Here is a 72,089-nt window from a genome sequence, read left to right on the forward strand (position 1 = left end):
GGTAACCAAATTTCTCTGTAACCAAAGCAGCAGAAACTTACTATATAATTAGAAAGACAAATACAAGTGACACAAAGAGAGCAAGCACATGACAATATTTGATTCATTTGTATTACATCAATCATATATATATATATGTTTTGTATAGTATTTGCAATATTACAACAATCCATCTTAAAAATACATCTTTTAGTGAAGAGAATTTTTAATGATACAGTAACCACTGCTAACTTTACTTTACAATAATGTCTATACTGCATATCTTTCTGTCTGTTTACATATCATCACTCTATGTACATCTATTTATCTATCATTTATCATTTAATATACAAATCATCTGTATCGCCTATTAATGCCTTCCTTTTACCTCTACATATATAATCAAAGACTTCAAACCAGCTTTAAAATAAACTAACATACATAAACATATGTTGCTGAAGTAAAATATTAATTCTACCAAGCCACATTAAAATTTTGCTTAATAATTACAGCAAAATAAAGGTAGGTGATATAGCAGATGTCTGAGGGAGTTGTTCTACTTAGAGTTTACCAGCAATGCACTGGATTCAAACGATGATACCACTAATGGTAACTATGAGAACAGAATTGAAATTTGTTCTTTCTGAACTTAGAAGATGAGGTTAAGGGTTAAGTGCTTATTATAGATCATATTGTTAAAATGATGAATATTACATACTTGTTCGTATGACTTCAACATGTCCTTAGACACAGTTACAACATGTTTATCTTTTCTGCTCTTTATCCCAGCAGCACTTCTTCTCCTGGTTTGTGAGTATTAAACATGTAGTATCCTAGTCACTCAATGTGTGACTTAATGATTATGACTCAAGAGATTCCAGGTAAAGATTATTTACGAGTAAAAGAATCATAGTGAAGCTAGAGAAATGGCTTGGTTGGAAATTTTCCTGTTATGGAAGCATGAGGGATCTGAGAGATCAACTCCCTAGAATCCCAGTAAAAATTCAGGTATTATGGTGCTTTTCTAGAACCCTTGCCCTGGAGGGTGCAGGCAGATCCCTAAAGTTTACCATCTTGCCAGTCTTAACAAACCAATGAACTACAGGCTTATGGACAGATCCTCTGCCATAAAATAAAGTAGAGGGAGACCAAGAAACAAATACACACCATCAAATTCTGGCCTCCAAATACATGTGTACAAATGTGTACATGCACAACAGTGGATTACATACTACATGTATCATGTGATTGTTTATACAACACATATACACACATATACACACACCTGCAAAATTTGCCATATCAACCCATTATTCTATGTTTTAAAACAGTTCGAGTTAAGTGAGTGACAACGAATTATCACCAAACACTTGTATGGCTTATAGAATGAAATTTGAACTTTTAAGAAGTAATAATCCTGAGGAAAATGTACTTCACCCATTTTCTACCAGAACACTCAACAAAGTTAACTCAGCTGCATGCATCAATTATTTTGCCTATAGGCACATGGTCAGAAATATAGACAAGGGCATGAGAGATGGTTCAGTGGTTAAGAATATGTACTGCTTTTATAATGTGCAAACATCAAAGAGCTTAAAAGTACCTGTAACTACAGCTTCAGGGGATTCAGCATCCTCTTCTGGCCTCCTCAGATTCCTGAACTCATGACATATGAGCAAACACACGCACACGCACACGCACACGCACGCACACACACACACACACACACATGTAAAATACAACCACACACTTAAAACATGGATCTTCCAGGTACTTTTCCTCGGGAATCTTACATATAATGTATAATTTTGGAGAGAAAACAAAGTAACTACCACTGCTGCCACGATCACCAAAATACATTGATCCACACAACTGGCTGGTCTATGAACACAGTGCAACACAGGGCCGTTGCTACTCATAGCAGGAGCTACATGTAGCTCAGCCTAAGAATGCAGAATGTTTTTCTGCTTCTGGGATACCTCATTCAGGATGATCTTTTCCAGTTCCCACCATTTACCTGCAAATTTCATGATTTCCTTGTTTTTAATTGCTGAGTAGTATTCCATTGTGTAAATGTACCACCATTTCTGTATCCATTCCTCAACTGAGGAGCATCTGGGCTGTTTCCAGCCTCTGGCTATTACAAATAAAGCTGCTATAAACATGGCTGAGCAGATGTCCTTATTGTATACTTGAGCGTCTTTTGGATATATGCCTAGGAGTGGTATCTCTGGATCTTGAGGAACCGCTATTCCTAATTGTCTGAGAAAGCGCCAGATTGATTTCCAGAGTGGTTGTACAAGTTTACATTCCCACCAGCAGTGGAGGAGGGATCCAAAAAACCTGGGCACAGGGGCCTTTTCTGAGAATGAATGATGCTCCAGCCAAGGACCACTCATGGAGATGACATAGAACCCTTGCACAGAGGTAGCCCATGGCAGTTCAGTGTCCAAGTGGGTTCATAGTAATGGGGACAGGGACTGTCTCTGACAGAAACTGATTGGCCTGATCTTTGATTACCTCCCCAGGAGGGCGGAGTAGCCTTACTATGCTACAGAGAAAGACAATGCAGCCACTCCTGATGACACCTGATAGACTAGGATTACATGGAAGGGGAGGAGGACCTCCCTTATCAGTGGACTGGGGGAGGGGCACAGGAAGGGAAAGGGGAGGAAGGGTGGGATTGGGAGGGGAGGAGGGAAAGAGCTATGGGGGAGATACAAAATGAATAAACTGTAACTGATAAAAATAAAAATAATTTAAAAAATAGAAAGCAGGATGTTTCTCCCCATGCAGAGCTTGATTTCTCTATGTTCGTCCTGAGCTTTCTAATGCAAGTTTTGATTGTTAACATATCAAACTTTCTGATATCCAGATATTTAACTTTTTAAAAAGCACAATTCAGCACCCTCCAGAGAAGGCCAAGAGCTGGGCAAACACTCTTTCTGAGAAGCTCTGAGAAATCTGAGCATGTTATTCCCTTTGTGAACGTTGGCAAATAGAAAGTTACCTTTAATTCATCCTCGTGTCCTTTGAATAACTGTTTTGTTATTTCAATAAAGGTCAGAAAGCTTAATGCACAGAGAAAGGTTTGCTCAGGTTTTTCAATGAACACAAATACAAACTCTGGTTCACTGGTGGCTTTGAGATACACTGTTTCTTTCCCCAAAAGCAGCAGCAATTTGTAATCACAGGATGGATCCCAGGCCAGTCTCATGAAGACAGTGTTTTTTTCTGATTCCTTTCTTTGGCTTTTGAGTCATTCTGAGGATGAGAGATGAAAACAGAAGTGATGATGTTCTTTAGTGGAAATACGTTATTTTTTAAATGTTTTTGTCTCTTTTATTATTAATGTGCCTGTGGTATGGAGGGGGCACAGGTGTGCATGCTACAGCATGTCTACAGAGGAGAAAGAGCAATGTTAGGGGATCGATCGTTTCCCTCCTTCCAACAAGACATGATTGCAATCTAAGGTTATCAGTTTTGTTGGGCAAACTGTTAATCCACTGGACCATCTTAATGGTCCAGAATATTTATTATCTTATGTAACTTGTCCTTTTATTATTTTTTATAATTATAAATTTCATACCATCATTATAATTTTCATACCATCTTTCATTATGACTAGTTTAAGATGCTGGGACTTTTATAAGTTTCATTTGTCACTTCTGAAGACAAAGCCACCAGTCTCAAAGCTGGGCGAACTGTAAAGCTATCTCCCCAAATAAGAGTAGAAAAGGAGTGAAAGAAAAAGTTAACCATTCCTTAACTTAATATAAATCTGAGGATAATTAAACTTTGGTTTATTCCTCTAGTCTTCATTTGTTTATAGAGTTAATGTCATTTAATTAGGTTTTGTATTTATGCAACCAGTTGAATGTTGAAATTTCATAAACTCTCATACTGTAATGTAAACCCTATCATGACACAGAGAGAGCAGACTGTCAGCCTTAGCTGTGGCGGACTAAGAGGGCGGTGAGAAGTTTTGTAATATGCATCTGGCAATGAAGCTTAGGCTATAGAATCTCTAACATAGCTTTGGGTTTTGCGTCTCTAGGGCTCCAAGTTCAGATCAAAGACTTCCCATTTTCATTTTTAATGGTTACTTCTTAAAAAGCAAAGCCTGCTTCATGCCTACATCTTCCATATTTGGACTCCCCTATGAGTTGACCTCAACTTTTCTGACAGATAATACCATCTTTGTGTGATCTGCATATAGAATAGCTCAAGCAATAGCCTCTCTCTGTGTTCAAAGTCCATAGTACAGAGTGTGCAATCTAGAAACTGGCACATACCTACTCTGGAACTCTGGATAGAATTTTTAAATCATTTTGGTCCCAGATCTTCTCTAAGAAGCATGATCCTTCTTTCTGATGACAAGGTAAATGCATTGATAAAAGCTAGAAACAGCTGGACATGCTCAGTTTTAAAAAGAACCAGGAACAATTGTTTTCCAAGGAAACAAACTAACTTTTAGTCATTTTGCTATTTTTGATAACCTTCCTGGCTATGTAAACTTCATTATGTTATTTACATAACTGTGTATTAACATACTGGGATACTAAAGAATATATTGAGTATATTATGATGCTTTTTATTTTTGAGATTTCAATATAATCCCATCATTTCCCACTTCATGTTCATCCATTCAAACCTTCCCCCACACACTTACTTGAGCTCTTTCAAATTTACTGCCATTTTCATTAATTACTATTAGAAATATTTATTTGTATGCATACATACATAACACACATGTATATACATATATGATACATAAATACATAAACATAACCACTCCTGAGTATAATGTTACTTGTCCATCTATTTTTTAAGGCTGACCATTTGATATTGGATAATAAAGTCTCACTACTATTTCTCAGTTCGTTTAAAAATATTGTTAATTGAGACAAGATACTCCATGGGATGGATAATTAGATGATTTCAACATGATTTGGACTGTGTTCAAAGTTAAAAAAAATGGCTGCTTTAATAGGATTCATTTTAATGAGAGATAACCAGAGAATGTCAAAGAATGAGTTGTGAGAAGCAAATCTCAGTATAAGGAGGTGTTGGTTGGGGAAGAGTGATTATATAGACAGGAAGTGTTGCCAAGATAAAAAAGATGACAGGAGGAAAGAAAAAAAATGAAAACATGAGAAAATACAACTTAAAGATACACATTCACAAGTTCAAGGTAACTCACTGTTCATCAAGACAAAGCGACTCTAGTTTAAGAAGTGGCTTTCAGTTCATACACTATGCTATGCCTGGGACACTGTTAACCAGGAACAGTGGAAAACCTACGTATTTCTAAAATAAGAGTCTTGACATCAGAGTTTTTAAAGTGTCTTCCTTTCTGCTTAAATACCATCCTAAGAGCTTGCACTCTCTTTTGTCTGCCAATAATCTTTGCTGTCTAGCTGACACTTAGATAAATGTCACATTCACTTCAGTTTACATATTATCATTTTTTGCTTTGATCACCTTTCAACGTCCAAAACATGCCTCTGTATTCAGTGGATTCTGTAATTTTCTGTTTTTAAAATTTAAGATCTTGAAATATAACTCCTTCACATGAGTTTCTTCATCATCACATCATAATTACTATAACACCAAAAAATTAGAAATCACAAACTACCATATTTATCCTGCCTGGATTATGATAAATAGTCAGCGTGAGTAAATATTTCTAGTCTAAGTGAAAACAGATATAATGTGTTATTCAGTTCATTTCTGAGCTCCAGATGTGCTTAGTCCACACAGCAGGGTATATATGGTCACTGCGAAACTGGTATAGAGTTACCTCACACTGTGACATTTCCCTATTCAATTGGTTTTCCAGTACAAGTAATCAAAAGGCAGACCGTCTTTTCCTCAGGCTTTACCAAGAAAATGTTGCCATTCAGGCATTTCTCCCATGCCAAACACAGTTCCTGGTGCTTGTGTCCTCTTCTGTCCATCTGCCAGTGGACTTACTCGATCTTCTGCTTGAGTCACGCTGTTTGAATCTTTGTCTACCGTCTCATCGTGTATTAAATCTCCTTCCTTTCCATTATGCACCCTCCTCATATTCTACTTCTTATTGCCACTTCTCTCAACAACAGCTACTAAATGTGGCTTATGCTCTCAGAGCCGGTGGCTTATGCACCACAGAGCCGGTGTATAGGAACATGGCATCAACCATGCAACCGTCATCTTAGGGTGAATTTGCAATACTTTTTGGAACCTTCTATGGGCTTCCAGAGAATAATGTGTTTTTATTTTAGTGAAACTTCAGAAACCAGACATTCTCCACCTGCAGAGGTTCCAGAGACAGTGACACAAGTCTTATAGCAGCCATTCTCCATCTCCTGTGCACTCCATGTTCCACCTACCTTCAATAACAACCCCCAGTTACAGTAGAGGCTGGCTGATTCTAAGAAAGGAATGCTGGTACATGCTGTCCTTGGGGCTTGGATGACTAAAAGTATGCCAATGACATTTTGAAAACAATTACAGAGAAAAACAACCCAAATACATTCTGTATAGATTTATTTCCAAATGAGTGAATACCAGTAATTCTATCTTGTTTTGTAAAAGAAATTTCAAAAAGGTGATGTTGACATTTGCTTCCACATATGCAATTTATAAAGGTACATTATATATGAATGCATACAAACACATATTTATGAGATATTAATATCTTTAAACAAAATATCTATGCATACACATGCATCTACTTTCATTTAAGCTACTCTATTAGCTGTGAATTCAACCTATAAATCTTTGTTTAGACACTCCAAACTGTAGAATCTGGAAGGCCACTTTAATGAGTGCATTGCAGAAGTCAGAGGGACATTGCTATTGGGGTTCTTGCTGTCATGTTTCTGAAGATACATAACTAAATGGTTCTATCAGATAATCCCAAAACAAGATCATTGCTCTAAAGATCTTTAGGTTAAGAATTTCAGCAATAAAAGAAAAACTATGAAAATTAAGCAGTGTCTTTATTGTCCTCAATATTCTCCCTTTTTGTAAAAAAAAAAAAAAAAAAAAAAAAAAAAAAAAAAAAAAAAAAAAAAAACAGCTCCTGAAGGGCTTCTGCTTCCTCTACAACACCATCCTTAGTCCTGCAAGCTTTGTGTCCCATGGTCCAGCTATCATTCAGTCCATTATCTTTAGGGATTTCTTGTGGAAAGAATCTTGTTCATCTTGACATTTAAGTAAAGTTGAACATTTTTAGCCTATGCCCTTAAATAGTATTAGATGTCTCTATTGAACTCAGTACAAATACAAGATAAATAATAGTTTGTGTTTACCATATTTCATGTTCCAGATTATAAAGCTCACTGAAGATGGAGCAGACCCTCATCTAACTTGCCATTGTAATCCCCACCACTATCAATATGTACACATTTCAGTAAATATGTGAATGAGTGTCAAGTAATGCAGATGTGCTGCATAATCTCTCCATCCTCCCCAATCATTAGCTTCTGACCTCAGCAGGTTTCCAGAACATGTGGATGATCCCACTGTGGCCAGATGGTGATCCTTCCTAGTCACCCACAGCCAAGGATGAAAGTTCACCTTTTGCTTCAACAATCTTGAGGTTCTCATTGCTCTTTTCTTTAAAGTGATTCTGCACTCCTATAGTTACCATTATATACTTTGAACCTTTTTACTAGTATCATGGTTATGTATTTTTTTTTCCTTCCACTGTGTCATGGGTGTGCCTTATTTCCTACCTATTTTTTTTAAATTTATATTGTTTTAGATTAATTACAGTTTATTCACTTTTTAGCCCAGAGGTAGGTCCCTCCCTTAGCTCCTTCCAATCTCACCCTTCCTTCCTCATTTCCTCCCATGCACCTCTTCAAGTCCACTGTTAGGAGAGGTCCTCCATCCATCTGACCCTAGCTTATCAGGTCTCATCAGGACTAGCTGCACTGTATTCCTCTGTGGCCTGGTAAGGCTGATAACCCATCAGGGGGAGGCTATCACAGAGCCATCCACTGAGTTCATGTCATAGACAGTCCCTGTTCCCCTTACTAGGGAACCCACTTGGATACTGAGCTGCCATGGGCTTCATCTGTGCAAGAGTTCTAGGTTATCTCCATGCATGGTCTTTGGTTGGAGTATCAGTCTCAGAAAAGAACATTGGGCCCAGATTTGCTATCTATTTTTGATAAGACTAATTATGTGTGAAATATGAAAAATGTACTTATACACCAATAGAACTACAAAATGGCCGGTAGATGGATCAAGTAATAATAAAATAAAAATAAATAAAATAAAAAAATAAAAAATAAACCAAAAAAAAACAAAAAAATAAAACTTTGGTTTTCGTAATAACCAAAGTCCCAGCAATTGTTCATTAGTGATACACTGAATAATATTTCCTCACCTAGAAACTCAATTATCCCCTTGTAATGGCATTTTGACCAATATATCTATACAAAATGACCTTGGTTATAGTCAATAACCAATATATTTACCCAATATCTACTCTTGGGTAAAAAATCACTATCACAGTAAGAGATAAAGATGTGTGTTCAATCAATTTATATTGAATACATGAAATATTGCCTAAACATTTCCAGACCTCTTTCAAATGTATAAAAGTCATCAAATATGCAGAAGGCAATCATTTCTCAAGTACTGTCATTCTTTTGACAGCACAGTTCAGAACACTAAGTTTCTAAGTTTATGTAAACTAGGTTATGATGGCTATCTTAAGTAAGCAAATCAAGCCCAAATCTCAGAAAAAAAAAAAACGCTATTATAGATTTGATGTTTTACATATTATTTATCTGTTGTGGGTTAGTTGGGTAGTTTTACCCTATAAAATTTAGTTGACTTATGTATTTTGGTCATATTCAAATGACCAAAATTCCTTCAAGGTATACCTTTTTTCCTCATCCAAAGTTGTGTTCTAGATTTTTTTAAAGATTTATTTATTTTATGTATATGAATGCTATGTTTCCACACACACCAGAAGAAGAACTCAGATTCCATTAAAGATGGCAATGAGCCACCATGTGGTTGCTCGGAATTGAACTCAGAACCTCAGGAAGAGCAGTGAGTGCTTTTAACCGCTGAGCCATCTCTCCAGCCCCGTGTTCTAGATTTTGCCACTTCAGTATTGCTATGTACTGCTTAATTATTTTTGGCTGTTCAGTCCTCAAGTAGAGCAGTCAGTTTAACAGGGGATACAAAATCAGAGAAAAGTCTCTTTCCTGCTGTAACCAGTAAATAATTGCCCTTCATTCCATGATGAGTGTTGAGACATACCCTTTTCATATTGGTCTGCCTCTGGACTCCTCAGGTTTCGGACAAACTACCACAACCACTATTAATTCATGTAAGCAGTTGCCCTGCTGTCTCCAGAAGATGTCTTCTTGTGGTCATACACCCTTCTCTAGCTCTTACAATTTTTTTTCTTTATTAATTACACTTTATTCACTTTGTATCCCTCCATGGTTCCCTCCCTCCTCCCATCCCAATCCCTCCCTTCCTCCACCCTCTGCATGCATATCCCTCCCCAAGTCCACTGATAGGGGAGGACTTCTTTTCTTCCTTCTGATCCTAGTCAATTAGGTCTCATCAGGAGTGGCTACATTGTCCTCTCCTGTGGCCTGGTAATGCTGCTTCCCCCTCAGGGGGAGGTAATTAAAGAACAGGCCAATCAGTTCATGTCAGAGACAGTCCCTGTTCCCATTACAATGGAACCCACTTGGATACTGAACTGCCATGAGCTACATCTGTGCAGGGGTCTTAGGTTATCTCCATGCACAGTCCTTGGTTGGAATAGCAGTCTCAGGAAAGACCCCTGTGCTCAGATCTTTTGGATCAGTTGCTCTCCTTGTGGAGTTCCTGTCCTCTCCAGATCTTACTGTTTCCCACTTCTTTCTTAAGATTCCCTGCACTCTGCCCAAAGGTTGCCCATAGGTCTCAGCATCTACATTGATAGTCTGCAGGGCAGAGCTTTTCAGAGGTCCTCTGTGTCAGGCTCCTGACTTGTGCCTTCTTTTCTCCTTCTGATGTGCAGCCTCTTTGCCTTTCTGGATAGGAATTGAACCTTTTAGCAAGAGTCCTCCCTCTTGATTAGTTTCTTTAGGTGTACAGATTTTAGTAGGTTTTTCCTATATTATATGTCTATATGAGTAAGTATATACCGTGTGCACCTTTCTGCTTCTGGAATAGTTCACTCAGGATGATCTTTTCCAGATCCCACCATTTACCTGCAAATTTCATGATTTCCTTGTTTTTTATTGCTGAGTAATATTCCATTGTGTAGATATACCACAATTTGTGCATTCATTTCTCCGCTGAGGGGCATCTGGGCTGTTTCCAGCTTCTGGCTATTACAAATAAGGCTGCTACAAACATGGTTGAGCAAATGTCCTTATTGTGTACTTGAGCCTCTTTTGGATATATGCCTAGGAGTGGCATAGCTGCATCTAGAGAAAGCGCTATTCCTAGTTGTCTGAGAAAGCACCAGATTGATTTCAGAGTGGTTGTACAAGTTTACATTCCCACCAGCAGTGGAGGAGGGTTCCCCTTTCTCCACAACCTCTCCAGCATGTGTTGTCTCTTGAGTTTTTGATCTTAGCCATTCTGATGGGTGTAAGGTGAAATCTTAGGGTCATTTTGATTTGCATTTCCCTGATGGCTATTGAGGTTGAGCATTTCATTAAGTGTTTCTCTGCCATTCGATATTCCTCTGCAGAGAATTCTCTGTTTAGCTCTGTTCCCCATTTTTTAATTGGATTACTTGATTTTTTTGCTGTTTAACTTCTTTAGTTCTTTATATATACTGGATATTAGCCCTCTGTCAGATATAGGGTTGGTGAAGATCTTTTCCCAATCTGTAGGCTGTCGTTTTGTTCTGAGGACAGTGTTCTTTGCTTTATAAAAGCTTTTCAGTTTCATGAGGTCCCATTTATTGATTGTTTCTCTTAGAGCCTGTGCTGTTGGTGTTCTGTTCAGGAAGTTGTCTCCTGTCCCAATGAGTTCAAGGATATTTCCCACTTTTTCTTGTAAGTGGTTTAGTGTGTCTTGTTTTATATTGAGGTCCTTGATCCACTTGGACTTTAGTTTTGTGCAGGGTGATAAGTATGGATCTATTTTCATTTGTCTACATGTAGACACCCAGTTGGACCAGCAACATTTGTTGAAGATGCTGTCTTTTTTCCATTGAATGGTTTTAGCTTGTCAAAAATCGGATTTTCATAGGTGTGTGGGTTTATTTCTGGGTCTTCTATGCGGTTCCATTGATCTTCCTTTCTGTTTTTGTGCCAATACCATGCAGTTTTTATTACTATTGCTCTGTAGTACAACTTGAGATCGGGGATGGAGATACCTCCAGATGATCTGTTGTTGTACAGGATTGTTTTGGAGATTCTGTCACCCTTGTTTTCTATACCTCATTCTTTGGTTATTGGAGATATCATGACATGTTAGTGTGTGAAAGCCTTTTGATGCTGAGCCTTCAGATCCCAAAACCCTGTCAGTACAGTGAGAGAGAAGAACAGGTCTGGAGGTCAAGCTATAGTGGAGGACAGAACTTTTAACACACACGGAAAGGTTATAAACCATAGACTAGATACAACTATGTTCAAATGAAATGTCTCCACTGCAACCATTCCAGTGCCACTCAAAAATGGAAGTGTGAGTAGGAGAAGCCAAAGTTGGAAAAATGGTTATCCTTTGGGCTAAAGTGTTGGCTTAGATATTAGGAGCCCTGGCTGCTCTTTCAGAAGACCCAGGTTTGCTTCATATAACCCATATGGCAGATTAAAATAGTCTCTAGTGGACTCTGCATCATATGTATGTGATTCACATACATGCATTCAGGCCAAACACTTATACACACCAAGTAAAAATACAATAAATGGATTTAAAAAAGAAAGATAAATGTTTTTCCTGCTGGGAGTTCAAATATCTAATATTAGAGTTTCATGAAGGTTTTACTCTCAACCATTTTGCTCTCCTGTGTCTGTTCCATGTGGATGAGGTCACAGAATGATATCCCATGGTCCTATTGCATACACATTACACTCAAAACCTTATCACAGATGGACAGTCGGGATCCGCAGAGAATTTAATAATAGAGTCTCTTGTTGCTTTCTTGGTCTTTATAAGGGGCTTCTCAAGATAAAACTCAAATATGAATACACATACCCTAAGTCATCTCCTTCCCCAAGTTTCAGTTTTTGACACTCATATTCAACACTCCTCATTCATCTCAATCCTATTAAAGTATCTTCATTTTTTAGGGTTGCTGGAATATTCTTCAACTCTCACAAAATGAATGATGTTGTTTTTTTCAATGACATCCTCTATTCACTATTCTTATATTTACCGGTTGTGTTCTGTGATGCTAATCTCATTAGGCACCAGACACATGGTCCCACATGACTATCCTTTTTGCAGTGTCATCTGTGGAGTTAAATACTGGATATTTTATGGCCAACAAAACCCACAGGTAGAAGCATCTAAAGTTTGCCAGTGATCATCTCGCGGAGTGAAGCAGATAAACCGTGCAGACAAACATCAATTGTTTTGAAATAATAAAGTAATATGCAATAACAAACATGCCAAAGGGTTAACATTCTAAAGACACTGCTGTATTTGCCTTTCTGGATGACATGTAGAACGCAAAAGTGCTTTTTTTTTTTAAATTTATACTTGGGGGTATGTAGGTGGGCTTTTTGACCTTACGCTGTTCAGGATAGAAATTATTAAACAAATGCTTTGTACTTATGGAAGGAGACAGCTGGAAATACCAGTGTCCCTTATAGAATTATCAAGACAAAAAAAGTTTTGCCCTGATAATTCTAGGTCCAGCCTGTCTTCTGTGGATATCATTAGGAGGGCAAACTCTTTTCTTAATGTATATGTTGTTTATTAAATCAAATTGTTTGAGAAGAAGACTAGTTAATGCATAAATTTGATGGTGCTGTAAAAAAAAAAAAAAAAAAAAGTGCTATAGCCTGGCTGGTCCCAATTCTGCAACCGGAAGTTTAACAGCAGTTTCAGTTTTCTCATTCTCTCTGCCATTCATCAGTGGTTATGGATTCATCTTATGACCATCTTATACATACAGTTGGTCATCTGTGTACCTCTGTATCCTGAATGCCCACTCCACCTTTTGTAATGCAAGGACACCTCATCTATTGAATGAAGATCTAGTTTTAAACAGCATCATTTCTGTTAGGACCATCTCTCCAAGCACAGGTGCTTTCTGTGAGGCTGAGGATTATAGATTGACAGGTGAACTGTGGAGGGGAATGTGTCATTTAGTCTATAACAACCACATAATAAAAATTTCACTAAGTCTTTATGTTACACATATTTGATATTTGATGCCCATAAGATTATGATATTTTATGAATCACTATGAACATGAGAAAATATTCATAGGAAAGTTAATTTTAAAATTTGTCCTATAAAATTATTTAGAATATAATATTAATAATATAAATAGAACAATTCTTACCTTTTTATAGAAACTTAACTTTTTAGAGCCTACCTTTTCTTTATTGACATATATTTCCTTTTTAATTTAATTTTATTTATATATCTTTCATTAAATTTTTTTGTTATATTAATTACAGTTTATTCACTTTGTATCCCAGCTGTAGGTCCCTCCCTTATCTCCTCCCAATCCAGTCCTCCCTCCCTCTTCTCCTCCTATGTCCCTCCCCTAGCCCTCTGATAGGGGAGATCCTCCTCCTTGTCCATCTGACCCTAGCTTATTAGGTCTCATCAGGACTGGCTGCATTCTCTTCCTCTGTGGCCTGGCAAGGCTGTGTCCCCTCAGGGGGAGGTGGTCAAAGAGCCTGCCACTGAGTTCATGTCAGAGACAGTCACTGTTCCCCTTACTAGGTATTTCCAACCAAGGACCATTCATGGATATGGATATTCCAAACCTAGAATCCCTGCTCAGATGTTAGTCCATGGCAGCTATATATTTAGTTGTTACAATTTATTCACTTTGTATCCCCCTGCAGCCCCCTCCCTTGTATCCTCCCAGTCCCACCCTCCCTCTTTTCCCTCTATGTCCTTTCCTTATCCCCCTGTTAGGGAAGGACCTCCTCCCCTTCTATCTGACCCTAGTTTATCAGGTATCATCAAGGCTGGCCGCATCCTCCTCCTCTGTGGCCTTGTAAAGTTTCACCTCCCACCCCCAGAGGAAGGTAATCACTGAGCCCGCACCTGAGTTCATGTCAGAGACAGCTCCTGTACTCCTTACTGGGGAACCACTTGGAAACTGAGCAGCTAATGGGCTTCCTTTGAACAGGGGGTCTAGGTCCTCTCCATGCATAGTCATCTGTTTAAGTGTTGGCCTCTGAAGGGTCCCCTGGGCCCAGATATTTTGGCTCTGTTGGTCTACTTGTGTAGCCTGGGCTGGCCTTGAATGAACTCATGACCTTCCTGATTCTGCCTTCTTCAGCAAATCCTACTGGTGTGAGCTCCTGTCCCCTCCAGGTCTTTCTATCTCCTTCTTCCATAATGATTTTGGCACTCTGCCCAAAATTTGGCTATGATATTTTCTTAAGATAGAGTCTTATTGTGAATCCCTGACTGGTCTCAAATGTTTTCTCTAGACCTTTGCCTCTGTCTGACTCTGCCTCTTTAACACTGGGATTAAAAGCTTTTTTTTTTTCTTCCAACATGCTTGTCAGTACCTAACATCTTTAAAAAGTTCACTGTCAGTAGTATATTCAGGTAGCTTAAGAATATTCTGTGACACTCAGTAAAAACTCCGTTGCAACTTCTCCTTTCACTGCCTACCAGATTTTGGTGCTATTCTGCCAGGCCCAACTACTATTTCCTCTCCCTCTATCATCTAATATAAAAGAGAGAGAGAGGGAGACTGTGTCCCTATTCATTCTAAATTAGATGTTTAGATATATGTGTATTTTTATGTGTATTTTATGTGTATTTTTATGGAAAGAAAGAAGGTTAGTGAGTAGTAGAGAGGACAAGAGAAAAAAGGCCCAAAAAAGGAGAAGAAAGGCAGTTACCAACATTTGTGAGGTGGGGATTGTGCACAAGAGTGTAAGAGGAAAAACCCCAGTGTGGTGAAGTGTCTTCTTAGGAAGTTTTACAGCCCTAACCATCATCAAACTGAAGAGAGGAGACCTAGGTACTCTATAGTTTTCAGTATTAATGGTCTTGTTCTTGAACTATGATCTGTGATCATGTTGTATTTCCTAAGCTCATCTAAAAAGTAAACTGAGAACTCTGTTTTCTTCTATGAAACACAAGAATACAGAGAATCAACTACACACTGAGTACCAGTGAGGGGAAATAAAAGAAATGCTATTCAAGTTGATATGTGCTCAGAGCATTTTTACAATAATTTTTAAGCCATCTTTTTTGTAATATATACTGCCTGAAATGTATATCCTGCCTTTCTTGAGAAATTCTTATGAGGTCATGTGACTGCTTACAAAAGATGCAATATCGAGAATTTCTGAATCAAATAGCCTGGAGCTATGACTCTCAACTGTTCATGCTGAACACAATCACCTTGAGGGCTTATTAAGACACAGCTTCTTCAGAGCTCTCAAGAGAGTTGGAATCAGTAGATAATTTACATTTCTAATCAGGTCCCAGGAGACTCTGGTGTTGTCCTTTCATGGAATAGCAGTGGTCCTGAGATATGGGGAGGTGGGTGGGTGAAGAAGAACCTGAGACTGGGTTATTCTTCATTCTAATTTCAAAACTGCAGAAAGGGAAAAATGTTTCCTGCTCATATTTACTTACTTAAATTTTCTGACAAAGGAAAGATAGCTGAAGGAAAGATCTCGAAACAACCTGGTCACAAGCAAAACATTTCCAAAGTGGCATGTTAAGAGGAAAGCCTTTTTAGCCAGAACCCCCAGTAATTCTTTCAAATTGAATGTACACACACACACACACACACACACACACACACACACATACACACACGCATGCACATTACATATCCCAAATTATGTTCTACACAGATCTTAGCTTTCACTGACAAAGCTTTAAAAATGATGTGTTTCTGTCACTCAGGCAACAACTTGGAACAGGAGACTCAGCTTTAGAGAAGTGTCACAGCTGGTTTTGGAACTGCTTTGAAAGCTTCAAGCTTTGGCACAGCCAGACATTAACTTAGCATGAAGCAGAAGTTTCGACTCTGGACACAACAAACTTGGATGAATTAAATGCACATTTTTAAATATCTCTGAAAATACTACCCTTAAGGGGTGAGACTGAGCATTTTAAAGTGAGAGACAGCATGAAGGGAAGAGAATTGGCTATTCATGAGGAAACACAGTGTGATAGCAAATCATAGATGCCCTGGATATGGCCACAGAACCTTTCCTATCAAGACCATGGAGTGTTTGTATTGACCGTTCCTTTGGAAGGTTAGCATGTATGTGCAGCATTGAAACACAAATCCATCATCTGGCATATGACATGCTATATGCTACTATCTATTCTTGTTTCAGAAATCCAGTTTAATAACAGGTTACCTTCTTGATTCCAAACATTGAAAACAAAAACAAAACATCATAGGCCAAGCAGTTGCTATATATTAACCAAAACATATTCCCTTTTTGTTAAAATTTCTGTAGAATTTTTCCACAACCATCTCTCTGCTATTGATTTACCTCAGTCTTACCATAATCAGGATGTTCAATTGGGATTATTAAAATATCTTTCACCTTACTGTGGCCTCCCAGTTTTCAGATGAGAGGACAATTTATACACCTTAAACAAACAAACAAATAAACAAATAAATAAAACCAGTTTAAACCGAGAAAGGCCAAAAGCCAGGACCTTGGCAAAAGTTACAAATATTGTAATGGAGTGAAAAAAAACTGATTGAAATAAAAAAGTACTTCCCCAGTGAACACACAAAAGATGAGAAAGTTAAACAACTTTATTGCCAATTAGAGAGAAGGTTAGTGGGCTAGAGAAAAGATCAAAATAGCCACGATAATCTTTTAAGACATAGCATTATTTATATATAAGCCCTGACTTGCTTCAATTCTTTGAGGACTGAAGCTTCAGAAGAAAAAAATTGAAACTAGCTGAGGGTGGAAAATGGGACTTCACTGTAACACAGAACTGTGAACTGAAGAAGTGAGTGCAGGCCCAGGAGCTAGGTCAGGGATCGGGAAGATCAGTGTAAGATTATGGGTGAAGGTGTGGATCCTGAGCCACAAAATGTCAGTAAATTGTGTGTATTTGTGTGTGTGTGTACCTGTGTGTGTGTCTGTGTACCTATGTGTATGTGTCTCTCTCTCTTTCAGTGTGTGTGTGTGTGTGTGTGTGTGTGTGTTTGGGAGAGTGTGTATCATGTGTGTATATGTGTATGTGGTTGTGTTTGTGTTCCTGTTTGTATGTATAGATGTTTACATGTGACTTTGCTCATGTGTGAAGATGTGCATGTACCTAGTTGCAGGTGAATGTGGGAGCCTTCTAAATTGATTTCTGATACAGGGTCTATCGGTGGAAACTGGGGCTCCATGAAACCTTTTTGGGATTTATTCACCACACTGATCCCATTAATACAACTCATGATTCATAGGAAGATACTACAAAACGAACATTGTTACAACTTAAGAAGAGGATGACCCCTAACTCATATTGGTGAGTTCCAGAGGTCCAACATTTCAGTGGAGAGAGCATTTGAGGTGTGAAGGGAACACATTAGAGATGTAATTGGAACAGACTTCTGAAGATGTAAGGGAATCACAGCTTTCTCATGCTAGCAGAAGAGGATTCACTATTTATTAGTGAGCAATGGAAGTGGTTTCTTACTTTAAATACACTCCTGATGAAGATGCTGTGAACACCATTGAAATAACAAAAAAGGCTTAGAACATTATATAACCTAAGCTGACAAAGGAATATCAGTCTTTAAGAGGATTGAATCCTATTTCAAGAAAAGTTTATTTGGCACCAGATTTCTCTAAAACAACATTGCATCTACAGCCAGATTATTTGGGGGAGGGAAGAACAAGCTAATAAACAAACTTCATTATTGTCTTATTTCAAGGATTTATCATGGTTGTCCCAACCATCTTCCATCAACATGTTAATCACACACACACACACAAAAATGTCAGTAACATAATGCTTTTAAGAAAAAACAAGGAGTACTATGGCTCCCTGAAACTTCAGAAATTATTACCAAGCTTTGTCAAATTATTTTTCTATGTTAAGTCAAGTACATTTATATATCTAATAGTATTGTACACTAATATGACCCATATGCTATAAACAAAACTTCTACATGTGGTAGGAAAACAGAATTAAAATGGATGACATTACATCTGGCCTTTTTTCTTCTATTACCTTAAAGAAGAAGATGAATAACAAATTGTGGAACTATGCCAGGTTTATGAAACTAAGTTATATAGCATCCCCTAGACTATACATTCTCCCACTATTATTGTAAATCAGTCCTTTTCAAGTATGTATAATTCAGTCTGCATCCTTCTTAAGGCCTTATAATTGTTATGGAGACCAGAACAAAATTAACAAGCAACAATAATATTGTATGGGTACCATCTAGTGTTTTAAGGTGCAGTTTTAACAGATGCCATGTAGAGCTGCCTGCGATTAAATTTTCCTCCATTTCCAAAAAAAAAAAAAAAAAAAAACACAATAAAGCAAATATTGACTTATTTCATTTTTATAATGGACAGGAATTTTGGAATTAGAAAGTGAAGTGTACTAATGAATCCACAAATCATAACTGCAAATATTCATCACAATGTTGAGCTAAGGAAATTGCTCAAGCAGGTTAAAATGTGTTGGGATACAGATATTTTTTTTCCAACTTATTGTCTTCAAATACTAAAGAACTATTTGAAAGTGCTAAATCATCCAGTTATCTGATCACTTATTTATTGTTGACTTAATGCAAACATCATTTTTGTTTTGTTTTTTTCAAGAAGGGGTTTTTCTGTGCAGCCCTGGCTCTCCTGGAGTCAGTTTGAAGACCAGGCTGGCCTCGAACTCACAGAAATTTGCCTGTCTCTGCCTCTTCAATGCTGGGATTAAAGGCATGTGCCACCACTTCCTAGTACAACTTTTTTTTTTTTCCTAAACGTAATGCTAATTCAGTGACATATCCAATTTCTTTCTATAATTCTTCAACTGTTCATGATTAGTGAGAAATCACTCTATAAATTTTTGATCTATGAATATACACAATATGACCTTGTTTCCAGAAAGTTTAGAAAATGATAAGGGAATGGGTATATTTTAATAAATATATAAACTAAATGCCTGAAATTCAAATAAGTTGTTCATTTATATATTGCTTTTTTGACAGTTTACATAGTTGTTTATTTTGAATTTTAGTAACTTTGTGTCCTATTGCCCTTGTGTTCCTCACCTCTCCTGAATGAAGTTGTTTTGTACTGTGTGTGTATGAAGCTTACTCAACTTATAAGTTGAAAGTTACCCCAATGCATCAGTATCAAGAGCATTTTGGAAGTGTGTAGATCTCAAGGTAGACTTTCTATAAATTGAACTAGTTCATCAATAAAGAGACAAATGTCATTTATTCCCCGCATCTACTCATTGACATCACTCCAAAAATTCAGCACCTATGAAGTAGGGAGGAAACTCTCATCCAGATACTTTCATGAGATTGTGACTTCTTTCTCTCAGGTTCCAAACTCAGGAGAAATAAGTGTATACTGTTTATAAATTTTCTATTCTAAGGTATTTTGCTATAGCAGCCTCACTGGATTAATATAGAGATGTTCATTTCTGCATATAGAAAAAAATCAAATGTTTATACACATACAAAGGAGGGTTGCATCCCATACAAAACACATTGTCAGGATCTTATGTCATATCATGTCATAACAATGGTACAGTGTGATAAAGGATGCTTTTATACAATCATACATTGATAAAAATTTAGACAAATAAGATACATTTAAAAAATGTATTTCAACATATCATTGAAAAAGAATTACCACAAGGTGGATATTGTGAAAACCTAGATTCTTTTTTTATATTTATTTATTTATTGATTACAGTTTATTCACTTTGTATTCCAGCTGTAGCCTCCTCCCTTCTCCCTTCTCAATCCCACCCTCCATCCCTCTCTTCCTCCCATGTCCCTCTCCAAGTCCATTGATAGGGGAGGTCTACCTCTCTTCCATCTGACCCTAGTCTATCAGGTCTCACGAGGACTGGATGCATTGTCTTCCTCTGTGGCCTGGTTAGTCTTCCCCCCCTTCAGGGAGAGGTGATCAAAGAGCCACCCACAGAGTTTATGTCAGACATTCTCTGTTCCCATTACTAGAGTACCCTCTTGGACAGTGAGCTGTCATGGGCTACATTTGTGCAGGGGTTCTAGGTTATCACCATGCATGGTACGTGGTTGGAGTATAAGTCTCAGAAAAGACCCTTGTGCCCAGTTGTTTTTTTTCCCCCTGTTGCTCTCCTTGTGGAGCTCCTGTTCCCTCCAGATCTTTCTGTCTCCACTTTTTTTCATAAGATTCCCTTCACTCTGTCCAAAGTTTGACTATGAGTCTCAATATCTGCTTTGATACCCTGCAGGGTAGAGTCTTTAAGAGTCCCTCTGTGGTAGGCTCTTGCCTTGTTCCCTGTTTTCTCCCTCTTCCAATGTCCATACCGTTTGCCTTTCTGAATGAGGGTTGAACATCTTATCCAGGGTCCTCCTTCTTTTTAGCTTCTTTAGGTGTTCATATTTTAGTATGATTATCCTATATTATATGTCTAATATCTTCTTATAAGTGAGTATATACCATCTATGTATTTCTGCTTCAAGGATGCCTCACTCAGGATGATCTTTGGGAAAGGATCTTTATCAACCCTATATCTGACAAACAGTTAATATCCAGAATATATAAAGAACTCAAGAAGTTAAACAGCAAGAAATCAAACAATCCAATTAAAAAATAGGGTACAGAGAATTCTCAATAGGGGAATACTGAATGGTAGAGAAACACTTAAAAAAATGTTCAACACCTTTATAGATCAGGGAATGCAAATCAAAATGACCCTGAGATTTCACCTTACATCCATCAAAATGGCTAAGATCAAAAACTCAAGTGACAACACACGCTGGAGAGGATGTGGAGAAATGAGAACCCTCCTTTATTGCTGGTGGGAATGTAAACTTGTACAACCACTCTGGAAATCAAACTGGTGTTTTCTCAGACATTTAAGAATAGTGCTACCTCAGGATCCAGCTATACCACTCCTAGGTATATATCCAAAATATGCTCAAGTATACATCAAGGACATTTGCTCAGCCATGTTCATAGCAGCTTTATTTATAATAGCCAGAATCTGGAAACAACCCAGATGTCACTCAGTTGAGTAATGGATACAGAAATTGTGTTATATTTACACAATGGAATATTACTCAGCAATTAAAAACAAGGAAATCATGAAATTTGCAGGCAAATATTGGGAACTATAGCTAGATTCTTGATGTGGTACAGGGTCTTTCTCTCATCTCTCTCTCTCTCTCACTGTGTATGTGTGTATTCTAATTAGTTAAACAGTTACTAGGTTCTTACCAACTGTCTTTCATTTACAGTGGACAGACACATTTGTTGTTGCTAAAACATTATTAAGAGGGTAGAAGTGAAAGGCTTAGAGGCTTGGCTTATACAGGTAGGCTATCTGAGGATGAAATTATTCTCCAAATCTGCTGCTTCTTCTTGGCTTGTCTAGCCAAAATGTTTTTTGTAGGTATACTTAAAAGGTTAATCTGCAATAGATTCAGTTTTCCTACCATGGAGACATCCTTCTAAGGACTAGAGTAATTGCTGCAGCATAGTGAGAAAGTAGTTTCATCCTACCAACTGGATGCAAAGTGTTGTATACCACTTTAGGCAGAAAGACTAAAGCTGCTTTGCAGAAGTGTCACACGGTTTACAGAACACAGCAGAGGGGTGAAGGAGATTCCCAGGCCAAGGCATGTCCATCCACAGAAGGTTGTGAGGGCATAGGCAAGGGAGCACAGCAGGCAAAGAGGTGCAGGAAATGCTCAGACTAAAGTGCATAGTCTGTGCGTCTTAGAGGGCATGACTGACCACAGAGGGTCCTTCTGCAGAATGGAATGCTATTCTTGGGGACACAAAAAGCTTCCTTTTCTAGAATGGTGGTATGTCAAAATCAGGGATAGACTGAATCAATGAGGTAAATAATCAGTATATAGACTTGTTCCCTTATTAAGAGTACCCCATATAGTTGGAAGAATGACTTTGGGGGCACGGGTGAAGACTAATTTTATGGATGAGGAAATTGGGTCTCAGTAAAGCTAGACAGACAGAGAACATTCACTGAGGCAGTACTTAGAGCTGATAACAGTGAGACACATAGCTTCTAAAACACACAGAACTAAACCTGACCTAAATGCAGAGGCCTCAGGCTGTGTCCCTCAGGCCATGAGTGAGCGTTACCGAGTGGATACACACCACTTGTGTCTGTGTGTGGACCCGTTTTGTAGGGGGGAAAAGAGGTGCACAGGTAGGATGTGGGTGGTCCGGCATTTTAAAACACAGTTTCACGTATGACAATCACATCATGACCTATTACCCCAGCATAAAACCATGGAGGCCTAATCCCCCAAAGTCTAGGTCAGGATGTCATTCTGTTGCTGGAATATCAAGCAATAGCAACATGATTTTTCATGCAAATACCGTTTTAAATAAGGAAGCTGCGGGGGACAGTTTCCACTGCAAATTAGCATGTCTGCAACCAGGGCCCTGCGTACCTGTGATTCTTTAAAATCTCCCTTCACTTGTTTTTTTTTCTTCTTCTTCTTTTCCTTCATTATGCCCCTACTTCCCAGGACCCCATGTCATCCCCTCAAACACTTCCCTCTTGCCTACGGAGATGGGAAAGGAAAGGAAAGGAAATTGATGCAGTGGCAGGCCTAACATGACATTTGAAAAGTGACTTTTTGATTTTCAATTAACCTTGCACAGAGAGGAAATATTGAAATTCGCCCCTTTGTTCTTGTCTGAGTCTGCAGACAGGCTGGTTGGTGCTTCTGGCTGAAGGGACTTGGGGTGGGGTGGTGGGAAAGGAAGAGACCAGAGGAGGAATCAAATCTGCACCTACGATAGCTAGGTTTCGTTTTTGGCACAGAATGAGGGAGACTACCTGTAGTAATTACTCTCAGAAGGGAAACAGGTAGGAGGGAAAACGTTCCTTTCGTTTGTTTGACTTAATTGTATGCTTTTATGAGCCGTCTGGCTGGAAGGATTAAAGTTACTTTTAATAACACTTCCTTTCAGGAAGAATTTGATTTGAAGTGTCCCAGCAGGGCCTCCTAGTCCACAGCAGGGCCTGTTCCCCTATCTATGTTCCCCTCCTCCGTTCCCTTAGAGTCAGCCCTCTCCCGCTTCCCTTCTTTGAAATGCCCATTGTTCTGTTTGCAGGAGGGATGCACGCACTGTTATGGAACACATCATGTTAACTCCCCAGTGTACACTTCGCAGATTTCCTAGGCAATCTTGGAGAAAGAAAGCAAATACCCTGTCTTACCCCACTTTTCTTCTGAGAGGAAACCTTGAAAATTAAATACGGAAAATACATTAGCTTGACTCCTTGGACCTTGTGGGGCTGCGAGCCAACCCTGCGTGGCAACAGTAACAGCTTCATGGGGCACTGTTACCCTGATGGAGCCTTTCTGTTGGCTTTCTTCTTTGTGTCTGTTCCTGCAGCCTTTGCTCCTGTCGCCCTAGCTGTCTGCTCTGTCTTTCTTCTCACTGCTTTTGTCTGTGTTGCCTCCCTCTTTGCGGGTTTAGTCTGATGGGTCTCAGCCGGGGTGACATCGGTGAAGTCCGTTGAGGTTGACTGAGGCCGGTGACTAGCCTGGATGGACCTTGGATGCCCATCTTGGGTCCAAAGAGGATGTCAGGGGCCGCCCAGGCTGAGCGGTCCATCCCAGAGCCAGAGCACAAAAGACGCTTCATTTGGTCCCTAGATGGCAGCAGGATGCCGAAGCTGGGGCGACTCCAGGCAGTACGTTCAGGTCTATTTTCTTGAACAGATTGCCAGTGGATACAGCGGCCAAACAGCTCAGCGCGTCCCGGAGTGCAGGTCAGGCAGAAGAGCCAGGCGCAGGGCTGCAGCTGGCGGGGCCTCCCGGGTCATCTCCGGACAGACGTGATAAGAAAAAGGCGAGTGCGGCCTCCGGGAGACAGTGGTGGTAAAAGCAGCGACTTCAGATGGTGACAAAGTCCTGTAGGCTTGAGAACACAGGACACTGACCCGTGAGAAAACATTGTTGGCAGGCAGGGACCCTGGGGCTATGTGGGAGGATGCAAACGCAGACTCCAGTCTGACCACCCCAGACACATATACAGATGTACTATGCCTACACCCCTGAACTCGGGTGTCTGCTCACCAAAACCAGGGCACTTCGGACAAATCAGGATCATTAGGACCACGGACAGAAACAAAGACGGTAGGGTGCAAGTTGCAGCAACAGCCCTGTTTTCAGGTTTGGCCAGGGAAAAACTTTCCGCTCCGCTCTTCACCCAGTGTTCTCAGGCTGTTTATTTTTACTAGCCCGAGACACCATACATGAAAGCAAAACGGGGCGGGAGGCTGTATTCCAGCTTAAAAGCTAGCCGCCTTTACCTTCAAGCCACTTCTTTTACAGACTTCGTACCCTGAAAATCATAGGAATCTGAAATCTTCCTCCTTAGAAACTTATTTCTAACCAATATCTAGTGCTCAAAGGGGAAAGGATTATACAGGGAGCAGAGACAATTGTCAGCGTATGCAGTGTGAGCGTGGCTTCTGACCTATAGCGTCAGTCGGAGAATTCTCAACATCAGTTACTCAGAGGGAAAAATCCATTTTCTAAATCCCTCCTCTTAAGGTATATTTAGGAGTATCTTTGCTAGCGGTGCACTGTGGAAGCCTCTCTCCAAAAGCGCCAAGACAGAGGTTACAGGCTTTCATTCTTTCTCTTGCCTGTGATCGTGTCTTCTTCAGTTTCTCCCAATCCCAAATTTCTCCTGAACCAATGAATAACACAATCTGTGTAAAATACAGCTAAACTCACATCGGAGAGAGGGAGGATTCATTGTCTACAGTGTTAAAACAAAAACAAAAACAAAAACAAAAAACTGTCTTTTATGGGATTCAAAATTGAATCAAAGCGATACCGGGGGAAAAAAGAAAGCTAGAACACATTGAGAAGGCATTAAACAAAAGGTTTGTCAGTGCCTCTCATCGTTTCTGAAAGATTTGCCAGATCTTGGGGTCAGAATGCAAAGTCACTCCCTACTGCCAACCACCTCCTTATCAGTTTTGAATCCAGAAACCTTGCCTCTCCTGTCAGTCATTCCAGCAATCTGCTAAATCTCACATTGTAATATTAAAACATCATAGAATCACTTCTTTAGGGTGAATGCTTCCCCCTCTCCAAATCTTTCACCTTCCTAAAATCCTCAACTTTCAGAATCTACCCTGACCATCAGATTAGCATTGTTGTTCTAAACAGTTTTGCCTGTCAGCGTTGCCAGCCTGAACCTCAGTGTTGCAGCACCTCGGCCTTCTCGTCTGGTGAAAATACAAACCTAACTGAGAATTGTTAGGCAGCATAGAAAGTGACAGTCCCTAAAGGAAACAGGACACTATTAGTGACACTTACCCAGCCTTCCTATCGCCATCAATAAATGTATTGCATTAAGTTTACATGGGACCTTAAAGATCTCCATTGCTCGATTTATTTCTTTGTCATTGGCTACTTCATTTATTTACCTGTAGACTGTTTTCCTTCTTACTGTCTATACTGAGTGTACCTTCTCAGGCTTCCCAACACTAAATTTTCATTCTTACAGTTGACATTTTGTTCCCCTCAATTGTTTTGCAGAAGAATGAAATCCATTAGGGAGACTATAATTTCAGACCCTGGACTCCATCATAAATGTCACTCTTTCTGGGTCCCTTTCTTACTACTTTTCTCTTGGTCTCAGTAGCTGAAGAGCCTTTAAATGGTATCTGGTGGTACAGTATTCAAGAATGCTCTTCATGTGCCAAAAGACTGAGTTACCTTCTTTCCAATTCAACTTTTGTTTTTTAATCCATTACCTCTCTGATTCTCTAGACACTTGGTGGTACAAAACTAAGTGTGAACATCACAGACTGGCACTTACACACATACAAGCACACACACATATACATACATAGCAGCACAGGTGAATATTCACACACACACACACACACACACACACACATCCTGTTTTCTCTGCTATGTTATTCATTTTCTTTCCTGCATGCCTGAGTGATGCAGAATGGCTTTATTATTAATTTTCCCTAATTATTCTTCATCTTTCATGATGCATAGCTTGAAAACAGCAGTAGTTGTCCAGAGTCCTGTTAACATTTTTCCTGATATCTAACATAGGCTTTCGTTTACTTTGCCTAGAAAAGGGCAGAGATATAGTAGCTACATATGTGGTTTCTAGCATATATGCAACTTCTGTTTAACACATTCCTCAAGCCCTAAAATGTTATCTATTAGTTTTATTTTATTTTATTTTTAGAAGCAAATGCAGACTCTAACACACAGTTTTCAAAATAAATTTGTGTGTTTCCATCATACTCCTTTCAGTGCTATTGCCTGCTAAGCAATAACACATACTCTCTAAAAACAGCCTGTGCCATATGACCTCACTCCTTGTTTTGTGTGCTTAGATCACGTTGCGTACTGGTTCTAAGTCTTACCAGCCTAACCAGTCAATTGTCTGTGACAAGAATTGGTGCAAAAGTACTTCTGAAAGACTCACAATATGGTCAAGGAGTATTTCTGATCTGAAATGGGTGCTGTGGAGAGGAGAAAGATGGCAGCAGAAAAGAAATCTTGAAGGTCTTGAAATAACTGCAGACTCTTAGTGAGTTGCATGGGAGAAGGAGAAGTAATGAAACTGTCCTTGATCAGATTCAAAATAATAATCCACACTATGATTTCATAGCTTTGTCAAAATTTGCCCTGATGTGAGGTATCTCTATTAAGCAGAGGTTCCCTTAGTCCACATTATCTGCTTTACTCTATTTTTTCCTGTAATCTAATGAGCACTGCAAAGATAAATGTCAAGTGGCCAAGTATAACCTAACCAAGAAGATAGAAAGGAAGACAAAAGAAGAATAAAAAACTGGTGAATTTCTGAAATATCAGGTAATACTGAACTTAGAAACTGATTTATATAATTTTATAAAAATATCATACTGTACATTTATGAAGTATACATGATGAGAAGTAACTTTTTCAATCAAAAGTCATTTTAAAACCACACAAGTTAATGGCCAGAATAAATCCACCTTTGCCAGAGAGTAGTTTCCACATCACTATTACTACCGTCATCATCATCATCATCATCGTCATCATCATTATTGTTATCATCACCATCATCTACATGTACCAGACATTACTCAAAGAACTATGCATGTGTAAGAAATTAGTCTTTTGAACAACCCCTTGATGTTGTTATTATAATAATCTGAACTTGTCACATAAGCTTATAAAATTCAATTCAGTGGACTATAATACAGTCAACCTTTAGAAGCCATGTGTGTGTGTGTGTGTGTGTGCGTGCCTGTGTGTGTATACACATATATATTCTCATGTATTATTGGAACTACTAATGGATGAATTTTCTTCCCGAAACTTTTTGCTATAGCTCTTAATATTTTCATTTAAGTTTCTCGAAGTCATCTGTCCAGATATTACCTCACAAAGTGAGAGCTTTTATTCTTTGACCATACTTCTGCATGTGCAGGGGTGAGAGGCATGAAGTTAAATGTAGCCCTGTGAGAAGGGTGCCCCAAGTCTAAATTCTTAGTCTTCCATTTTGTTAGTAGTACAACACTATGGTTAGGTATGTTTATTCTGTTTTGTGGTCCTGATTCAGGGTCAAGGATGTCAGGTAGTTGTGGCATTATTTAGTAAAAGCACAAGGTGGGACAGAACATCTTGTCTGTGTACCCATTGGTAGCTCTCTCTTCCTCATTCTAAAACACAACTACCTTCTATGCAAATGAATTCTTTTTCACATTTTGTATCTCTATTCTTTGACAGTTTCATACGAAAACGTGTGATAATTTGGTCATGCTCACCTCACAACTCTTTTTCCAGCACACCTACTATCCCCATTTTTATCAAGTCCCAGACTACTTTATGTTGTTTTCTTTTGGTATTGCTTCTCTTTGATTTGTAAGTCACTAAATTACTAGGGTGAGTTAAGTGGCCATGTGTGTAAAGATATCCGCTGGAACATGAGTAGCTCTCCAGTGGCTGCATTGTGGAAGGTGGTGACTCTCCTTGGGCTTGGTTGAAACATATTAGCCCATAATCCAATGTTGATATGTACTACCTTAGTCCTGCGCAGGCTATAAGAAGGCAGCCAAGGATTCTGTGAGTTCACAAATGCTACAGCCATGTCACACCAATAAGAAAGGGTTTTACAGCTCTCCTCTCAACGGTTCAGCTTTCACATTTTTTCTCTCCCTAACTTTTTGATAGAGTGATATGGATGTCATTATTTAATGCTGAGCACTCATCATATGTCCATATATGATGAGTCCATATTTGGTTCTGATATGTTCATATGCCTTTATTCATTTCTGATCATTTTCAATAATTCCACCTCTCAACACTTTAAACAAATCAAAATCAGTTTTTGTAATGCCTCACAATGAGAATTAAATTGCATCATGAGATTTCTGAGGCAAACAGGAAAAAAAAAAAGACCACATTCAAACTTTTATAGGGTTTTCATGTTCAGCAAGAATCTTTGTAATTTACCAGAGCTGTAAACCTTCTGGACACAAAGATTAACCAGTTTCCCATTTCCATTTGGTTATATAGAAGGTCCAGCTCTTCCAAATTGAAACTGTTAAAAAAGAAAAGAACTTCTTCTGGTGTCTAAGACACTGTGAGGAGATTAACATAAAAAAAAAGAGTACTCCTGTTCCCTTTCTTTACCATCTTCTGAGGTCTATCCTATTTGCCTTTCTTAATGAGGATTGAGCATCTTATCCAGAGTCCTCCTTCTTACCTTACCTTCTTTATGTGTATAGATTTTAGTGTGATTATCCTATATTATATGTCCAATACCCACTTGTAAGTGAGTATACACCATGTGTTTTTTCTGCTTCTGGGTTACCTCACTCAATATGATCTTTTCTAGTTCCCACCATTTGCCTGCAAATTTCATGATTTTCTTGTTTTTAATTGCTTAGTAGTAGTCCATTGTGTAAATGTACTACAATTTCTGTATCCATTCTTCCATTGTGGGACAACTAGGTTGTTTCCAGATTCTGGCTATTATGAATAGAGCTGTGACAAGCATGGCTGAGAGAAGCAGAGGATAGGACTCATAGTCAAAATGTGGGCAAAGTGCATAGAATTTTATGAAAGAAAGGGGAGATAGAAAGACCTGGAGGGGACTGGAATTCCAAAAAAGACCAACAGAACCAGAAAAAAAACTGGGCACTGGGAGCCCTGCAGAGGCTGATACCCCAACCAAGGACAATGCATGAAGAAGACCTAAAACACCTGCTCAGATGTAGCCCACAGGCTCAGTCTCCAAGTGTGTTCCCTAGTAAATGGTGAAGGGGCTGTCTCTGGCATGAACTCAGTGGCCAGCTCTCTGATCACCTTCCTCTGCAGGGTACAGCCTTGCCAGACCACAGAAGAAGACAGTGCAGCCAGTCCTGATGAGGCCTGTTAGGCTAGGTTTAGATGGAAGGGAAAGAGGACCTCCCCTAACAGTGGATTAGGGGAGGGGCAGAGGGAAAGAAAAGAGAAAGGGAGGGAGGAAAGGATTGGGAGGAGACAAGGGAGGGGGCACAGCCAGAATACAAAGTGAATAAATCATAATAAATTTAATAAAAATGGAAAAAATACTCTTATTTAAAAGAGACTGTATGTTCGAACATTCAAGAGGAAAGATAGAAGGAAGGAATAAAGAATGCAAAGAGAGAGAGAGAGGGGGGCCAGACCTAAACACACACAATGAGAGTGAGAGACAGACTGACAGACACACACACACACACACACACACACACACAAACAAACACACACACTACTGAACTTCCTCATCTATCAAGAGGAGAGGATACACCTGTTTTTATTGAAATATGATATGCCTTGGTTGATATCTTTGATATCCCTCCCCTTTTCTGAAGAGAAAGAAGGAGGAATGGATGTGGAGAGAGGAAAGGTGAGGGGAAAGGACTGGAAGGAGAAGAAGGGAGGGAGGGAGGGAGGGAGGGAGGGAGGAAGGAAGGAAGGAAGGAAGGAAGGAAGGAAGGAAGGAAGGAAGGAAGGAAGGAAGGGAGAAAGGGAGAAAGGGAGAAAGGGAGAGAAAGATAGTCTATAGACTCATCAGGATACAAGAGTTATTGTTGTCAGAAAGTCTTGTTTTTAGAGTGGCATCTGTGCATCTCTAAAAACAAATACATAAACACGCAAACACATTTTCATTAAATATTTAGAATTTAAGTGAAAGATTATACTGAATAAATTTCCATGCTCTCAGGAAACTGTACAAGAGAATTATTTTCTCAAAGAAATAGTTGTGCTTTATAGAGATGAGAGGATAATTTAGTTAATGAAAATGGGTCAAAAGTTAAACTGTGTCCTGTCTCTGAACTTGATATCATGGAGATATCTCTTCATTATTTTTTAGATTTATTAGTGCATGTGTGTGTGTGTGTGTGTGTGTGTTTGTGTGCACATGTTTGTGGATGCCCATGGAGCTCAGAAGAAGGTATATTCTTTGGAACTAGAGTTAAAGGTGGTTGTGAGCTGTCAAATAGAAATAGTGGGAACTTTATTTTTTCAAAAGTATTACTATCTCACTGGATGAGCCTAATAAAATTTCTCTTGGTGATCGAGATATTCTGTGCACCCAATGGGTGATGGTATAGTGTAGACTATATCACTGTAGACAAGGAATTTAAATCACTACCCTGAGCAGACCAGCCTACTTGCTGGTTCGGAAACACCCTATCTTCAGTAGTCATTGTTGCCTTGGGTGGAGCCTTGCATCTTGGCACCTTTGTAGTTGTTCTCATAGTCATTCTGAACAAAAAGCAATGCTTGAGAAAATTATATTTAGTTTTGTCAGCCACAGATATTGTTCAGGGACTAGCGCTGACTTTCAAACTCTTTTTGGTAGGTGTCTCAGGCAAGCATCAAATACACCATTAAATCATTTGTCCATTACAAAAATTATTTCACATTTCAAATCACAGCATCTTTGAGTCATTTCCCTACCTAAACTTTTGCAGGATTTTGTTCTGTAATATTCATCTTGTACTTTTATATAGACATTAATATTATTAATTTTTCCTAACCCTCTTGCTGGCTAATGTAGATTTTGTAGAGAGTATAAAGTTCTTTTACAAAATGTCTAATAAATGTTTCTTCAACTTTGTTCCAAAGATTCATGGATTATACTGAAAGGTGGTTGTGATGAAGTGGCAGGTAGAAAAAAAATGTTATTTAAATGATTTTGAAAGCTGTAGACATAAAATCAACTTAGTTTAATTTGACTTAAATATTCAAGAGTATAATGTTTTGAAAATTTTATGAGAATATTTTAGTACTTGTACAGCCATGAAAGAAAATTACATTAGTGGTTGTTTTCTAAAAATATAAATGAAAACTTATTTGTATTTGAACATAAAAAGAAAAATTGAGGTTTATTAAAAATGTTAGAACAACCATATCTAGAAAATAGCCCTCAATAGCTAATTGTCAATGTAAGGAATGCCTTGGCTTTTCCATGTGTGTTCAAAGCTATCTGTGTGTTAAGAAATGAGGCTGGCTGTCAAATCCATAGGTAAAATGCAGTTGTGAGAAGAGTAAAGGCTATCTATTCAAGTCAATGCAGTTTTATTGGCTGCTAACCCTACTTGGTCAGGTATCAGGAATTTGGCAATGGCTAGCTATTCTATCTAACTCTGTTTTAAGATGTGATGAGACTTGTTTGCTTTTTATTTGTTTCTGTTATCTATTTAGACTCAGTGTTCTATTTCGTCCTTACAAAGGTGATTCACAGATAGGGGAAAAAAAAAAAACTTCCAAGTTTTAAATCATTTTGAAAATGAGTCTAAAAAGCCAAGACTGTGGGAGGAGTGGAAAAAAACATGCAAATATGATGCATGGAGTGGATTAGAAAGAGTTGAATATTCCAAGAACAGAAATTACAATTCAAGAGCAGCTATCAATTTTGAAAAAGCTTTCCTTCTCATGGGGCAAAGACAATGGGATTTTTTCCAGATAAGGAACCCTGTGTCTATGGATGATCTTTATCTGTTCTCTGGTCTGGGTGGAAACTGAATAAGTGTATGAATATTTTCCTCCATTACTTTGAAACTATTTTGAATTTTCTCACCAGGGGACATGCCCTGTGTGGTGAGGTAGTATCAAAAAGGGGTGGTTATAAGGATTCCTTAGCAAAATGCAAAAATTATAAATAAATAAAATGAAAAATCTACAACTCTTTCAGCTGTGGTTGTTCTGTTTTGACACAGTTTCAGTACCTCTATCAGGAAGATATCATTAACCATAGGTGCAGAAAAAGGTAATATTTTCACATTGAAATAGATGTATAGACAATGACCGTCAAGGAAGAACTTGGCAAAATCAGTGATTGTTCTCCGTTTAGTCTTTGTGTGAGAAGCAGCTTTCTAACAGTCCTTTGTTTGTTGATGTAGATACCTGCCTTGTAGATACCTGCCTTTGAGGAGAAGAAGCAGAATTAAGCAATGACCTATGACTGCTTGTCCTACATGGTATTCAAATATAGTGCTATTTTGAAAATTATGGACATATACAGTTAACTGTTTTAATATAAATCTCACTTGGAACAGAAAAACCCAACTATCATTCTTCTATGAATTGAACAGAAACATCTTTTTGAGACTGGATCTTACACTGTAATGTAGGGTGACGTGGAATTTATATAGCTGAGGGCCACTATATGACCTCAAATTCATGGCAATCCCCATGCCCCTTACTCCTGAGTACTCAGATTACAAGTGAGAGCTAACTTACCTAGCTACTTTCTCTCATGAAATATTTTGAGACTAATGTTTTGGGCTTTGAAACCACACACACAAAATTTTTTTTTCTATGACCTACTAGCAAAATCATCTTGTTGCCAATATGTAAAAAGTAAGGAATAGTTCTTGTTTGGCTCATTTTTATTTTCCCTTTAGTCCAGTTATTTATATCAGAAGTAGATGTACTATACCTAGACAGATTGTTTATCCTCATAGCACTAATTCTTCAAGGTGTGCAGATGATGGGATTGGTGACTCAGTCATCAATCTACAAATAAACTGATTGCTCCAACATTGTGGTGCTTGTTATAGCAGGGACACGAAATATCTGATGGCCTTCCTTGACAAAGGCTTTTACAGGCAGTGGGCATACACCAGTGAAGGGAGCATGGAATGGCTCTGCTCATTGAGAAACTGTGACTCACTGATGAGTATCTGCAGAGAATAATACAAAACTAACTTCAACAAGCAAACAGACACACATTAGATAAAATAAGTTGAAAAACTTCTGGAAGATAAAATTTCAATTACAACGATACCTTAGGTGGGAACTAGATTTGCCTATTCTAGAACAGGAAGAGAGATTGGTGAGGTACTTATGCTGTAGAAAGGTTGTTTGTTCAGGGACCTAGTCACCCCCTTCTTCATTGAGTGGATCAGAAATGTTGATGCTAGTAAAACCACATTTAGAAGCTACATAGATATTTAAAGGGGAGACTGGATCTGATTTGCAATTTTTAACAGACTAGTTGGTCGTCTGTATGGGAGAACAGACTGACAGAGAGCAGGAACATCAGACTACAGCACAATGCAGCATAAAAGTAAAGGAACCTTGAAAGGATAGAGACAGGATGACCAGGGAGTTCTGGGGTAAGATGCTGTCATCAAGGTAATAGGTGCTCCTGGGAAATTTCATGTAATGGGAGAGGAAAAGAGTGAATGAAAGAAGTGTTTTTGATTACCTTGAGCAGTGAAGATGGCTGACTGCTAGAAGAAATAACTACGGGAGAAGGCCAGGCATGGAAAACGAAGATTGCAAAGGAAGGATGGGGAACATAATGAAGAGTTCTGTTTTGAGCTTGATAAATATGAGATGCATATTAGACATCCCTTAGAGATACTCTCCTGGAGATGGGAGAAGAGGTCAAGGCTAGAGATACAGTTTGGGAGTCATTATCATATAGATGAATTTGAGGCCATGGGAATAGATGAGATTACCTATGGAGAGGCGGTAAAAGATCCCAGGAATGAGCCCTGGGGCACTTCAAAAATTTGAGAGTGGTATATTTTTTTTTTCCTTAAATAAATGTCTTTCTATTTAACTAGTAGATTTAATTTCAGGAGTTTTCTTTTCTATGAAAGTATAGTAAGCCAAGTCCAAGCAATCATTATTTTTCTCTTTTAATATTCTCTAATCCTCAAGCCCTGAGGGCCACATATGAAGTTATAAGTAGCTTAATAAGAGAAAATACACAGTAACACAATTTGCTTCAGAGGGGCTTCACAATGGCTGCTTTGCAGTTATAGCATTTCTTCCCATCTTTGGACATGAATTGTCCTCAGGCCTGTGTAATGACAACTTATGTTACTGTACATTGTCCCATTGCAAACAAAGAAGGAAATACTGCTTCCTATGTCCTTTATTTTAGATCTCTGTTTTGGGTGTGGCTGGGACCACCTTTTCCACCGAGCAACCCTCGCTTAATGCTTTGCATTAGAACATACCACGGCACCATTTTTCTCCCAAGGAACACTCAGCCCTCTAGTTTTTTTTTTTTTGTTTGTTTGTTTTTTTGGTGTGTGTGTGTGTGTGTGTGTTTTGGCAATGTTATCAAGCAGTTTCAGTACTAAGGCCTGTAAACTGAGAGTTGGAAATAGCTGTCCCCTTCAAAATAACAACATTTTAACATTATAAAAAGCAATCTAATTCTTTACCACCCACAAATAGAACCCTGGGGCCTGGCTCAGTTAGGAGCCTTTCTGATGATATCCTCAGAATTATTCTCTCCAAATTCCAGATTGGAAATAAACTCCTCAAGAACTGTACACACACAGGCATTTCATCTTCAGTCTTAAACAATTCCTTTTCTATATTCTTGTTCTCTCTGTACAGATTACATTTGTGATTGCTTATCTTCATTCTTTTAGAAAGGAGGTTATTTCTTCCAAAAAAGTTGTAGATCTGTTTCTCATGACCAACTTGGTTGGTTAACTTGCAGGTGTGTTTCACTATTACTGGCAAAGGAATTGGGTTTGGTTTCCTAAATATTTGGAGTTTCTTTAACAAGTATACCATGTACGGTTGCCCAAAAGAACTCAGCTGAACTTATTCCTACTCAGATATATATATGATGTAGTATATGTCTCGAAGACTCTGCTACTCACAGGTTCCATTACAAATGTTTTCATATTCTCCTTCCTTACTTTTCCTTTTGATATTTTACACTCAATGGATCCTTCTGATGATAAAGAAACTGCCAAATCTATCTTCCTGAATTCTAGCCTGCCACCTGGGAAGGGCCTAAATGTCTATGACCGTCTCCGTATACTGCAGGGCTACTTTGGCTGCCATAGTCATCTCATTTCTGTTATAAGTGGACACATCAAGCACAGCCTCGGCCCCACTCCTCTGGTTCAAAATCACCCAAATCTCCTCTTCTGCGACATCATCATCACTAGCCTTACATTTTTTTTTTTCACTTAACACATATCTGTGATCCTCATGTGTCTTGAAATTGAACAAAGTTTAATATCAGGTTCCCAAAAGCAAAGGCTTACACAGAGAACAGAAATTCTTTTCATGTCCTTTAGGCCATGCACTTGGATTCACTTTGGATAAAAGGAGAAAGTTCTGACTATAACAGAGATGTCTCAGCAGTTCGGAGCACTGTTCTTGCAGAGCGCCCAGATTTGGTTCCTAGCCTTCACATGGTGGCTCATAACTGTAATTAATTTCAAATCTCAGGAATTTAATACCCTTTTCTGAAATGCTTAGTTGCCTGGCATGCGAGTGGTGGGCAGCCATACCTATAGGCTCAACACCAACACATGAAGACAACGAAATGAAATGAAAAACAAGAAGACCCGTGACAATGTATTCCTCGGTGCCTGAACTAATGCTGTGCCTGATTCTCTATCAATTTAGAAAAATATTTATGCAATTGGAATTTTTCACTTTATTCTTCTTATAACATTAGTATTTTAAATGTATTATTTTTGTCTTTGGGGATTAAGTGACTTAAAACAAGAAAGTTCTTTAGCATCGATTTTTTTTCCTTTTTACATGCTTATCTCATTGATCTTTCCAAGGTAGAGGTGATAGCCAGAAGTAATTTCTTCCATAGTCTTCTACTTCTCCTGCCAGTTGTCAATGCTTTGCCAGTAAAGAAGTTAATAAAAGAAAGAAGAGACTTTGATGATGACAGCTCTTAAGTAGTCTGAGCTGTGACTCTACTAACCTTAAAGTAAATGAAGCTAGATCCAGTGGCTGCATGATCAGGTGCTGTTATGGGGTAATTTAGTCCAATTGAATATTACCATAATGGGGAAGAAATGAGTCTGAGCACACTGAACTTGCTACAACTCCTAGAGAATTAAGCTATGCAATATCCATGTTCCCCAGTGAGTGCAGCTGAAATGAGGCTGGGCCTGCTTTGTGGAGGTGAAGGTCATGTCTGCTGACCTTGCTTTCAGGAATAGATATCCATACAGGAACCACTAATTTAAACTGCTTTGAAAATCATTTGTTTTTTGTTCAGTTTTGAACAACTAGCTTAATCTTATGATTATCTGTATTATCAATTTTGGAATTTTTAAATTTTTTATTTTATTTTTATTAATTATAGTTTATTCAGTTTGTATCCCAGCTGTAACCCTCCTTCATCCCCTCCAATCCCACCCTCCTTCTCTCTTCTTCTCCTATGCCTCTCCTCCAGTCCAATGATAGGGGAGGTTCTCCTCCCCTTCCATCTGACCCTACTCGACCAGGTCTCATCAGGACTGGCTTCATTGTCTTCTGCTGTGACTGGTAAAGCTGCTCCCTCCTCAGAGGGAGGTGATCAAAGAGTCAGCCCCTGGGTTCTTGGTGGGATCTAGAAAAGATCATTCTGAGTGAGCTATCCCAGAAGCAGAAAGACACACATGGTATATAATCACTAATTAGTGGATATTAGACGTATAATATAGGATAATCATACTAAAATCTGTACGCCTAAGGAAGCTAATCAAAAAGGAGGACCCTGGGTAAGATGCTCAATCTTCATTCAGAAAGGCAAACGGGATGGACATAGGAAGAGAGAGAAAACAGAGAACAGGACAAGAGCCTATTACAGAGGGCCTCTGAAAGACTCTACCCAGCAGAGTATCTCAATTCATGCTGAGACTCATAGCCAAACTTTGGGCAGAGTGCAGGGAATCTTACAAAAGAAAGGGGAGTTAGAATTTTTTATAAAGTTATTTTCCACAGTTAGCTTATTGTTCTTAGCATATTATGAAATTCTATAGCAATAGACAGACAGTGAAATGGAATTCTACACATATACAAATGCACTTAGTCACTGAGAGTCTCCTTAAGTATGTCTTAGCATTGCTTCTATGCAGTTTAGTATTTTAATGGAAATATACTAGTTCCAACTAACATATCTGAAACAATTGTGAGAGAAAAATATAGTATATAATCAATTATTACTCATATGTATTAATAGGGCACATTATTATTATTATTTTTTATTTTCAGTCATTGATCAATCTTATGAAAGAAGTGGGAAATAGTAAGATCTGGAGAGGAGAGGAACTTCACAAGGAGAGCAACAGAACCAGAAAATTTGAACACAGGAGTCTTTCCAGAGACTCATACTCCAACCAAGTACCATGCATGGAGATAACCTAAAACCCATGCACAGAGGTAACCCATGGCAGTTTAGTGTCCAAGTGGGTTCCATAGTAATGGGAAGAGGGCCTGCCCCTGACATAAAGTGATTGGCCTACTCTTTGATCACACCCCCCCCTGAGGGAGGAAAAGCCTTACCAGGCCACAGAAGATGACAATGCAGCCACTCCTGATGATATCTGATAGACTAAGATCAGAAGAAAAGAGAGAGGGACCTCCCCTATCAGTGGACTTGGGGAAGGGCATGGGTGAAGAAGGGAGAAGGAAGGTGGTATTAGGAGGGGAGGAGAAAGGGGTTTGTGGGGGATACAAAATGAATAAAGTGTAATTAGCAAAAAAAATTTTTTTAGCAAAAAAAAATTTTTTTTAGTTAAAAAAAAAAAAACAGTATGACCCAAGATATGGACTTCACCCAGAAACAGCTGTTTCTAAATTTAATAACTTCTCCCAAACCTGTCTAATATTTAAGTAATATCCATGATAAGTTTCTGGATGACAAGTGGAAGACTGGAAGACATCCTAATAGATGCAGATGGAGGCCTCTCTATGATCAGCTTATGTAAACAGTTTTTTTTTTCTTGCATAGCATGTAACTTAATACAAATATTTGTATTAAGTAATATTTGTATTAAGTAATGCCTCTAATACATGTAAAATTAATACATGTTATAACATGACATAATATGTTACTGCAAAATTTCCTGTTGCTCCCAAGTTGCTGATTTACCCCTGTGCTCTATCCTGGCTATTTACACCTGTCTTTGCACTCATAAGCCATTTTTCTTTCCATCCTAAACATTACAGCCCCTTACTAAATGTCAATACTTCCATTACAGTGATAGACGGGTATCCAGTGTTAAGGAAGTTTTTCGTTTTATATCTTTATATCTTTCTTTTTTTTTTATTTTTTTCACGGCTAGATATTGAATCAAACCCAGTGTCTTGCATATGCCAGAAAATTTCCTTGGCACTGAAAAGGTTATTTATATTATCTTTTACCTATGTAACTTATTGATCTTTTCAAAGATTACATAAGAGTCTTTTTTTTCCTCTGTCCTTATATTATATCACATGACCATGATTAATTTTATAGGCACACCTTATTTTTTTTCTGAGAGGTGTTTTTCTGTTCCACTCTTTTGCCATTGTTAACCCTACAAACTGAAAAACATGACTTGGGAGTATTTTTATTTTCTGTGCAGTCCTTTCTACTCACAACTTGTAAAACAAAATCTCTCCTTACACCCAACATTCATTACTCTTTAAATATTTTTCTCATGTAAAAATATATGTCTCAATTTTACTTAAAGTTATGTGCTTAAAATTAAAATTCAACTGTCCTTGGTAAGTTGTTTTAGTGAAATCACTTACTATCAACATTAGTGTAGCTCTAAATGAAGCTTGAGACCCATTTCATTCACAGTCTAAGCAAAACTCAAATTTATGAACACAATTAGTGACTGTTTTGTTTTTTTTTTTCTACTTTTGCAAGCCAAACACAATCCAATGTTCAGGGATACATGTAATCTTGAAGGCTGTGATCCTAGTCAGTGAGGGTCCTCTCATCTTCCCTTACCTCAATCCTCTTCAGTTCTTTGTAGATTACCCCAACTTCCTCATCTTGGTAATCATTATTGGCATTTGTCTCAGGTCTTTGGAGTAAAACTGAAAAATGCAATTTGTCCAGGCCTAATATCCAGTGTACCTGTGAATATGTCACTTTCTATATTAGACAGAAAAGAAAACAAGCTACAGAAAACATAGGAGCTGAAAAGCAACACTTAATGGAGTGCTTATTTAAACATATTTTAAAATATGTTTGTCTACTTGACCTAACTGCTGGCTTAAATGCAATAAGAAGGCATTTTAACACCATTAGTATCTGGATGTCTGCCAGAGAAAGCTCCTTGCTTTATACCCCCTTAGGCAGTACTGATGAAACTACCTAAAATGGAGTTTAATAGCACTTAATTCATTTTAAATGCTAAAGCAACCAGTAAAATGTATCAGATGATTAAAAAAAAAAAAGACTCTAGAGGTTAAAGAAAGTATTCCAGCAGGGACTTCCTTGCTTATAAATAAAACGTGTCAGTTTTTTCTCTTGAAGTTCTAGTGAAAATCCCATCTTCCACCAGATAGTGATTTCTGGAAGGGATTGCCTTAATCCAGCTAGGGTATGGCTGCCTTCTCCACTGTGCATTGCCCAACACCATGGTTTCTTTTTGATTGCTGATTTGGCAGATAGTGGTGGACAGATAGACAGAAGCCTTTAAACTTCCTTCTATGCAATGCACTTAAGCAATCTAAATTTCAGATATGAACTGCCCAGGGACACGATGCTAACTGTTTCTAAGCATTTTTGTTGAGAGCCAGTATTTAAGTAAACATTACAAATTATGGTTGTCTAGTAAATAACATGGGCCAAAGCCCTTGAGAAATTTATTATTCATAATATACATCATTTTGTCAGCTGGATCATGAAATTTTTTTTTTCCTACAGAATTTGACAGAGGTTTTTGTTGGATCACTGGCATGGAACAGTAAGTGCTTTTCAAGACCCACGCAAAGTCAAAGCTTAATGCTCTTTCTAGCCCATCCCTTATTGGAATATAAGCCCATGGCAGACTAGCCACCAGCTAGCATGGCACAAGTGCTGATGTTGATGCCAGCTAGCTTGGGTATTTGCTGCAGTATCTCCAGAACTGCACAATCTCTTCCTATTAGGTTTACCATGATGAGCCTAAGGAAAAGTTTCATTTGTCAGAATTTATAGTCACAGGGGAAAACATTCTGCCAGAAAATATCCTCCTAGGCCTTAGCCTTTTGGTATAAACCTGAGGTTTCCTCTAGTTATCCCCTGCTATATTTTCTGTCTCTTCTTCTTTCCAATATCCACCTCTTTGTAACTCACTGCCAACTACCCAAGCCACTCTCTTCCAACAAAACTTAAAATAATGAGTATAAAGGAAATAGAATAAACTCAGGTAAGAGGCACAGAAAATAAATTTATCAAAATCAAGAAAGAGAATATCTCCAAAATTTAAAGAAAGAGATAGATATCAAGGTTCAAGAGGCATACAGAACACCAAATAGACAGAACCACAAAAAAGTCCCAACGACATTTAATCAAAACGCTAATTGTACAGAACAAAGATATGATATTAAAAGTGGCAAGAGAAAAAGACTAAGTCGCATATGAAGTCAGGTTCACTAGATTAACATCTGATTTTAACTGGAGGGTCTGAAAGCGGTAAGAAACAACCTCTGAGAGATGAGAGATGCCAGACTAGACTACTGTATCCAGATACAGATATAGAGCACTGTATCCAATGAAATCATCAATGATATATATGTGAAATTATCAAGAAAATACTTGTATACTGAATTAAAGAACACATCAAAAACATTATCCATCATGATAAAGGCAGCTTAATCCCATTAATACAGAAATGATTCAAGATAATTTTTTAAAATATATGAATCCATTCCATAAACAAGAGGACTAAACTGACTATTAGGGGACAAGTATGGAATAATGTGAAGCAAATCTTGGAAAGGTGTTATGTGTCTACTGGAATCAGAGTTTAAGTGTATATGTGATAACTAGTTAGCAGAAAGATAGCAAATGAAAGGGTAACATAGTGTTTTTTTTTAACAGGGATAGAAAGGATAGTACTGAGTTAAATAGACTCTCCGATTTAATAAAGTCCAAATGTGGGTCATGGAGGAACTAGCTAAAGCAAATACAGTATACACTGAGATTAATATTTTAGGACACTGAAAATAAGTGTCAGTTGTGTTATTTATGATAATGACAAAAGTTAAGCCTTCTTCCAGTCCAGCAGTGAACTGGCAGCAGTTCAGTTTTGTGTCAAAGCTCAGTATCTCATCCCTGTTCACAAGGTCCACAGTCACGGCTGTGATTGTTTACCCTGTCTCCTTAATACTGATGAAGGAGACAGTCACCCATGGTTTGCAGGGAGCAGCAGGGTAGGCACCCAAAGAAATGCAAGGAAGGTTTGTGGGTTGTCATTACAAGTTGGAACGAAAATTGAGGACTGCGTAGGTGGTCGATGGACATTAATTTAGTTGTGGGGCAATTCTGTGCAAGGTTAATGATGATCTAATCCATGCAGAGAGGTAGACAGGCTAGAGGCAGAGTAGGTTATATGTTTTTCCTGGATTATGGAATGACATTCATATACTTTCTGAGAGAATCATCTTCCAACAAGAAATGCTATGAAAATGCTTGTTATTTAGTATACTTTGTGTGTATGAATTTTGTTTATCTAGAATTTTTTCTCTCAACCCTAAAAGGGTTCTTTTGCCTCTGTGTGCCTTCATTTCTCTTACCCACCATTCCTCTGTATTTTCTATCTTTTCATTTACATAAAATATAAGCCTCTGAAAGGTTAAAGAAAAGAAAGACTTTCCATAGACAAGAAAAGTCAGTGAAACTTTTCACCCTACAGTGGATACAATGCAGGCTTCAAAAGTGTTGAACAGCACAGTAAGCCCAAAGCCAACAGATTCTGCTTTCACATTTAACTCCTCACTCATCCCAATACCACTTGCCTATGACCTCTCAACAGGTGTGATTCTACAGAGCTGACTCTGAAAGCCTATTACTTGATGAGTAAAGACTATGTAGACGCGAATGGTGCTCAGGTCTGTATCTGTGGTGTGAAGTTTTTGCTCCCTGGTTACCTTTATGTCTCCTCATAATGACACATATCTTCCTTTTCCATAATAAAAGAAAAAAATTGTCCCATATATACTTGTCAAATTCAGAGAGGGAGCTATCCCTTCTGATTATTAGTCAGGGTAGTTAGGGACATCACATTTCCTTGGCTTGAAATGACGAAGGAGTGGAGCAGGGATTGGCAAGGCATGTTTTCTTCCTGCTGGAGAGATGAAAGAGATGGTGGTGGGGCTGACCCACAGGATCATGAACATCTTCTTTTACAGTGTCCAGGAAATTTTCTAATTATTTTTGCTAAGCTTCCCTTAATTGCCAATGAATTTTGTGAATATAAAGCAGATCACGTACATCTATGACCCACTAAAAAGCATCACATTATGATCACTTCTGTAGTACTATGCTCATTGTGTCAAAAAATCATTAAAACAGAGACATCTAACCTTTTATGTTGACATACTTAGAGATACTTCTCTAATGCTAAGAAAAACAATGCCTAGTTCTCTGGGAAACCTGAGGAGTTCAAGAAGTTTTCTGCTTCACATGATGATCTATATATTTTCTTTCCATACCCCACATTCACAGCATTACTGCTATTGCTTATCATTTCAAGTTTTCATTATTTACAAAAAATACTACTTTACATTGTCATTTTTTTTCTGTCCAGGACAGGTTGAGGGCAGAAATTCTACAGTATTTTAGAGTCTTCACATGTACTTTGTGTTCTCTATAGATTTAATGTGGTCATAGGCAGGGCAGATGTCAAATGATCAGTAGCTCAATACATTTTGGTGGAATTAACAAAGATGTGTATAAATATATATACACATATATATATGTGTATAAATATATATAAATATATATATATATTATCAGATGGCAATGACACAAGTCAGTATATTTTCTTTCTAAGAAAAAAGAATAAATGTGCCATGTTTTGATCAGGTGCAACTTCAGGGAGCATTTGGGTGGTGAGGCCTTTAATAAAGGCAGAAGCTGACTATTAATGTGAGAATACGAGGGAATGAGGAAACATTAGAAGAAAACTCTTCTAAGTAAAATGTAATCACAAAAGAGTGTCTGGCAGAGGAAGTGGGGGTGTGATGAAGAGGATGCACTGTCTGCAATGGGATGAGTGTTACTATAAATAAATTCTCCAATGGGAAGAACATGTTTTGATATTTCAGTTGTGAACAGCGTTTAATTTTCTCCAAAATACAGAATGAAAGTTTTGCCAGGGTTTGAGCACAGAAATGATAGAGAGAAAAAAAAAGAGAGAGAGAGAAATAGTTTTGGATCATGATTCCTTGTGGTAAAGAGAAGGCTGAAACACACCTAGTGAGGAAACAGTTGTGCCAAGTTGATCCTGGTTGGACAAATAAAAATCTCCCTTGAACTCACAGCATTTAACCATGGTGTGGAATATAGGCCTAAAGTTCTATGCATCTTCCTTCCTCCCTCCATCCCTGCCTCATTCTTTACCTCCCTCCTTTCTTTCTTTCCTTTCCTTCCTTTCTCCATCTTTCCTTCCATTTTTAAAGGATACAGGCTATTGGGTGTGAAGATTATCTGTGCCTTAATTGAATTTGATAATCATATTCAAGATGAAACACTGCTGGACAGATGTGAAAAAAAAATACAGAATGGCAAAAATGGCCATTCTAGGGTCAAATACATTTGTGTGGAATGTCACTTCAAATATTGTCTTATACTTTTTAAAAAATCGATTCTACTATATTATATGTATGAGTGAGTATATACCGTGTGCATCTCTCTGCTTCTGGGATAGCTCACTCAGGATGATCTTTTCCAGATCCCACCATTTACCTGCAAATTTCATGATTTCCTTTTTTTTTTTATTGCTAAGTAATAATATAGAATAAACCTACTAAAATCTGTACACCTAAAGAAACTAATCAAGAGGGAGGACTCTTGCTAAAATGCTCAATTCCTATCCATAAAGGCAAAGAGGCTGGACATCAGAAAAAGGAGAAAAGAGGGAATAAGTCAGGTGCCTGACAGAGAGGACCTCTGAAAAGCTCTGCACTGCAGACTATCAATGTAGATGCTGAGACCTATGGGCAACCTTTGGGCAGAGTTCAGGAAATCTTAGAAAAGAAGTGGGAAACAGTAAGATCTGAAGAGGACAGGAACTCCAGAAGGAGAGCAACAGAACCAAAAAATCTGAGCACAGGGGTGTTTCCTGAGACTGCTATTCCAACCAAGGACCATGTATGGAGATAACCTAAGACCCCTGCACAGATGTAGCCCAAGGGAGTTTAGTATCCAAGTGGGTTCCATTGTGATAGGAACAGGGACTGTCTCTGACATGAACTGATTGGCCTGCTCTTTAACTGCCCCCCCCACCCAGAGGGGAAAGCAGCATTACCAGGCCACAGAAGAGGACAAGGCAGCTACTCCTGATGAGACCTAATTGACTAGGATCAGAAGGAAGGAAAAGAAGACCTTCCCTATCAGTGGACTTGGGGAGGGGCATGCATGCAGAGGGTGGAGGAAGGAAGGGATTGGGACGGGAGGAGGGAGGAAACCATGGGAAGGATACAAAGTGAGTAAAGTGTAATTAATAAAGAAAAAAAAATCGATTCTCAGGAGTCCTGTGACTTGACATAAAATTTCTAAGGATATTATCCCAAAACCATATAGTATATGTATGTATGTACGTCTAAGTATATATTTGTGTATGTGTGTGTGTCCCTAATCATGTGTAACTAGTAACACAGCACTTTCCAACTCCAATTACCAATAATTCACACTTTTAAAGCTTTTTATTTTCTTTTTCAGGTTCTTCACACATATTCTCGCCTTATCAGCTTTAAAATCTTACCCTAAGCTTCATCTTCCCACTTGTTTCTCAAATATTTAAAGGTGTAGAGAGTAAAAACTGATGACTGGATTGCCTTTTCTAAATTTCACAAATTTTGTAAATATAACTTTATTTTATTTTATTTTTTTCTTATCAGTTACATTTTATTAACTCTGTATCCCAGCCGTGTCCCGATCCCTCATTCCCTCCCAGTCCCTCCCTTCCTCCCTCATCTCCACTGTGCCCCTTGCCAAGTCCACTGATAGGGGGGACCTCCTCCCCATTCATCTGATCCTGTTTTATCAGGTATCTTCAGGACTGGCTGCAAAGCTCTCCTCTGTGGCCTAACAGGACTGCTCCTCCCTTGGGGGGTGGGGAGTCCAAAGAGCCAGTCATTGAGTTCCTGTTAGAAATAGTCCTTGTTCCCCTCACTATGGGAAGCCAATTGGTTACTGAGCTACCACAGGCTACATCTGAGCAGAGGTTCTAGTTTACATTCATACATGGTCCTTGGTTGCATGTCAGTCTCAGAAAAGACCCTGTGCCCAGATATCTTTGGTCCTTGTGGAGCTCCTATCCTTTCCTCATCAGACTAACTCCCCTTCTTTCTTATGATTCCCTGTACTCTGCCAAAGGTTTGGTCATGAGTCTTTGCTTTGAAAACACTGCTAGTTAGAGTCTTTCAAATGCGCTCAGTAGACTCCTGTCATATGTTCAGTATGCATCCCAACTGTCTTTCTAAACGAGGATTGATAATCTTAACCCATGTCTGCTCTCTTGATTATCTTTTTTAGGTGTATAGATTTCATTATGTTTATCATATCTTATAGGTCTATATAAGTGAGTATATACTGTGTTTGTCTTTCTCCTTCTGGGATATTTCACTCAGGATGATCTTTTCTAGATCCCACCATTTGCCTGCAAATTTCATGATTTCCTCCTTTTTTGATTGCTGAGTAGTATTCCATTGTGTAAAAATACCACAATTTCTGTACCCATTCCTCCGTTCATGGACATCTGGGTTGTTTCTAGGTTCTGGCTATTACAAATAATGCTGCTATAAACATGGTTGAGCAAATATCCCTTTTGTGTACTTGCGCAAACTTTGGGTATATACCTAGGAGTGGTATAGCTGGATCTTGAGGAGGCACTATTCCTAATTGTCTTAGAAAGCGCCAGATAGATTTCCAGAGTGGTTGTATCAGTTTACATTCCCACCAGCAGTGGAGGAGGGTTCCCCTTTCTCCACAACCTCTCCAGCATGTGTTGTTCCTTGAGTTTTTCATCTTGGGCATTCTGATGGGTGTAAGGTGATATCTCAGGGTCGTTTTGATTTTCATTTCCCTGATAGCTAATGAGGATGAGCATTTCTTTAAGTGTTTCTCTGCCATTTGATATTCCTCTGTCGAGAATTCTCTGTTTAGCTCTGTTCCCCATTTTTTAATTGGATTACTTGGTTTGCTGCTTTTCAGCTTCTTTAGTTCTTTGTATATACTGGATATGAGTCCTCTGTCAGATAAAGGGTTAGTGAAGATTCTTTCCCAATCTGTAGGCAGGCGTTTTGTTTTGATGACAGTGTCCTTTGTTTTACAGAAGCTTTTCAGTTTCATGAGGTCCCATTTATTGATTGTTGCTCTTAGAGCCTGTGCTGTTGGTGTTCTGTTCAGGAAGTTGTCTCCTGTGCCAATAAGTTCTAGGCTGTTCCCCACTTTTTCTTCTAAGAGATTTAGAATATATGGTTTTATGTTGAGGTCTTTGATCCACTTGGACTTTAGTTTTGTGCAGGGTGATAAATAGAGATCTATTTTCATTTTTCTGCATGTGGACAATCAGTTGGACCAGCACCATTTGTTGAAGATGCTGTCTTTTTTCCATTGAATGGTTTTGGATTCTTTGCCAAAAATCGAGTATGCATAGGTTTGTGGGTTTATTTCTGGGTCTTCTATGCGGTTCCATTGATCCTCCTTTCTGTTTTTGTGCCAATACCATGCAGTTTTTATTACTATTGCTCTGTAGTACAACTGGAGATCGGGGATAGAGATACCTCCAGATGATCTGTTGTTGTACAGGATTGTTTTGGAGATTCTGGGTTTTTTGTTTCTCCATATGAAGCTGACCATCTTTTTTTTTAAGGTCTGTAAAGAATTGAGTTGGTATTTTGATGGGAATTGCATTGAATCTGTAGATTACTTTTGGCAGGATGGCCAAGGGGATACAAATCGGAAAGGAAGAGGTCAAAGTGTCACTATTCGCAGATGATATGATAGTATATATGAGCGACCCCAAAAATTCAACCAGAGAACTCCTCCAGCTGATAAACACCTTCAGCAAAGTGGCAGGATACAAAATCAACTCAAAAAAAATCAGAAGCCCTCCTGTACACCAAAGACAAAAAGGCTGAAGAAGAAATTAGGGAAACAACACCCTTCACAATAGCCACTAATAACATAAAGTACCTTGGGTGACACTAACCAAGCAAGTGAAAGACCTGTTTCAGAAAAACTTCAAGTCTCTGAAGAAAGAAATTGAAGAAGATCTCAGAAGATGGAAAGATCTCCCATGCTCATGGATTGGTAGGATTAACATTGTAAATATAACTATCTAGGTCTTTTCTATAATGCCAAACCTACATCCCTCAGTCTCACCTTTATAAAAAGCATAAGATCACTGCTATACAGCCCTCTCAATCATCACCTAGATATCTCTTTAGTTTAATACTTTTAAGTCCATCCAACAAAAGGTTTTGTCATGAAGGAGAGTCAATATCCTGGCTTACTATCCACCTAACAACCTGAAAAACAGAGTTGATTTCATACTTACATTCTTTTACTTTTCTTTACACCCACTATGAAGTGGTAACGCAAGCTAAGATTATTCTCTGTTTATGTGTCTTTTGATATCTTTGGGATATCAAAGGATATCTTTGGGATATCTATCTTTGATAGATATTGTATCAGGATATTGGCCAAAGATTATATATATATATATCCCCCCTTTGGACAAGTCCAATAGACTACAACTGCTCTGTTTGCTCCATTGTAATCTGTTCTCCACCCCATACTCAAGAGGATTGTAGAACATATCAAGGAATGCATTGCTTAAATTTGGCAATGGCTTCACTTGATATTGAGAATAAAATCTAGTTCTTTACCCCATCTGACCTTGACTTATTCTTCTGCTCGTCTTTCCTAACTCCATGCTTAAGCCAGAAACTTTATTCATAGCTTTAGTTTTTGTAACTGTCTTCTTTGGTGAGGAAAGATTTTAATAACTCCTTCCTCTCTCTGAAATATACTTTCCTGATATTCAGTGACTAATCTCTCTCTTAAATATAGTATCTCTTAAATATAGTCTGAATAGAAATGTCTACTGTACCTACACAATCCGTAATTGATGCAAAAGTCTTACAACATTAAGAATGTGATTATAGAAACAACAAAAACACACATTATGTGGACACTTTTTTTTTAGCAACATAGGATTAAATGCTGCAAGCCAAAGCCATAGAGCCAGTATTCTAATAAGACCCTCAAGTTACTTGTGGGTACATAACTCTCAATAACCTGGGTTATTTATCTTTTTTTTTTACTGCTTACATTTCCAGATTTTGTATTCCTGTCAGTCAACATTTGCCTTGTACAATCCATCCCTCCAAACTAAGGTTAAGTCCCATGAAAGTGTGGTCCAGTATGCTCTGTTCAAATATATCATTTCTAGAAGAAAGATATTAGTTCCATTTACATTGTGTTTATTAGTTCTTATATCAAACACACATTTTGGGGGCAGCTATGTGTATGACACAGAGAGAGAAAAGATTATCTCATTTTTCTTGAAAAGATAATTTTAACACTTCTTAGTTCTTATTTATATTTAGTACTCTGAATTCTTTGTATATTCTAGATGCTAACCCCCCTGACAGATATGTAACTGCTAAAGATTACCTCCCATTCTATAGGCTGTTTCTTTATTTAGCAGATATTTTGCTGTTAAAAACTTTTTAATTTCCTGAAGTTTCATTGATTCATTATTGGTCTTCTTTTCAGAGGGATCAGAGTCATATTTAGGCTGTTCATTCTTACTGACGTTGCCTTGATCCAGAGTCCTTGAATGGTTTTCCCTTGTGCCGTGGATTGAATTCACTGTCCCACACACGTTAATTTTGCCCAGTACCACCATGTTATGACCTGTTGTTATTATTTCTTCCAAGATGAAGAGTGCATGCTTCAGCGCATTCCAAAGCCTTTACAAGAAGGTTTCATTCATTCCATATTTGCATTTCTGTACTTCTAGGTGTCTCATCTCTTCTCATTTGGAATAAGTTTATAAAATCCCTTTTGACTGGTCTGCTATATATGGTTAAGAAATGGAAAACCCAAAAGTTAGTCTCTCTCTCTCTCTCTCTCTCTCTCTCTCTCTCACTGTCTGTCTCTCTCTCTCTTTCTTTTTCTCTCATACACACAACCCCCCCCACACAGGAGAGGCAATGTATATGCTATAAGAAACAGAAAAATAACGTTCATCTCAGTTGAATGCTTTCAAAAGTACTTGTTATGTTCCTGAACACGTTTCACTTTTTCTAGACCCTGGAAAAGCAAAGGCATCAGTGGAAACAATGAAACAATGAATAGCAAATTTGGTGTTTTCCAACCGAAGTTCCTGCAGGTTATTTCAAAAGTGGCAGAACATGTAAGATGCTCTAAATTTTATTCAAGCAAAAAATCTTCTATCCCAGCTTTTTTATAAGCCCAGACTCACACTTGGTGGTACACACCAAAGCCCTCAGGAACTCTGGTTTCAAATCAGTGTCAGAGCATTTATATTCTGAAAAAAAAATCCCTAGAAAATGCCAGCTCTACCCAGTCTAGGATTGTTTCCCCGTGTCCCGCAGTTACAGTTGTCAACATCAGTAATGTACATGACGTTTGAACTTCTTCCAAGTGGCTAAACCACACGCTCAGGCTCCTGAAAAATTTCAGTGTCTGCCCACCTGCTGTTCAAGTGTGGAGAAGAGATGAAAGACATTTTCCTCCATGAAATTAAAAAGGACCTAAAAACAAATGATTCTGACTGAATGCCTCTGTCTGTGTCTAGTCATTTGCCCCAGCTCAACAGTCTCTTCTACAGTACTTAATTCCTTACATCCCTTCTTTAATACAATCATATGCAAAGCAATTTTGATAGGACCCATTAATACTATATAAAACCTGAATTGGGGTTTTATATGTAAGACATTTTTTGATGATGATGATGAAGATAATTTTAACTTCCATTATGCGAAAAATGAGGCCATCTCTGTCAAAGAGGTAGATATAAACAAATGGAATTGTTTTGCTTGTTAGAGAATTGAAGAGTTTTGTGGTGTAATACAATTTGGTAAAAGCCTTTGAAGCACTCTAAACTAAAAACATAGTCATTCATTCATTCACTAGATTTCTGTTTATGCATTCACAGACTTTCTGTATTGTACCTCTGGAGATACTCTGCAAGAACAACAAAGGGAATTTAAAAGATGCATCTGCCCTAGTTCCTGTTCTCAAAAGAAGTTATTATTTTAGATTAGGCATATGAATAGAATAGATAAAATAGGAATGCAATGACTAATAATGCAAGATGCAGGCATACAAGATAGCATATGGTAACATTAAGTAAAAAAATAGAAATACAGTCAGGAGATATTTATATAGTCAGAATGATCAGGGAGATAAGAGAGCTTGGCTGGGCATTTTATAAATAGGGAATATTTAAATGAGCAGCAGAGAAAAGACATTTTCCGTATGGGATTACATGAGAATATTCAGGGAGGTGGTAACACAATCAGTACATGGGAAGTGAAGGAAATTGGCATAATCATGGAATGTCTGCATCAGTTAATTAATATATTATTCACATAGATCTTTTTTTAAATATATTTTAAGGCACTTAGAATCAACTGGAAATGTTTGTTGTGTGTTATTCATTTTTTTTCTAGTTCAAAGAGTGGTCACATAGGAGAAGAGAATGTCAATAGCAGAATAGAAGTGATATGGTAGGGGAAATGAGGGGTCTTCTGGGAATGGAAGGTCAATACAAAAAGAGCGAAGATAACAAAGTAGTAATATTCTATGTAAAGGCCAAGAGAAATCATACTATTATCTATTTATGCAAATACACCTACAATAAATATAATTCTGTACATAATATACATGTGTAGTTACAAAGAACATTTCTCATCTGAGCTGACAGTTCTCCCTTCAACAGACAAAGACCAACTAACAAAAAACCAACATGAGGCATGAGAAGCTCTATTTTGAGTTGTTGGTCAGGGATGTACAAGAAACTTCCCCCCCCCTCAGGAAAAAAAAAAAAACATTACACCCTATTGCTATTGCCCCTGGTTATCTTCCAGAGGGGGACCACAAGTCTCTATCGATAAACACAATGCATGTCACAAACAGGACCCAGAGGCTTCTCATCTAGAGCTGATATGAAAGGTCCCCTACTAGCTTTTAAGGTACCAGAAGGCACCATGCAAGCTTCTAAAGGAGGAAGGCTAACAACAGTGCTACCCATCTATGATAACCATGAACAGCATCAATTATCAGCATGAAAAAATAATTCTAAAAGTGCAGTAGTAGCATGTATGCCTTGCCAGTAACCAATAGCTTTCTACTTAGACCAAAGACACACTGTACAGAAGGACTATCACACTTGGTATTGGAAACCTAGCTAACTGATTTATGCTAGGGAAGTGATGGTTATCGGAAGAGAACCTACGAACACTATGTTTCTAAACCAGTATAATTCCTAACAACAATATAAATATTTGGCCTTATAACCACATATAAAGTTAGTCTTCACTCCTTATCAAAGAAACTTAACTTTGCAACACACAGAGATAACTACAGCAAACCTCAAACAATTACATGTAAAGTCAAGTCCCATTGGATACATCTACAATGCATTATTACACTTAAGATTCTGGGAATATTGAAGAAAAGGAGATAGAAAAAAATGTGAGAGCTAGAAGACCCGGTAGTTTGCTAATAGACCATGTCTCGTAGTAATGTCAAAGCTATACCTATAAATCCTCACCGACATGACTGCCTAAACATGAGCTGAACATAGATTACAAAAATAGACATGCTAAAGTAGATGGTAAAACATCTACAGGGTCTCAAACCACCACAAATAATTTTGGGTATCTGAGGATATTTCAGAGCAGGAGAGGAGATTTTCTCCAGGAAAGAACACGCCTATTTATAGTCCAGTGATCAATAACTAGCTCTATAAACATACATAAAGTTAATGTAAGAGAGACCTTGCAGGTTATATTTATGAATATATATATATATATATATGAATGTAATAACAATGAGAAAAGAGGAATGAATTTGAAGGAGAGTGGGGAGTATGGAATGTTTGGAGATAGGAAAGAAAAGAGTGTTTTTTATTATAATCTCAAAGAAAACACTAAAATGAAGAAACATCATGAATAAATAAAAACTCAGCCCTTAAAAGTGATGATGATGATGATGACTAGGAGGAGGAGGAATGGTGGTGGTGGTGGTGGTGGTGTGTTCATAACCATGAACATGCATGTGAGTGAAGTTCCTCCAGAAGCCAGGAGAGGACATCAGGATCCCCTGGAGCTAGGGATTGTGAAGCTGTCTAAAGTGAATGTTGGGCGCTGACATGGAGTTTTCAGTACAGTATGCATGCTTAAATGATTAGGTATCTCTCCAACACCTTACTTTCTTTATCTCACTTAATATCTAAAATACTTTTTCTATCTCTTTAAAGATGAGTGAATCAAAAATCAGATGAGAGACTACATTGCTGTATATAAAACATCTTAAAATTTATCCTAAATCAGGTAACTGAAAACAAAACAACCTGAGTTTACTATATGTTCATCAAACTTGAAGTAGTATCTGATTTATCTGTGTCTCCCACCTTCTCTTCCTCTTACACAGCTCTGATAATTTCTGAGAAAAATTAATCCAGTATTTGGTGGTTTCAGACCAGTATAATCAATCATTTGATGAACCAGATAATTGCTTTTGCTTTCTCATTTACTTTAATTATGGGCAACATTGGGTAACACTAGTTCATATTTGTCAAATGTAAAATTCAAAAAAATAATAACTCTTTAAGCCTACCTTAATTTTATTTGTAAGCCTAATTTTAACTCCATAGTCCTTGCAGGTATAGAGTTAAAATAGACTTATCTTAGAGTTCTACATTTAGCAAGTTTAGCTATAGTGATTTTCCTTAAGTAAATTGTGACTTTTTTTTTAAGGAATGCTTTTAAAACATTGACATTTTTTTCCAAAGCAGAACAAAATGCTTTTCTTAATATCATGTTGTCTATTGTTTGGCAAAATAAAATAATATAAACAGAATAAAATAATCTCAAATTGTTAAGAGATCTTTTGACTAGTTATTGACGTATAGCATCTTCTTAGCCACAGAAAAAAATGGTATTTATGGTATTGGGCCAGAAAGAACTTTCTAAGGATTTATTTACATGTGTGTAGGTGTTCTGTGTGTGAATTTTTTGTACTGTCTACATGCATTGCAGGTGGATACCAAAGAAGAAGTCTTTCTAAGTGAGAATTGATCATCTTATCCTGAGACCTCTATTCTTGTTCAGCTTCTTTAGGTGTACAGATTTTAGTATGTTAATTCTATCTTATAGGTCTAGTATCCATTTATAAATGAATATATACTGTGTGTGTCTTTCTGCTTCTGGGATACCTCACTCAGGAAGATCTTTTCTAGATCGCACCATTTGCCTGCAAATTTCATGATTTCCTTGTTTTTAATTGCTGAGTAGAATTCCATTGTGTAAATGTACCACAGTTGTTGTATCCATTCCTCCACTGAGGGATATCTGGGTTGTTTCCAGGTTCTGGCTATTACAAATAAAGCTGCTAAAACCATGGTTGAACAAATGTTCTTGTTGTGTATTTGAGCATGTTTTGGATATATGCCTAGAAGTGGTATAGCTGGATCCTGAGGAAGCACTATTCCTAATTGTCTGAGAAAGCACCAGATTGATTTAGAAAGACAAATGGGATGGACATTGGAAGTAGGAGAAAACAAGAAACAGGACAGGAGCCTACCATAGAGGGCATCTGAAAGACTACCCAACAGTGTATCAAAGCAGATGCTGAGAATTATAACCAAACTTTGGGCAGAGTACAGGAATTCTTATGAAAGAAGGGAGAGATAAGAAGACCTAGGGGACAGGAGCTCCACAAGGCACAAGGAGAACAACAGAGCCAAAAAATCTGGGGCCAGGTGTCTTTTCTGAGACTGATACTCCAACCAAGGACCATGCATGGATATAATCTAGAACCCCTACTCACACATAGCCAATGGCAGCTCAGTTTCCAAGTGTGTTTCCTTAGTAAAGGGAACAGGGACTGTCTCTGACATGAACTCAGTGACTGGTTCTTTGACTACCTCCCCCGAGGGAGGAGCAGCCTACCTAGGCCACAGAGGAGGACATTCCAACCAGTCCTGATAAGCTAGATTGGAGAGAAGGGGAGGTAGACATTCCCTATTGGTGGACTTGGAGAGGGGCATGGGAAGAGATGAAAGAAGGAGGGTGGGATAGGGAGGGAATGAGGAAGGGGGCTACAGCTGGGATGCAAAGGGAATAAAATGCAATTAATGTAAAAAAATAAAAAATTAATTAAAACAAAGAAGTCAGATATCCTTGAAATAGAGTTACAGATGTTTGTGAGGGACCATGTTGAGGCTGAGAACTGAAACTGGGACCTTTGTAAGAGTAGTAAATCCTCAAAATATCTGAATCATTTCTCTTACAGTGACAAAGTAAATACTTAACTTGTGTAAAATGGCTACAATATAGAGGTTATACAAATCAGGCTTACTGTAGACACCAAAATGGACAACAGAGAATGTAATAAAAGTAAGTTAGTGTAGGCTGCAGAAAAACAAAGGAAATATGAAATCGTTGAAAACGTGAGTTTTATGGTGGAATAATAAAGGCAGATGCACAGGAGCTTTGTTGAAACTATAATCTAGTAAAAAGTAGACAAACTTTATAGCTAATCACACTAAGTTAAATTTATTCACTCTAATGTATTTTAATTGTATCCTAGACTTGAAAAAATACATATATAAGTGCACATATTCACATGACTTGTAAATCTGGCAGAATCTAATTAATTATTGAGATTTTGCTTTTTATTTCACCTCCACAAGAGAAATTAAATAATGTGTATTAGTTGTAACAAGGATGTTATTGCTTTCAGAACACTAAGATCTACTGAAACAATAAGGTGTTACCCACATCAGCCTATGACATGTGTATTATTGTGTGTGGAAACTGAACAGTTGCCCTGTCTTCCATCTTCAAGTCTTGGTTGCTTGGACCCCAGAGACTGGATATCTAGCTTTGCTCTTCACTTCTACTTTATATGATGATAAATGAGTAAAGATTAAGGTTTGTGTTAGTCTTGCATGATCAATTTTCTAAAACTGCTTAGAACAACATCCTGTCATTCCCATTTTGACCAAAACAGTGAATAGAAAAGAAATCAAGCCCATCACCAACTTCTTTGCTGCTTTGCTGTGCTGATCAATATTCTCAACCTATGAGACAACATTACTCCCTTTCCTTTCTGTTCTTTTGTTATGTCTCCGCTAAGGTGAGGAAAGGAAAACAAAATGCATGATTATTATATGTGCATTAGGCTTTGAATCTCTTTACATTCTTTGTCTTCCTTTGATGTGTCAAGTACATAATTTCATGCTGCAGCCTAAAGATGTTCAACAGATTGTGAGTCTTCTTAAGCTCTTTTTATAGTTCATTTAAGAAAGCTACCTGAACAACCTGTTCGAAAAAAAAGTCTTCATGTCACGGAAGAAAGATATTGAAGAAGATATGCGATGGAAAGATCTCCTGTGCTGATGGATCAGTAGGATTAATATAGTGAAAATGACCATTCTGCCAGATTCAAAGCAATTTCCATCAAAACAACAACATAAGTCTTTACCCACCTCGAAAGAACAATTTTCAACTTTATATAGAAAAACAACAACAACAAAAATTGCCAAAATGATCCTGTATAACAACAAATCATCTGGAGGTAACTCCATCCCTGATCTCAAGCTGTATTACAAAGCAATAATAATAAAAACTGCATGGTACTGGCATAGAAACAGAATGGTGGATCCACAGAATTGAATAGAAAACTCAGCAATAAATCCACACACCTACAGATACTTGATTTTTGACAAAGAAGCCAAAGCCATACAATGGAAAAAAGACAACATCTTCAACAAATGGTGCTGGTCTAACCGGATGTCTACATGTAGAAAAATGCAAATAGATCCATATTTATCACCCTGCACAAAATTAAAGTCCAAGTGGCTCAAAAACCTTAACATAAAACTAGACGCATTAAATGGGTTAGAAGAAAATGTGGGGAAGAGCCTAGAACTCATTTGCAGAGGAAAAAAACAAAACAAAACAAACAAACAAAAAAAAAAAAACAAAAAAACTTCATGAACAGAACACCAACACCACAGGTTCTAAGATCAACAATCAATAAATGGGACTTCATGAGACAGAAAAAGATTCTGTAAAGCAAAAGAAACTGTTGTCAGAACAAAATGACAGCATACAAATTGGGAAAGGATCTTCACCAACCTCATATATAACAGAGGGCTAATATCCGTATTATATAAAGAACTAAAGAAGTTACAAAGCAATAAATCAGCTAACCCAATTAAAAAATGGGGTACAGAGCTAAAAAGAGAATTTTCAATAGAGGTATACAGAATGGCAGAGAAACACTTAAAGAAATGTTCAATGTTCTTAATCATCAGGGAAATGCAAACAAAATGACCCCGAGATTTCACCTTACACCATCAGAAGAGCCAAGATCAAAAACTCAAGTGACAACACATGGTGGAGAGGTTGTAGAGAAAGGGAAACCCTCCTCCATTGCCAGTGGGAATGTAAACTTGTACAACTACTTTGGAAATCAATCTGTCCCTTTCTCAGACAATTAGAAATAGCGCTTCCTCAAGATCCAGCTATACCACTCCTAGGAATATATCAAAAAGATGCTCAAGTAAACAAGGACATTTGCTCAACCATGTTTGTAGCAGCTTTATTCATAATAGCCAGAACCTGGGAACAACCAAGATATCCATCAACTGAGGAATGAATACAGAAATTGCTGTACATTTACACAATGGTATACTACTCAGCATTTAAAAACAAGGAAATCATGAAATTTGCAGGCAAATGGTAGCATCTTGAAAAGATCATCCTGAGTAAGGTATCACAGAAGCAGAAAGACACATATGGTATATACTCACTTATAAGTGGATATTAGACATGTAATATAAAATAAACATACTAAAGTCTGTATGCCTGAAGAAGCTAAGAAAGAAGGAGGACCCTGGGTAAGATGATCAATTCTCACTCAGAAAGACAAACAGGATGGACATTGGAAGTAGGAGAAAACAGGGAACAGGACAGGAGCCTACCACAGAAGGCCTCTGAAAGACTCTACCCAACAGTGTATCAAAGCACATTCTGAGACTCATAACCAAACTTTGAGCAGAGTGCAGGAAATCTTATGAAAGAATGGGGAGATAGGAAGACCTAGAGGGGACAGAAGCTCCACAAGGAGATCAACAGAACCAAGACATCAGGGCCCAGGTGTCTTTTCTGAGACTGATACTCTAACCAAGGACCATTCATGGATATAACTTAGAACCCCTGCTCAGATGCAGCCCATGGCAGCTCAGAATCCTAGTGGGTTCCCTAGGAAGGGAATTGTCTCTGACATGAACTCAGTGGCTGGCTCTTTGAGGGACTCACCCTGAGGCAGGGAGCAGCCTTGCCAGGCCACAGAGGAAGACAATGCAGCCAGTCCTGATGACACCTAATAGGCTAGGGTCAGATGGAATGGGAGGAGGACCTCTGCTATCAGGGGACTTCCAGAGGGTCATGGATGAGATGAGGGAGAATGGGATTGAGAGGGAATGAAGGAGGGGGCTATAGCTGGGATACAAAATGAATAAACTGTAATTAATATAAAGAATTGTTAAAAATCAAAGAAGATGAAATTAAAAAGTACTAGAACAACATTTTGCATTTATAGACATCAGTAGAGGCTATTCAATTTGTCTCTTTACCCATCTTCTCTGATAATGTCTCTCATGTGTGTTGAGACTGCTTGCAAATCTGCTTTGACCTGTATTTCAGACTGCTCTAATTAATCTCTCCATTTCACACAGCTGCCTTTCTCTTCATTTGTATTTCTCCATGTAAATGTCTATGGCTTTTTTGTTGATGCATATAACCATTTGTACATGCCTTCATTCTATTTAATAAAGCCTGGATGAAGTTAAAAAAAAAAAAGAAAAGAAAAAAGAAAGCTACCTGAAACAGCTATCAGTCATTATCAAACAATTTATGTACATTTCTCTATTCTCTAATGACATCTCTAATCTTTAAAGGTAAGAGGAATATGTCCTTTTCATCTTTACATAGACACTACCAAAAAAACATTATAAAGTTCAGTAAATGATTAATTAATTATATGATTGTTTGACAGAGAGGCATAGGTAGTCCCTGCTTTGTGGACTTTCTGTTATTTGTAATGGATGCAAATTAAGATACTCGAAACTTTCCTGATCAACAAAAGGCTCAGAGATTTGCTATGCAAATTTTTGACTTTCTTAAACTCAAGCCCAACACATCATGTTTTATTCCTAGAGCAGTCATACTAATATGGTGCCAGTACACTGAAACACATATATTCCAGTACACCTCTATGTGAATCTAGATGAAACACATGTATCATTTGTACACTGAGATATATTCTTCAATCTATTAGAGTTCATATGGCTTTTTCTAAAATCACTCCTGGGAGTTAGGTCAAAGACAATGTTAGCTAGATCATAGTGATTTATTTGGCCAGTGTGGTCAACTTTTGTCTCCACACTCACTCAGGGCTTTATGTTCAGGTTCACTTACAGATGGAAGAACTCTCCTCAAGAATAGTTATGGCCAATCAGATTATGTCAGAGGCACATAATCTGATTGGCCTGCTCTTTGATCACCTCCCCCTGAGGGGGGAGCAGCCTTACCAGGCCACAGAAGATGACAATGCAGCCACTTCTGATGAGAGCTGATAGTCTAAGATCAGAAAGAAGGAGAGGAAGACCTCCCCTGTCAGTGGACTTGGTGAGGGGCATGCATGCAGAAAGGGGAGGAAGGGTGGGATCGGGAGGGGAGGAGGGAGGGGCTTATGGGGGGATACAAAATGAATAAAGTAATTAATAATAATAATAATAATTAAAAAAAGAATAGTTATGGACCAGCAAGGGCTGCTGACAGCCAGATGCATCCACAGCTGGGGACTGTTCAGTCTAACTTTAGGGTTTTTAGGGTTGTGATAACTCCCAGAAAATCAGTACTTTGAGCTTCAGGAGCATCCAAATCGGTCTTCCTGTCAAATGTGTTTGAGCTTGTTTCTTTGTTGGTTTTCTTTGCATTCTTTATGTTTTCTATTTGTTTTTCTTTCTCTGTTATTTTGGTGGAAAAGTAAATAGCAACTGTGCCTCTGTGTTTATGAGATAAATCAAACAAAATAAACCTCAAATATGATCCCGCTCCCTAACTATCATCCTCATACCCATATGCTAAGTAAAGATAAAACTGAACAAATTCCTGTTTCTCCTTGCTGATGGTGGGAAAGAGGATATAATCACAACAGACTCAATCACTCATTGAGCTGCTGGGCAGCAGCAGGGCCTGCAAGGGTTGGGGATCCTCAGTTGCTGAAAGCTGTGAGAGGATTGAATAGACATTTGTGTGAGTTGCTGGGTGCTGGGAGGCATCTGAATGCTTGGGATGTGATGTTCAACCCCATTGTGTTTATATGAATACACATTACCATTTCCAGCAAGGAAGCTGATAACAGCACCATGATGCTTTGCTATAAAATCCATTCAGCATTTTCCTGTGTGTTTTACTTCCTTTAAAATGGCTCAGGAACAGGCTTGAAAAGTGCCATTGGCTCTCTGTAACATCCCCTTTCCCCAAATAAGACCCCATTGAAATACACTGTAGGGGAGTTTCATTGCAAAACACTGGCATACAAAATAGGAAAAAAATGAGGGAATTTTCTTTTAACCTCAGTTGGTTCTGGGGTTTCATGTTTGAAAATGGGTGTGTTTCATTGTTTTTATTTGTTGTTTGTTTGTTTTTGTTCTTGATAGTTTAATTCTCCTAGTATGTCTATGTTAATGATTACAAAATTAGAAAGCACATTTAACTATGGAGAAAAAGAATTGTGTGAAGGCTCCTGATAAGTGTAATTAGATGTGGGTATAGGAATCAGGATTCTTGTACCTGCCTTTTTAAAAAGTTAAAGACTGATTAGTTTTTCTATGAAGAAAAACTATGGCATTGTACATGAACTGTATTTACATTTAAAAAGAAAACATGATGAAACATGGATGAGAAATGTGAAGGAGCTTTTAACAATAGATACATATCTGGGATTAGTTTAGTTACAAGAAGTGTGAGTTTATACAACAACAAAAATGTATATACAGTTGAGGCTTCATAGGCTTTTCTCATGGATTTAGGTATGTTTATTGATGTCTTTCTTTTCCTTCCTTCCTTCCTTCCTTTCTTCCTTCCTTCCTTCCTTCCTTCCTTCCTTCCTTCCTTTTTCTGAGATAGGGTTTTTCTGTAGCTATGGCTGTCCTGGACTCCCTGGAACTCACAGAGATCTGCCTGCCTCTGTTTCCCTAAGTGCTGGGATTACTGGCGTGGGCACCCACATCCAACTTGGTAACATTCTTGTGCAGCTCATGCTTGGGCATTGATGTTGGTGAGACTGTATGGGTGTAGCTTCTTTTGTTACTAGTAGATAAAATCTCATAAAAAGTCCCTGATTCTCTGCCTCTTATAATATTTCTGCCTCCTCTTCTACCATGTTCCTTGAGTTTTAGGTGTAGCAGTGCTCTGCCGATATATCTACTGGGACTTGATTCCACAAGTCTTTGATTGGTTGTGGGTTTCTGTAAAGGTCTCAATATGCTACAAAGAAAATGTTCCTTGATGAAGGGTGAAGACCACACTTATCTGTGGGTACGAAGACGGATGTTTATAAAATAATCTATAGGCAACTAAAGAAAACTGAGAATGGAAGAGATAGTCTTCTCCAAGGAAGGAAGACCAATTGGTTGTCTAGTGCCAAATAATCAGTCCTGAAAACATACATACAGGTAGCATTATATGTAATGAACAGATTATAAGTAGGAATATATATGCATATATGCATGCAAAAACTGTTAGTTAATAAAACAGGGACATGAATTTGGAGAAGACTGTGAAGGGGTACATGACAGAATTTGGAGGGAGGAAAAGTAAAGCAGAGATTTAGGATTATACTATAATCTCAAAAAAAAATAGAAGTATGAATGAAAATCTGATACACATAATTACAGAATCTGGTATTTATTCAACAAAGATCAACTTAGATATGATAAAGTTTTTAAACACACAGGTGTTTTGGAGGATGGAGGGTATGCGCACATATGTGTATGTGGACATATATCCACTCACATTTGCAGAGGCCAGTAGGGGTTCTGGTCATCCTTCTCTAACACTCTTCATCTTACTGCCTTGAGGCAAGGCCTCTCCCTGAGCCTGGAGATGGACTGGAGGCCAATAATCTTCCTGTTGCTGCCTGCTGTTCCTTAGTCCTAGGGCTACAGGTGTGCATGACTACACCTGGCTATATTTTATGTGAGCTGGGAATTTGAACTTCAGTTCTCATACTTGTGCAGCCAGAACTCTTACATACTGACAAATCTCCTTAACATTCTTGTAAAATTTTTGTTGTTTGTTTGTTTAAAGAGACAGCAAGAAACTTTAAAAGCCCAAGCTGTCTCTCAAGTTTTAGCAATGGCATGAATTAGTGTCTGATGGTCTAAGCAGTACAATGCAGGTCCTATTCCAAGATGCATGTTGATTCAATCAGAAGGTAAAAGTTCATCACTAGATATGAAAAATTTTAAAATAATAAGTTGATGGTTGCAATTCTGTATAATATGTGTTTTTGTATGCAATTTAGTTAAATCTCTCACACATATATGCAGGTGTATGATAATCACCTCCTATAGCCTGGATATTTTTTATTTTCCTAACTGCGCATGAGAAGCCATCCTAATACAACACCCTGTGTTTCTTCCACAGTCATCATTCACTTGTTTCTATGGTCTTCCTTTCTGCACTGTTTTCCATTTTGGGGTGATTAGTCTTTGATAAAATGTGAATTTAGTTGATATTCTGAACGTTTTTTGGTTTTGTTTTGTTTTTAAATAATTGATCACTGTTTGTCTTGGTTCTTATGTCCCACAAACTCCAAGACAAGGATGTCTGGACAGAATCCTGCTCAAAATACTTATGAATGACTACTAAGTTACTTCACATTACATGGTTTGTTAGTGATGAGGAAGTTCCTAAGGATGATAAGGAATAACATCAATAAATAAACCTATAAGGGAATTAACCAAAGAGATAGCAATTAGGAAAAACATATGATGGAATGAAGAATGTCTTACTCAAGGTTACACTGATAGAAATTCTTGCTATATAGTTATGCAACTGAAAAGTAAAGGCAGAAAGTTTTGAATTGGTTTGGGAAAATGTAGATGGTATAGAAGAATTCTGCTTAAAGATGAAGAAAAAATAACCACATAGAAACTTACCTGGATCCTGTATTACTAGAATAAACTAATAACCTTAAAAGTATGTCTTTATATTAGTTCATTGGCTAGCCAAATAGGAGTTTGTGTATAGTGCCTTGTCTCCTAATTCCATTTGACCTCAATGAGACTCCCCACCTTAAACTTGCCTTGTAAAATGACAAAAACTCATGCCAGCTTCCTGTCACTGTAACAGATTTACTGAGGTGATTAACTAACAAAGAAAGAAGATGTTTTTTGGCTTTTAGTTCTAAAGTTTTTAGTCCAGGATAACATTGTTGAACTGCTTAGGGCCTTCAATAAAAGCAGCATTTCCAGAGTATGTTATGTAACTGAACCATTCACTTCTCAACCAAGAAGCAGAAAGCAAGACAGAATGAACAGAAATCCTAACATTTTATTGAAGGGCAGCTATCCAGTGAACAAAGGAACATCTAGAAAGTCATAGCTCCCAAATACTGCACTGAGCAATGGTACCATTCTGAAGAAAATGGCTTTGGCCCATTGAATTTAAGAGATGTACAGCAGCCACTCTATGGAGCACTCCTTTTTTTGTTGTGACAGCACTCAGTGATGAGCACTCTCCCTACTCAATAAGCTGAGTCAAATTATATCACTCCCCTACTGATGCATCTTTGTACATGAATATATATTTCTTTTTTTAAACATAATTTATTTTATTTTATTAATTACACTTAATTCACTTTGTATCCCCCCATAATCCCCTTCCTCCTCCCCTCCTGGTTACAGCCTTCCTCTCCCTTCTTCACGCATGCCTCTCTCCAAGTCCACTGATAGGGGAGGTCCTCCTCTCCTTCCTTCTGATCTTAGTCTATCAGATCATATCAGGAGTGGCTGCATTGTCATTTTCTGTGGCCTGGTAAGGCTGCTCTCCCCTCAGGGAGAGGTGATCAAAGAGCAGGCCAATCAGATTATGTCAGAGGCAGTCAGTCCTTCTTCCCATTACTATGTAACCCACTTGGACCCTAAACTGCCATGGGCTACATCTGTACAGAGGTTCTAGGATATCTCCATGCCTGGTACCTGGTTGGAGTATGAGTCTCGGGAAGACTCCTGTGTTCAAATTTTCTGGTTCTGTTGCTCTCCTTGTGGAGTTCTTGTCCTCTCCAGATCTTACAATTTCCCACTTCTTACATAAGATTCTATGCACTCTGCCCAACAGTTGGCCATAAGTCTCAGCATCTGCTTTGATAGTCTGCAGGGCAAAGCCTTTCAGAGGTCCTCTGGGGCAGGCTCCTAGGTTGTTTCCTGTTTTCTTCTTCTTCTGATGTCCATCCTCTTTGCCTTTCCGGGTGGGGATTGAGCAATTTAGTCAGGGTCCTCTCTCTTGATTAGTTTCTTTAGATGTACAGATTTTAGTAGGTTTATCCTATGTTATATGTCTATATGAGTGAGTATATACCATATGTGTCTTTCTGCTTCTGGGACAGCTCACTCAGGATGATCCTTTCCAGGTCCCACCATTTACCTGCAAATTTCATGATTTCCTTATTTTTCATTGCAGAGTAATACTCCATTGTGTAGATGTACCACAATTTCTTCATTCATTCTTCAGTTGAGAGGCATCTGGGCTGTTTCCAGCTTCTAGCTATTACAAATAAAGCAATAACAAGAAACCCAGAATTTCTAAAACAATCATCTACAATAAAAGATCTTCTGGAGGTATCTCCATCCCTGATCTCAAGCTGTACTATAGAGCAACAGTAATAAAAACTGGATGGTACTGGCATAAAAACAGAATGGCGGATCAATAGAACCGAACAGAAGACCCAGAAATAAACCCATACACTTATGGACACCTGATCTTTGACAAAGATGCCAAAACCATACAATGGAAAAAAGATAGCATCTTCAACAAATGGTGCTGGTCTAACTGGATGTCTACATGTAGAAAAATGAAAATAGATCCATACTTATCACCCTGCACAAAAGTAAAGTCCAAGTGGATCAAAGACCTCAACATAAAACCAGACACATTAAATCGGCTAGAAAAAAAAGTGGGGAATACCCTAGAACTCATTGGTACAGGAGAAAACTTCCTGAACAGAACACCAACAGCACAGGCTCTAAGAGCAATAATCAATAAATGGGACCTCATCAAACTGAAAAGCTTCTATAAAGCAAAGGACACAGTCATCAAAACAAAACAACTGCCTACAGATTGGAAAAGAATCATCACCAACCCTTTATCTGACAGAGGGCTAATAACCAGTATATACAAAGAACTAAAGAAGCTGAAAAGCAGAACCAAGTAATCCAATTAAAAAATGGGATTCAGAGCTAAACAGAGAACTCTCTGTAGGGGAATATCGAATGGCAGAGAAGCACTTAAAGAAATGCTCAGCATCATTAGCCAATAGGGAAATGCAAATCAAAATGACCCTGAGATTTTACCTTACACCCATCAGAATGGCCAAGATGAAAAACTCAAGGGACAACACATGCTGGAGAGGTTGTGGAGAAAGGGGAACCCTTCTCCACTGCTGGTGGGAATGTAAACCACTCTGGAAAGCAATTTGGCGCTTTCTCAGACAACTAGGAATAGCCCTTCCTCAAGATCCAGCCATACCACTCCTAGGCATATATCCAAAAGAGGCTCAAGTACACAATAAGGACATTTGCTCAACCATGTTTTAGCAGCTTTATTTGTATATATTTCTTATAAAAGAAAGAGTTGAGGTTTTATTTCTCAGTGGTATTCCTATGTAAGCAAGGACAATCAAACTTTAAAATACAAAATAGTAGAAGGATCTTGGCTCTCTCAAAATTATTACCTTTTCTGAAAATAGTTTCTTCTCAGCTGATCCACAAGCTCTAGAACTTGGTCTTGAAATCAGATGAATTATTTAGTAAAGTTCTGGTTCACTTGCATCCCCTTACCATATAACATAGAGAGTTTAAAGCACAAAAGAGTTCTTAGCATACTATGAACTCATACTATTAACATGGGTCTTCTTTCTCCTACAATGAAGATATCATCTCCTGTACCAGATAACCAAAAGAAATGGTGGTCAATGCCAAAACCAGGAACCCGAAAAGGAAGATGGTAGAAGACAACAAATAAAGAGGCTTGCTGTGGGCTGAAGAGCTTTGCTACAGAAGGCAACAAACATCACTGTAAAGTGAATGTCTTTAGGAAGGATATTGAGAGCTGAGAAGCATCCTGAGAGTTCAGTTCTTAGATGGTAAACTAAAGCATCCAGATTCTTATCTCTGAGCACACTTACTATTAGGGATTTGCTAATCTCTCTCCTACACCAGCAGTGGCATGCACATTCAATCTCAAGGCTGCTATACCTGCCTCAAATGGATTATACACCAGGGGATGTTGAAAGATGTCTTCGTTTTTTCTGCTACAAGCACTCTAGAGACATTGGAAAGAGCCCCGCATAGGCATTGTGGTTAGGAAGAATCAGAAATGCACTCATTTCTCAAGGCAGTAAATCCTGCTACTTCTTTTTCCTATGCCCAATCGTTGCTCTGACTATAGCTCTGAGAAAGGGCCTGCCTTTGCCCTGATCCTCACCATATCACTGGGACACATTCACTACTGACTGCTAGGCTCAGGACCCTAGGACTCATCAAAGCAGTAGCATCATGCTCTGCTTTGCATGAATTTATGATAGGACATATATATGCCCAGAGCAAAAGTTGTGAATAAGCAAAAATGTAAACACTTGGGAAAAAGTATCTCTTCCTGCCCTGACCCTTGGTCGTGGTTCTGCTCTCCCAAGGCAAAATTCAGAGGCCAATATTATTTAGAAATTGTCATGATCTTCATATGTTTTTACATGTCAGCTTTCTGAATGTCTGCACTTATCTGTACATGTGTATATATGCATAAATCTTTTGAGAGCTGGTCACTAGCATAGTATTTATATCTGAGATATATATTGGATTCTGGAAGGAAACACTACATGTTACTTATGTTACTTTATGCTCTTTATTGTGGGTTTTTTTAATGGTAAAAGTAGCCATTGAAGGATCATTTTCTCTGCTGACTATTAAACTACTCCACTATTGGAAATAGCTCCAAACATCATCTATCAGACAAATGTGCCACATGTGTTTTAGCAGTTGTGCATTGCTCTTCGCAAATTCAAAAAATACTATGCATGGAATTATGTTGTTCTTGCCTATGAGTCTACTTATCAGCAGAATAAATACCTTGAGGAATAATTTCTAACCTGAAAGGTGAATGTTATTTTGTATATGAGACCTGTTGCCATTTTTTACTTATAAGAACTGTATAGATTTAAAATAATTATGTGTCTTTTATTCGCATACAGAATGATGCATCGATGCTTCAGTGTTAGTGTCTGAACATACCAGTAATATAACCAATAAGTTTTTTTCATTTATTACAATTTATTCAGTTTTTATCCCTGCTGTGGACTCCTTCCTCATCTCCTACCAATCCTACCCTTTCTCCCTCTTAACCCCCTATGCCCCTCCCTTAGTCCACAGAGGAAGACAATGCAAACAGTCCTGAAAAGAACTTAAAGGCTAGGTTTGAATAGAATGGGAGGAGAACCTCCCCTATCATACCGATAATGTAATTGATAAGTTTTGCATATGGAAATTGTACTATTTGACCTGAATGAACAAACTTTTCTGGAAAAAGAATTCCATGCATAGAAACACCCATTATACAGAAAAAGATTTTGGAATTCATCAAGATCATGGTTAGTTCTTTCTAACCAACATCTCTCAACATCAGCTGAACTCAGTGATGTGACTGGCTTCTGTTATTACCCAGAACTTCATTGTGCATAAAAGAACTCATTGTGGTTGCCCACACTTTTCTTCAGCTTTCAAAGTAAAGAAGAAGAAGACACATCTGTCTTATCTCCCTATGAGCCAATGATATTTGATTTGGAGGATTTTGATGGGGACAAAACTAAATTGTTTTATTTGCCAATATAATAAAGAGGGTCTACGTAACTGAGATACTACACAAAGTGTAGTGCTTTGGGCTCCCTTGGATAGGGATTCACATGTGGATCTCTCCAGAGAAGGAAACAAGATTTGATTTTGATTATTTTCTAAATTAAATTAAATTAAATTAATTGGTCATATATATTCTAAAGGATACTTAGTCCAATCTCTGATGGGATGGTAGATAACTTTAAAGCAAGAGGCTTTTGTTTACTTTGGCACTTCCTCTGATGAAACTTAGGGGAGGGAAAGAACTGATGAATTTGTTAATGAGCAATATTGTTAAAAACCCATTTTAAGACCATGGAGTGTTCATAGCAGGAAGTTGAGTATAATGTTCACTAAGAAGATAAACCAATCAGTCCTTATTGTTGGTGTCCATTTGAATATTTCATCATCAATCTTCTATGCACCCTGCAATTTAAATAATAAGTTAGTGAAGACAAATTGGTTATTTTAAGCGTAAATCAACTGAAGTAATATCAACAGAAATTTTTTGTTTGTTTTTTTTTTTTTTTTGGAACATTTCCTATTTATTACTTATTTATTTTACCAAGTTTGTTACTTCTGGGCTGTTGAGATCTAGGTATTTTTACTCCAAACTATGTGTTAGATTTTTCACATAACACTTAGAAAAAAAAAAAACAAAAAACAAAAAACACAGTCTCTTTTGTAAGCAACCAGTGTGCTGCAAAAAGAAAGAGGGCCCTAGATAAAGAAAACAAGGAATGCCCAAAAGGAATCCCACATGTCGAAAGCAAGCAAGTGTCATTTCTAGAAGACAGTAAGTGTTGAAATGTATCGCCAAACTGTACTAAACCATTATGTTTTATATTTCCTACAGTTTCTCCTGTATTCACCTCTCTTGGAGCTCGTAGGCCAGCTACCTCTTCTGTCTCTGCCTGAGCCGGTCTCCTTTGTAGTGCCCAGTCAGGTTTGTGCAAATGGCTGTGAATTCTCTATCAACTGGAGCCTGGTTCAGCTTCCTCAAGTTTGACTTTTAGAATGTCAAAATGCTGGCTCCTACTTTGTATTGAGAAAAATCTAAGCGCCTAAGCAGAGTACCCACTGCAACCTGAACCAAATTTCTTGGTGCTCTGTTTCTTCCCCGTCTGAGAAATCTAAATATGTTCTCATGAACCTTTTGCTTCCTGTGATGCCATTTCCTGAATAACACGCGTTTCCTTACTGCTCAGAAGCCAGAATCAGGCACCTCCCCACACCTTAAACTCAGCTTGTACCTCTCACCTCTACATTTCAATTTATAGAACTTTCCTCAATTCTGTCTTCATTATAACCCTTTGCACACATTTTCTTTGAATGTAACCATTTGCTGTCATTCTTCATTTCTGCATGATATTAAATTCCACTGACAGCGGAGGATGGGATTTTTCATTCCCACAAACTAGATTTTATTTGCCTTGGGATATAATTGGCAGAAAGGCTTAGAGGAAATTTTAGATCCAACTGCCTGAGTTTCTTTTTCAACTGTGCATTCTATTCTTTGTGTTTAACAAGTTCCCTGCCTCCAGCTTGGATTCCTTAATTCCATTCATTAATATATTTATTCATTTATTCAACAAGTAAGTGGATGAGTAATTTACTCCAAAACTACACGTGAAAAACACATTTATTGCCACTACTATGTGCTGGGAATTCAAGGGTGATCAGAGTTTCCAGGCATCTGATTTGGACATTCACACAGGGCTCCGAGCTGACAAAAATTCTCCTTAATATTGTGTGTTCATTATCTACGAAATTCTAATAATTCTTGGGACAGAAGTCCATTTCTTACTAGACTAAAAAAGAAATATGTTATTGATAAAGATGGTGAGATGAATACAGTCCCTGCTTTTAGGAAAATACTTAATGGATAAAAAAGAAAAAAAAATGTCAATGAAAGGCACTAGAAAAACAGTGACAATATTGAGTGTGCTAGGCAGACTAACACGTTAAGGTAACACGTGGAGTGGATATCTAAGTGATGAAATTTATCATGTAAACCACTTGAGACTAGGCCGAGAGTAGATGACCACAGGAACAAAGATGCTAGGTCAAAGGTGAAACCGGAAGGCTCATGAAAAACTGTTCTAAGAAATATTACAGCAAAACAGAGTATGGACAAACGTAAATCTCAGTGACAAACTGAGCCGGTAAAGCTAGTTAAGACACAAGCCTGAGGGCCTCAACTGGATTTCTAACCTCCGTGGTGGAAGAGGAGAACTAACTCCTGCAGGTTGTCTTCTGACATTTACACATGTACCATGGCATGCATCCTCCATTCCCATAGAAATAAAAAATAAGTGCAATAAAGACTGGCCTGGGCCGGCATATCAAAGGTAGAGTCCAGTGTTTGCTTTCTGTTCCGAGTGAAGTAGGAAGCCATTATGTAGTTTATAGTGAGAACATTAAATTTGATTTACATTTTACAATCTCACTCTTTTCAATTACAGTGAGAAAGCCGTGAAAGCAGGAACAGATGTAAGAAGGTGATTGTGCATGAAGGGACGTGTTCTGGTGGCTCCCTGAATCTGGACGATGCACAGGAGCCTGGCAGAAAGAGAAGGAAATGTGTTACATGTGGGAGATACCGACTGAAGATGCACAACAAAGAAAAAGAGGAGCCATGGGATAATGCCTGTATTTCCTTTTCTTTTTCTTTTTTTTAAATTTTTATTATTAGTTACATTTTATTAACTCTGTATCCCAGCTATATCCCGCTCCCTCATTCCCTCCCAATCCCACCCTCGCTTCCTCATCTCTTCCCTGCCCCTTTCCACGTCCACTGATTGGGGAGGACCTCCTCCCCTTTCATCTGACCCTATTTTATCAGGTCTCTTCAGGACTGGCTGCAAAGTCCTCCTCTGTGGCCTAGCATGACTGCTCCTCCCTTGGGGGGTCAGGGGGTCAAAGAGCCTGCCATTGATTTCATGTTAGAAATAGTCCCTGTTCCCCTTACTATGGGAAACCAATTGGTTACTGAGCCACCACGGGCTACATCTGAGCAGAGGTTCTAGGTTATATCCATACATGGTCCTTGATGGAGTATCAGTCTCAGAAAAGACCCCTGTGCCCAGATATATTTGGTCCTTGTGGAGCTCCTATCCTTTCCATGTCATACAAACTACCCCTTCTTTCATATGATTCCCTGCACTCTGCCTAAGATTTGGTTATGAGTCTTAGTATTTGCTTTGATACACTGTTAGGTAGAGTCTTTCAGAGGCCCTCTGAGGTAGCCTCCTGTCCTCTTACTTGTTTTCTCCTACGTCCAATGCCCATCCCATTTGTCTTTCTAAGTGAGGATTGATCATCTTATCCTGGGTCTTCTTTCTTGTTTATCTTCTTTAGGTGTATGGATTTCATTATGTTTATCATATCTTATAGGTCTATATAAGTGAGTATATACCATGTGTGTCTTTCTCCTTATGGAATACCTTATTCAGAATGATCTTTTCTAGATCCCACCATTTGCCTGCAAATTTTATAATTTCCTCGTTTTTGATTGCTGAGTAGTATTCCATTGTGTAAAAATACCACAATTTCTGTATCCATTCCTTTGTTGATGGACATCTGAGTTCCTCAAGACCCAGGAATACCACTCCTAGGCATATACCCAAAATTTGCTCAAGTACACAACAAGGACATTGACTCAACCATGTTTGTAGCAGCTTTATTTGTAACAGCCTGTATTTTCAATGTCCTGTCTTCTGTTGAGCAAGGACGATTAATAACAATTTTAGGGACAGACAAGTGTATGCTTAGGCTCATGTCAATATTTTAAATCACTTTCTGAGAGCTTTACTCTATTAGAAGCATTTCTAGGACATATTCAGGGATCAAAGTGCCAAAGTAAGTAATCTGCACAAATAACTGTGAGAAGAGAGGGGACATAGGATTTGTTTCTCTCTGCA

Source organism: Psammomys obesus, unplaced genomic scaffold, assembly GCF_907164565.1.
Source record: "Psammomys obesus unplaced genomic scaffold, mPsaObe1.curated_primary_1811, whole genome shotgun sequence".
NCBI lineage: Eukaryota > Metazoa > Chordata > Mammalia > Rodentia > Muridae > Psammomys > Psammomys obesus.